The 72,089-nt window shown below is 45.4% G+C and overlaps 2 protein-coding genes across 2 annotated transcripts; both read left to right on the forward strand.

The window, feature by feature from the left end:
* Positions 1–7,270: 7,270 nt before the first annotated feature.
* Positions 7,271–16,885, forward strand: asphd2 (aspartate beta-hydroxylase domain containing 2). The gene is made up of 6 exons (XM_060931073.1): positions 7,271–7,471; positions 7,734–7,802; positions 10,303–10,863; positions 11,222–11,683; positions 12,532–12,645; positions 13,416–16,885. Exons 3-6 carry the CDS (start codon positions 10,515–10,517, stop codon positions 13,523–13,525), a joined length of 1,035 nt encoding a protein of 344 aa, XP_060787056.1. The 5' UTR covers positions 7,271–7,471; positions 7,734–7,802; positions 10,303–10,514; the 3' UTR covers positions 13,526–16,885.
* Positions 16,886–17,639: 754 nt separating this feature from the next.
* On the forward strand, positions 17,640–59,978 carry cabp1a (calcium binding protein 1a). Its single transcript, XM_060930641.1, has 8 exons — positions 17,640–17,876; positions 33,239–33,913; positions 49,652–49,682; positions 52,386–52,529; positions 52,712–52,821; positions 52,945–53,019; positions 53,369–53,441; positions 57,389–59,978. The coding sequence occupies exons 2-8, from the start codon at positions 33,248–33,250 to the stop codon at positions 57,412–57,414; spliced, it is 1,125 nt and encodes a 374-aa protein (XP_060786624.1). The 5' UTR covers positions 17,640–17,876; positions 33,239–33,247; the 3' UTR covers positions 57,415–59,978.
* Positions 59,979–72,089: the final 12,111 nt, after the last annotated feature.

A 72,089-nucleotide genomic window follows, 5' to 3' on the forward strand; every position in this document is an offset into this window, starting at 1 on the left:
TCTAAATTGACCGTAGGTGTGAATGTGAGTGTGAATGGTTGTCTGTGTCTATGTGTCAGCCCTGTGATGACCTGGCGACTTGTCCAGGGTGTACCCCGCCTTTCGCCCGTAGTCAGCTGGGATAGGATCCAGCTTGCCTGCGATCCTGTAGAAGGATAAAGCGGCTAGAGATAATGAGATGAGATGAGATATATATATATATAAAGTATGCATAAAAATAGTTTAGGGCCTATATTAATTGCACATAATAATTGCATCGATGAAAGATGGCAGAGGTAGTAGTGGTGAAGTAGTGCAAATATAACGACAAACAGGTTATTGGTGTTACGTTACAAGCTGTGGGTGTTATACAAGTTATACTTGTTTGTTGTGCAAACAAGTCCAAACTCAGGATTAGGTGTTTCCTGGTCGAGGGCACAAATAGCCTGCAGGAAGAAGCTCTTCCTCATTCTCTCTATGTTGGCCTTCATGGAGCAGAAGTGCTTTCCTGACCGCAACAGACAGAAGAGTCTGTTGTTCGGATGGCTGAGGTCCTTCACATCTTGGTGGCCTCGGTCCAGCACCACTTGCTGTAGGTAGACTGCAGGTCAGGGAGCTCAGTGAGGAGGGTGGACTCAGCTGATCACACCACCCTCTGGAGATCTGTCTATCCTGTTCCCAAACCAGGCTGTGATTTAAAAAAAAAAATTTAATTAAATGTTTTAATCAGGTTTACTAGAAGGCAGCCTCCTTTTAGTTTATTTACTGTATGTCTGTAGTTTCAGTGAAGGGAGTGGGTTCAGGTGTGCGTGTGTATATATATATATATATATATATATATATATATATATATATATATATATATATATATATATATATATATATATCTGCTTCCTAAAAGCAGAGCTCCCAATGAATGTAAAACATGTGAGCAAATAATCCCAACGTACGGTCAGGATCCCTGTGGTGGTACACATACGTCATTCATACAGTCACAAAAGCCATAAAAAATCAGGTCAATGAATTACCGTATTCTCTTCAGTATGGACCTTCGCTCCAGTATTACCACAATGATGTCATATATTTGTTATCAATAATTTTCCCTGCAAGGTTAGCATGCTTGCTTAAATAGCATTAAAAATTCTCGACTTGAAATCATTGAAACGATGACATGTTTAACAATGACTATAGGTTAGCATTTCAAATGTACATAATCATGTTTATTTATAAATTCTGGTATTTTTAATGAGGTTAAATATTTCAAAGTAATTCTGAAGCTTCTTGAGCATTTTAAATACTTGGTAGAATTACAGCTTCACTTTGAACATACGGGGTTTTTTTGGATACAACTATAATTGTTAAATAATGTTACACCTATAACGAGCCCCCAGCGCACTCTTTACCTGCGTCTTAAGTGATGTACTTTCTTTACTTTCAGTGCAGTGTGTTCACATCGCTAAATAGATACACTCTCAATACCTGGACAGTGTACTTAAACTAATGAGAAATGATACACGGATAACAGAAACTCCCTGGTCGTGCTCAGTAGACCACAAACCTGGAGTGGGAATAAAACCGTTAGGGCGGCTATTTTGGATTGCATGCTTCTGAATACTTAATGCAGAGGCTCCAACTCTCCCGCCGTGGGTGGGAGATCTCCTGCTTTAGGGAACATTTAGAAAATCCTCCCGACCTCCCATTGACAACATAAAAATCTCCTGCCCGCCCTTACTACACATGATTAGTTAAAAAAAATGCATAACTTGATACATTTATGTTGACGAAAATTAATAGTTGACTTTCTGCTTTTCGTGTGTCTGACGCTGTATGGGTGGACTTGAGTGTGTACCCCACGGTATATGCCGATTCCCCGGTCGGTACACCGATCGGCGTAACGGGGGGATTGGAGTGAATGCCGGAGGCATGCACGCGCAAATCAAGCGTGCATATGAATCGAGCGGAATTTGGTATGCTGCGGGGTACACACCTGAGCCCACCCAATGTCTTAGCAGTTACCGATAAAGCATACAGATGGCGCTATTAATGATACGCGTGAGAGAACTAGAAAACCCTCGACACTCAACCATTTTGTTTGTTTTTTTGCGTCTGCATTTCGTCTGCATTTATCGCCTGCTCGTCTTTAACTTTATGTTCTCTTGAATGTGATAATGAAACGAAGTTCCGTTGGTGGGAATGGCGAAACCCAAACTACGAAGGAGAAATATCAGAAAATCATCAAGATAAAGTTCGGATCCCCCGTCGCGATGGTTGCCAGGGACGAATGGCGGACTATTTTGGATGGCAGCAAGACGACCCTATACCTGACAAGGTTAGATCACCAGGCCAGACATTAGATTCTAATGAACTTGTCTGACTTTTTTTGTCTGACTTTTACTAACTTAGAAATAGAATATTATGAGAAGAACATTATCATCAGAGGGTCTACCATTGGCAATTTATAATAGTCATTATTGGCATTAACATTGACTTTAGGCATATTGAAGTTTGGTCTATAGTCACTGGATTTATCTAGATCTATCACTATTAATAAGATTTAATTGACATGAAATGTGGTGAATCATTCATTCTCTCATATATATATATATATATATATATATATATATATATATATATATATATACAGTGGGGCAAAAAAGTATTTAGTCAGTCACCAATTGTGCAAGTTCTCCCACTTAAAAAGATGAGAGAGGCCTGTAATTTTCATCATAGGTATACCTCAACTATGAGAGACAAAATGAGAAAAAAAAAATCCAGAAAATCACATTGTCTGATTTTTAAAGAATTTATTTGAAAATTATGGTGGAAAATAAGTATTTGGTCAATAACAAAAGTTCATCTCAATACTTTGTTATATATCCTTTGTTGGCAATGACAAAGGTCAAACGTTTTCTGTAAGTCTTCACAAGGTTTTCACACACTGTTGCTGGTATTTTGGCCCATTCCTCCATGCAGATCTCCTCTAGAGCAGTGATGTTTTGGGGCTGTCGCTGGGCAACACGGACTTTCAACTCCCTCCAAAGATTTTCTATGGGGTTGAGATCTGGAGACTGGCTAGGCCACTCCAGGACCTTGAAATGCTTCTTATGAAGCCACTCCTTCGTTCCCCGGGCGGTGTGTTTGGGATCATTGTCATGCTGAAAGACCCAGCCACGTTTCATCTTCAATGCCCTTGCTGATGGAAGGAGGTTTTCACTCAAAATCTCACGATACATGGCCCCATTCATTCTTTCCTTTACACGGATCAGTCGTCCTGGTCCCTTTGCAGAAAAACAGCCCCAAAGCATGAAGTTTCCACCCCCATGCTTCACAGTAGGTATGGTGTCCTTTGGATGCAACTCAGCATTCTTTCTCCTCCAAACACGACAAGTTGAGTTTTTACCAAAAAGTTCTATTTTGGTTTCATCTGACCATATGACATTCTCCCAATCCTCTTCTGGATCATCCAAATGCTCTCTAGCAAACTTCAGACGGGCCTGGACATGTACTGGCTTAAGCAGGGGGACACGTCTGGCACTGCAGGATTTGAGTCCCTGGCGGCGTAGTGTGTTACTGATGGTAGCCTTTGTTACTTTGGTCCCAGCTCTCTGCAGGTCATTCACTAGGTCCCCCCCGTGTGGTTCTGGGATTTTTGCTCACCGTTCTTGTGATCATTTTGACCCCACGGGGTGAGATCTTGTGTGGAGCCCCAGATCGAGGGAGGTTATCAGTGGCCTTGTATGTCTTCCAAATTGCTCCCACAGTTGATTTCTTCACACCAAGTTGCTTACCTATTGCAGATTCAGTCTTCCCAGCCTGGTGCAGGTCTACAATTTTGTTTCTGGTGTCCTTTGACAGCTCTTTGGTCTTGGCCATAGTGGAGTTTGGAGTGTGACTGTTTGAGGTTGTGGATAGGTGTCTTTTACACTGATAATGAGTTCAAACAGGTGCCATTAATACAGGTAACGAGTGAAGGACAGAGGAGCCTCTTAAAGAAGAAGTTACAGGTCTGTGAGAGCCAGAAATCTTGCTTGTTTGTAGGTGACCAAATACTTATTTTGCCGAGGAATTTGCCAATTAATTCATTAAAAATCCTACAACGTGATTTCCTGGATTCTTTCCCCCCATTCTGTCTCTCATAGTTGAAGTATACCTATAATGAAAATTACAGGCTTCTCTCATCTTTTTAAGTGGGAGAACTTGCACAATTGGTGGCTGACTAAATACTTTTTTGCCCCACTGTATATATATATATATGGCGGGCGGCACGGTGGTGTAGTGGTTAGCGCTGTCGCCTCACAGCAAGAAGGTCCTGGGTTCGAGCCCCGGGGCCGGCGAGGGCCTTTCTGTGCGGAGTTTGCATGTTCTCCCCATGTCCGCGTGGGTTTCCTCCGGGTGCTCCGGTTTCCCCCACAGTCCAAAGACATGCAGGTTAGGTTAACTGGTGACTCTAAATTGAGCGTAGGTGTGAATGTGAGTGTGAATGGTTGTCTGTGTCTATGTGTCAGCCCTGTGATGACCTGGCGACTTGTCCAGGGTGTACCCCGCCTTTCGCCCGTAGTCAGCTGGGATAGGATCCAGCTTGCCTGCGACCCTGTAGAACAGGATAAAGCGGCTACGGATAATGAGATTAGATGAGGTCATTATATATACACACACACACATATATATATATATATAAAACTCGCCTTTGTGCCTATGGCGCTCAAACTTGTCTCCCTCCAAGCTACTCGCAGAGAGGGAGAATCTCCCTCTTTGCAATTTCCCAAGTTGGAGCCTCTGTTAATGGCGTGAAGTAACTGTGCAGCGCTATCATTTTCCTTTAGTGCAAAATCAGTAAACACGTGGGTAAATAGTGCTATCATTATCTTTTATCGCAAAATATTAGTGTTTGATTTGAGGCGTTACTGAACCACACACACATCCCGGTACTTTAGTGTCGAGTGGAACAGTGCAGTGTGTGGTTGAGGCAGAGTCCTCAGTGTGTGGTTGAGGCAGAGGGTTGAGGCAGAGTCCTCAGTGTGTGGTTGAGGCAGAGTCCTCAGTGTGTGGTTGAGGCAGAGGATTGAGGCAGAGTCCTCAGTGTGTGGTTGAGGCAGAGGATTGAGGCAGAGTCCTCAGTGTGTGGTTGAGGCAGAGGGTTGAGGCAGAGTCCTCAGTGTGTGGTTGAGGCAGAGTCCTCAGTGTGTGGTTGAGGCAGAGGATTGAGGCAGAGTCCTCAGTGTGTGGTTGAGGCAGAGTCCTCAGTGTGTGGTTGAGGCAGAGTCCTCAGTGTGTGGTTGAGGCAGAGGATTGAGGCAGAGTCCTCAGTGTGTGGTTGAGGCAGAGGATTGAGGCAGAGTCCTCAGTGTGTGGTTGAGGCAGAGGATTGAGGCAGAGTCCTCAGTGTGTGGTTGAGGCAGAGTCCTCAGTGTGTGGTTGAGGCAGAGGATTGAGGCAGAGTCCTCAGTGTGTGGTTGAGGCAGAGGATTGAGGCAGAGTCCTCAGTGTGTGGTTGAGGCAGAGGGTTGAGGCAGAGTCCTCAGTGTGTGGTTGAGGCAGAGGGTTGAGGCAGAGTCCTCAGTGTGTGGTTGAGGCAGAGTCCTCAGTGTGTGGTTGAGGCAGAGAATTGAGGCAGAGTCCTCAGTGTGTGGTTGAGGCAGAGGGTTGAGGCAGAGTCCTCAGTGTGTGGTTGAGGCAGAGTCCTCAGTGTGTGGTTGAGGCAGAGGATTGAGGCAGAGTCCTCAGTGTGTGGTTGAGGCAGAGGATTGAGGCAGAGTCCTCAGTGTGTGGTTGAGGCAGAGGATTGAGGCAGAGTCCTCAGTGTGTGGTTGAGGCAGAGGATTGAGGCAGAGTCCTCAGTGTGTGGTTGAGGCAGAGGGTTGAGGCAGAGTCCTCAGTGTGTGGTTGAGGCAGAGGGTTGAGGCAGAGTCCTCAGTGTGTGGTTGAGGCAGAGTCCTCAGTGTGTGGTTGAGGCAGAGTCCTCAGTGTGTGGTTGAGGCAGAGGATTGAGGCAGAGTCCTCAGTGTGTGGTTGAGGCAGAGGATTGAGGCAGAGTCCTCAGTGTGTGGTTGAGGCAGAGGATTGAGGCAGAGTCCTCAGTGTGTGGTTGAGGCAGAGGATTGAGGCAGAGTCCTCAGTGTGTGGTTGAGGCAGAGGGTTGAGGCAGAGTCCTCAGTGTGTGGTTGAGGCAGAGGGTTGAGGCAGAGTCCTCAGTGTGTGGTTGAGGCAGAGTCCTCAGTGTGTGGTTGAGGCAGAGGATTGAGGCAGAGTCCTCAGTGTGTGGTTGAGGCAGAGGATTGAGGCAGAGTCCTCAGTGTGTGGTTGAGGCAGAGGATTGAGGCAGAGTCCTCAGTGTGTGGTTGAGGCAGAGGATTGAGGCAGAGTCCTCAGTGTGTGGTTGAGGCAGAGGGTTGAGGCAGAGTCCTCAGTGTGTGGTTGAGGCAGAGGGTTGAGGCAGAGTCCTCAGTGTGTGGTTGAGGCAGAGGATTGAGGCAGAGTCCTCAGTGTGTGGTTGAGGCAGAGGATTGAGGCAGAGTCCTCAGTGTGTGGTTGAGGCAGAGGGTTGAGGCAGAGTCCTCAGTGTGTGGTTGAGGCAGAGGGTTGAGGCAGAGTCCTCAGTGTGTGGTTGAGGCAGAGGGTTGAGGCAGAGTCCTCAGTGTGTGGTTGAGGCAGAGGGTTGAGGCAGAGTCCTCAGTATGTGGTTGAGGCAGAGGGTTGAGGCAGAGTCCTCAGTATGTGGTTGAGGCAGAGGGTTGAGGCAGAGTCCTCAGCGCGTGGAGAAAACCCGCAGGGAAACTTTTGGCCGTTAGTGACGTGTTGTGAGACGCGAGCGTCCTGGGCTGTGACGTGGTCACGTGCTCAAAACCCGGAACTAGGTCCCTGTAGTAAATGATAAACTAACAAACCATTAATTAACTTTTACCATCAACAACTGTTGAATCGTAGAAAAATATAATGTCACTTCGTTCCCAACAGTTTTTACGCACAGCTTTGTAGTTCAGCCCGTAAACACTAACCCCAGTGTGAATAAACAGGGCTGTGTTTTATTTACGCTGTAAAAACTACAGCCGCCATTTTGCTGCCGTTGTTTCCAGCGCGCGCCGAAGCGTAAACACATGTTTTTAATGTCAGTGTGTGGAATAATTCCATAATTCTGCCGCAGTTTTACACATTTATAAAACTAACGTGCTGATAAAACGCCAGAAAGAAATGACAAAATCAGTCGTTTTGTTTCTGTTGTATGTTTTAATTGAAATGTCTCTCGGTGGGGAAGTCTCCTGTGCGCGCAGTGCATCATGGGATTTGTGGTTCTCGGTCAGGGAGGCGCTCGGTTTCTGTCTCCCCGCAAACGGCTGCGTGTTTCTGCTGCGGCTCCTTCATCACGCAGCTGCAGGACCAGAAACACCCGGATTATTAGTGAAAACGCCGCGGAGGGTCAGAGACGCGCGGTTAGTGGTGAATAGTCGCGGTTTGGTGTGGCACTGCGGGGTTTATTATCCGTGCAGCAGGACAGGTGGGGACACACACACTGTTTATACTTTATTACACTTCAGGAATGTGTTATTAATGCAGGAATACACTCTCAGACGCGTGCTTTGGATTATTATTATTATTGATTCATTGGTAGTAGTAGTATTGATCATTGGTGATGATTATATATGTGTGTGTGTGTGTGTGTGTGTGTATCACACACAGACTGCAGAGAATCTGAATATACTCTCTCTCTCTCTCTCTCTCTCTCTCTCTCTCTCTCTCTGTCTGTCTCTGTCCATCAGCTGCCCTGTTAATGGAGGACGAACGACAGCGCTCTGTCCATACGGCAATGAAGAGAGAGACTGACCCCGGTAATGATGGCGGGAGAAAAAGTGGGAAAGGGAGGAGGATGGAGAGAAAGAGAAAGATGGTTGGAGTGGTAGAGGGAGGAAGGGATAGTGGTGATGATGAAGGAGGGAGAAAACATGGGGAAAGGAAAGTGGAGGAAAACAAGGTTGGGAGGAGAGAATAATGGAGGGAGAGAGAATAAGGAACAGAAACAGAAGTAGAAAATGAAAAGTAGGGAAAGATTGAGACAGAGAAGGAGGGGGAAAGAAGGGCAGAAAGGATGGAGACAATTCAGGATAAAGGTTAAAGTGTGAGAACAAGAGAGGGGAGAGGAAGAGAAGGAGGGAAGAATAGAGAGAATTTGGGATAAAAAGAAAGAGATGGAGAAAGAAGGAGAGTGGTGGAGAGAGGGATGGGAGAAGGAGAGAGAGGAAGAGGAGAGAAGACATGAGAAAAGATGAGAAGCATTTGGAAAATTTGGGCTTGAGGGAGAGAAAGGATGGCGAGAGAGAGAGAGAGAGAGAGAGAGAGCGCGTTTAAACATGACTCATGGTTTTACACAGTTCATTGCAGAGGTGTGCACAACAATGGAATTTCAAATGCTTCTCTGCAGCTGTGTGTGTGAGAGAGAGAGAGAGCAAGAGCAAAAAAAATCAAGTGCTCCATATTAAAGGAGAAGTTTAGCCAAAAATGAAGCGTCCCCGTTGCCCCTCCCACTTTACCAACATGTTTGGCGTCTTGTGTTTGTTTGATACTGAAGCTACAATGCTAATGTTGCTAACATCTCACTGCAAACCTTTAGTGTAAATCTGTCTCTCAAACCGTGTCCAGTGCTCAGTGTCTTCTCTCCCTGTCTCACACACTGACATGGTGACGTTTCTTGACTTTTGGAGGCGATGAGCACAACCTTCTTCAGATCTTCGAGTCTTTACTTCGAAAACCTCGAGCCGAGTCCCCGAGTGCGTTCACACCTGTTACTCTGTGAGTCAAATCTGAATCAGTATGAAATTGATTCTTTTGATTTGTTTGCTATTTGAACCAAAAAGCAGAAGAAATGTTGTGCGGGGCTTGTGTCGGTCTGAAAACGTCCTTTTCAAACATTTATTGCACATCGAAGTCACACAACTCACCTGAGCAGAAATAACGAGTTTAAACAGTTTGTGTATCACATCCAGTATTTTTTTTTCTTTTTTTGTACTTGTCTGTCTGAAGCTCCAGAATTCATGGCATTTCTGCAGAGCTACAGCTCTGTGCTTTGGTTCAGTTTAGCAGCTCACTTCCACTACGTTCACACTGCAGGCTGAAGTGACTCAAATCCGATCTTTTCACCCATATGTGACCTGTATCCGATCTTTTATTGACAATATGAACGACACAGATCCGATTTTTTCAAATCCGACCCAGGCCGTTTGGATATGTGGTCCTAATTCCGATTCCTATCGGATCTTTTCATATGCGACTTCAGTCTGAACCGCCAGGTCGCATTCATCCGACTTACACGTCATCAACAAGCCACAAATGTCACTATTCTGCGCTGAAGTAGGCGGCGGGTCTCTCAAAAAAAGTTACAACAACATGGAGCATGACATCAATGTGACTCCGCACCCACACGTTCCTTTGAACGGAGGTTGCAGTCACTACCCCGCAGAACGCCCGAGCCAAACCCCTTGCCCTCTTCCTTCTCAACCTCCTCCTTAACATCAGGCTATTGTGCATGTTCTGGCTCCATCGCAACAACAACTGCATCATCGCCAGGTACTCCATGCTGGCTACTGTCATACACAGGAAACCTTAGGTTACTTCCGTAAACACTGGCCATGCTCACTGCGTGTGACGTCGTCGTATCCTGCAATGCGCGTGCGGAACACTTTTAGGTCGCTTTTCGTTCATACTGAGGATCACATACAAGTCGCATATATTTGTTAATGTGAACGACCTCACAAAAAAATCGGATTTCACAAAAAAATCAGAATTGAGCATTAAGCCTTGCAGTGTGAATGTAGTGAAAAACTCTTAAAGGAAACGCAGCAGCTCCAAGTGTTCCGTTCAAATAGACAAAACACTGTTTCCTTTGGTTGCCACGGTTTTGCCGATAGTCTCTGGTTCCAGTGCATGAAAACGAACCCTTGCGAGAACATTAGGACCTGCACACCTCTGAAGAAATTTGACCTGGCCACTGGGGGGTGCTGTTTACAGAGGGTGCTTGGACCCCACAGATCTGCTATAGGGGGCGAAGGATGAAGGGGGTTGGATCAAGGAGTTTTTGGGAGGTGTGTGTACAGAACAGAAGATTTCAGGTGACTTGTTAGCGACATTAGCATCGTAGCTCGAGTACTAAAGAAAATTAAAGAAGTGAATTTCAAACACCGTCTCAGCTCGTTGATGACATCTGGGGGTTTTATTTTTATCCAGCTTGGTCCTTCAACAGCAGTGTGTGTGGGTGGTGTAGGAACAGTACTGAGCTGTCAGAGGGAGACAGGTGTGTGTGTTCTGTCACTCTAAAATGTATCTTATCCCCTCCAGGTGCGTTGTGGTGAAATCCTGAAACATCTGGACGCATACACACACACACACACACACACACACTTACTTCTTCTGCTCCAGCATGAACACACTGTTAAGGAAACCAGACAGAAGATTGGAGGCTCCTGGTGTGTGTGATTGACAGATCCCACATCGAGAAGATCAGAGCGTGTGTGTGAGTGAGTGAGAGAGAGAACGAGAGAGAGAGAGAAATGGATTGGATGCGGGACTGGGTGCAGGCCGTGCGGGAGTGCGAGGGCGGGGCTTTGGGCACAGTGCTCTGTTTAGCTGTGCTGTTTATATGGTACTGTTACCGTGTGGGCTGTGAACATGCCTCCTACACACCTGAGTCTCGCTCCAGCCCTCCTGAACTCTCATCAGCAAAACTCCGCCCTACACTGGGTGGAGTCAGAACAGGGGGTGGGGCCAGTGAGGAGGAGCTGAACGGATTTGCGTACTGTCAATCACCCGAGTGTTTCCGGTGCTCACGGCCCGGCGATGGATTTAATCAACGACTTTATCACAATCTACAGGACTACGCTAAACGCTACACATGGGCAGGTCTGTGTGTGTTACGTTGTATTATATTTACAGCAAATATCTTGCAATTACAAAACATTAAGTATTTTAAACTATTTTTACTTCTATATCTGTGTAATGTGTGTGTATATATATAATTTATATATATTATATACTGTTTTATTTATTGCTTATAATTTAATGTTTAGTAAACAGGTTAAATACTCGCTTTTTATTTGAGCTTTTTATATATAACTGTTTTTTGTATTTAATTTATATTTGTGACATTACTCTCTGAACATTTTTCAAATGTGTTTATTGATTTATTTTGCCGTTGTTTTATTTTGGAAGTATAAACTGATTATTATTATTGTCGTTGTTGTTGTTTATGAATCTACAGGTATGGGGCGTGTGTATAAAGGTGTGCGTGAACAGGACCGGTATCGTCTGTGTAATCGTCCATCCATCCAGAAGGCGGAGGTGTTTTTCCTGCCCGATCTTCCGTCGGCTCCGTTTTTCTCTCGTGAAGCTCAGAAGCATGATGTGGAGCTGCTGGAGAGAAGTTTCCCTGCACTGCTGGCTGAGTTTGAGAGCGTGTACCGCACGCCCCCGCCCCTCGCGCCCGGCTGGAAGGCTAACAGCACGCCACGGGGACACTGGTGGACCTTCTACCTGGTGAACCAGGGCACGACGCTGGCGCTGAACGCTCGCCGCTGCCCGCGTACGTGGAGGGTCCTGGGACAACTGCGCACCTTCATCACCAACAACGTGTTCGGAAACGCCTGCTTCTCCGTCATCAGCCCCGGAGCCACCATCACTGAGCACTACGGACCCACCAACGTCCGCCTGCGCTGCCACCTGGGTGAGACTCGCACCGCACGTGTGTGTGTGTGTGTGTGTGTGTGTGTGTGTGTGTGTGTGTGTGTGTGTGAGAAAGAGAGGGCAGAGAAAGGGTGTTAGTAGATCAGCTGTAGTTTGGATTCTCATTTTTTTAATGTGCTCGTGTGTGTGTGTGTGTGTGTGTGTGTGTAAGAGAGAGAGAGAGAGAGAGAGAGACACACACACACACAACGGTGAAAGTGTGTTACTGGTTCACTTGCACAGCCTGGTTTTGGGTAGATGATTTATTATATACACACACTGAGTTACCATTTCAACACACACGTTCTTGTACTTCTATCTTTGTGGGGACTCAATGACAAAATACATTCCTGAGCCCTTTACCATCACAACTAAATGCTTAACTCCACCCCTTACCCTAACCCACCCCTTATCCTAACTCCTTACCCCCACCCCTTACTCCCACCCCTTACCCTAACCCCACCCCTTACCCTAACCCCACCCCTTACCCTAACCTCACCTCTTAACCCCACCCCTTAGGCTGACCTCAACCTCATTCAAACCTGATCCCTAAAACTGAGTCTTAACTATCAAACAGCCCTGTGAAGAACTGAGGACCGGACAAAATGTCCTCACGTCCCACAAATGTCCTCACTCTGGTGGTACAAAACATATTCCAGTCCTCAATATGTAGCAAGTACACACACACACACACACACACACACACACACACACACACACACAGAGCAGGTCAGTAATTGTTACTGATAATGCTTGTGTGTAATTTTGTCAGGAGAAAGGTGTGGGAGTTGATGTGCAGATCTGTATGTAAGGTGTGTGCATGTGTGTATAATGTGTGTGTGTGTTTAGGGCTGAAGGTGCCTCCTCACTGTGAATTGGTGGTAGGCGGGGAGCCGCAGTGTTGGTCTGAGGGAAACTGTCTGCTGTTTGACGACTCGTTCCTCCACACAGCCTTCCATGATGGTGAGGCACGCACACACACACACAATCACTGTAGACCTCAGTAGCACAGGTTATGGCCTTTATATGCCTGATATAACAGGAAATTGTGATGTCAAAAATGAATGTGTGCGATCTCCACACACTGAGTGTACACACTGGGTCCGACCTGCCCCGTGTCCAAGATCGCTCACTCGTTCACTCCTCCCTACTCCGTATATAGGGGATTACTCTATAGAGGACTATACAGTGAGCTCATTGGTAAAATGTAAAAACGCTTTTGGACACTAGTCCGTCGTGCTGGTATTTACGTCATTACTGTCGCACAATTAAAACGTGCCGGATCAGTCGGCTGGTGGGTTTCAAAATAATAAATACGTGCGTGTGTTTTTGTGATAAATCCATATTATACTGAGCGCATTTCACACATTAATCAATACAAAGTCCCTGCAGCTTTCAGTTCTTTTAAATCAAGGCTGAATCCTTTCTGCTTCGCCGCTGCCTTTTATTAAATCACATTTAACACGAGAGACACGAGAGAGTGAGAAGTCAGTGCTGTTGTTGGCGTTGAAAAGAAATTAATATTCGTGTGTTTGTCACAGAAATCTACTTCAGGCCTTTAAGTGTCGAGATCACAGTCTTTAAAACAAAACCGTTCAGTCGTGTCGTGTAAATGTTTTAGTATCAATGTAGTCACTGTCCTGGTTCTGGTTCCTGTACCTTCATCTGTGTGTGTGTGTGTGTGTGTGTGTGTGTGTGTGTGTGTGTGTGTGTGTGTGTGTGTGTGAGATCAGGTGCTCCAGAAGACGGACCCCGTGTCGTGTTCATGGTGGATTTGTGGCATCCAAACGTAGCAGCAGCTGAGAGACAGGCACTCGACTACATCTTCACCCCGGGACGCTGAGATGGAGCGAGAGATGGAGAGAGCGAAAGCGATGGATGGAGAGAGAGAGAGAGAGAAGAGGGGTGGAATGAGGGATAGATAAAGATAAATGAGTAATAACAGTGAAGTGAAGCTGATAACTTTCACATTTTACTGTACATAGGTGTTTCCTTATGAAGCGTCACAGTTCAGTCTCTCCTGAAATGAGAGAGAGAAAGACAGAGAGAGAGAGAGAGAGAGAGATGGACAGATTCAGCGATAAACAGAAAGACAGAGAGAGAGAAATGAGTAACAGAACAGTGAGACAGAAGTGAAGTGGAAAAAACCCAAATTACACTTTTTATGTAAATAGATTTTCACAAATCAGTCTCTCTGTGGTAGAAAAGTAGAAAGATGGATGGATTGAAGGATGGATAGATTGAAGAGTGAACAACTTAATGCACATTTTTCTGCACATGCAGATTTCCTGATGAAGCGTCACAGAGAGAGAAACGCCAGCAGAGGGACGAGTAACAGAGCAGTGAGGAGGACAAACCGCTCATATTTATACAGATTTATGCAAGTCACTCTCTCATCAGAGAGAGAGAGAGAGAGAGAGAGTAAATGATGATGGAGAGAGAGATGAGAAAGAGAACTGAGGGAAATCGTTACATGTGCACCTTTTTCTGTACATAAGTGTTTTCTAGTTTTTCAGTATTTGGTCAAAGAAAACAAAATGAAAGGAAGGAAGGAAGAAAAAGAGAAGAGGCGCTGTAGTGTTAGTGAAAGCACAGTTTTTGTACACGAGTGTTTCCTGATGCCTCGTGGTCCAGTCTGTTCAAAAATGATGGGAAAGAGAGAAGGATAAAGTAGAGGAGTGCATCAGGACACGAATTAGCCATTGATCACACACTCATTTACTTTATTTATTTCATCTTCACGAATTGTTTTATCCTCATCAGCGTCGCTTATATCCATATACACACATTTTTAAAACTTATTTTATAAAAAAAAAGATTTCTCATCCGAAAATCTCTCCATCCACACGAACACACAAACCGTTTGGAAGCGTTCACATGATCACATCAAAACCTCAAGAACAGCATCAGGGAAGGAGAAATGCAGAAAAAAATCAACCTGAACACATTTTTAAATGCAATGGCAAACGCGAAGATTGATACGAGTGACACTGGCAGTGAGGTGGAACTAAAGGTTCCTCTCGAATACAGCGGCTTCTCCAGGATCTTATCCTAAATCTGCGTGGATTCACTCCAGTCTGACTCGGTCTCCTCCACACGACGTGGAAATAAACTGCAAAGACGATAGCAAATACATTTCAGAGCACAAAGAGACATCCTGATCACGAGTCATGACACGTGCAACCAACACAAGATGTAAAAACACTGAGAATGTACAGATTTCTCCAGCTTTTCAAAACACAGAATGAAAAAACTACATTTTCTAAAATATCTGTTCCGTGTGAACAGGGCGTAAAAATGTCAGAGAAGGTGATTATAAAAAAATAATAATAATAACCATGTGACAGCAATTAAAAAACCACCCCCACGACACGCACAGCAGTTAAACTTTTATACACATGCATGCTGATGAAGCCTCATGGTCTGGTGTCCTGATAAAGAAGAAAGGAAGATGTAGAAGAGTGAGGAAAAAGAGAGAAATAGATTGAGATGCACTGCATGTGAAGAGAGAGAGAGATGAATAACAGGCAGTAAAACAGCTAAAGTAAACAATCAGACTGACATTGGGATATTTTCTGTATATAAGCAGTGAAGACATGAGCACACGACTGCATCATTACTGCTGAAAGACAGAGAGAGAGAGAGTGAGAGTGACGGGTCTGAGGTGAACAATATTTCTTGCACATTTTCTGTACATAAATGTTTACAGATCGGATCCAGTCTAAGTGTTTATTAAATGTCCAGGCCAGGGTGTACAAACTTATGAAAGTATGAATGTATAGCACTTTTCAGGTCAAAAGCGTTCACGGTGCATTTTTTTAACATTCTGGCATGGATGGAAAATGTACATATCTAAAAATATAAATATATTCTGTATTTTCTCTCCATGTCAGAAGGACAGTAAACAACGTCGCACTGACGCTAACGACATCTTTACGACCTGTTTATGTAGTGTTTATACACACGCTGGTGTGACGTAAAGACTGTGCTATAATGCTGTTTAACACACTCACTCCTCGTCCACTTCCCTTTGGCTCCATCCCAAATTGTGCACTTTATCCTTATACACTTGATTATTTACCTGAACAGAACTAAGAATTGTTCATAATTAGCACACAAGCTAGTCAGTATGCTAGTTGTTTAGCTAGCCACTCAATAAACCAATGTAACTATGTATAAATATCACACAAATATCCTTGGTCACTTTAAAACGTTTCTAATTAAGGTTGTACAATTTAGCAAACTGTAGTTAGTTGCCATGCTAGCAACTTAGCGAGGTTTTTCTGAGGAAATCAATTCAGCTACATTTCCTGGCATGTAATAAACTTGTATGTCTTTGGGTTTTTAAGTCAGTAGGGCAAGTGGACAAACAGTATTGAAACACAGGAGCAGATAGCGTAAAAATAAATCAGTTGGATGAGGTAAAGCACTAGCAGCAGCACCAAAGCCTGCTAACTTTCTCTTTAATATTCCGATCAATTTTTGCGCCACTTTGAAGCGCTTTGTATTTCTAGTTGTGTTCAAGGCGAACTCGTGAACCGGTGTTTTCAGTGGGATGATGCTTAAAAGAAACAGTATGTTACAGACACAGTGTATGAGCTAGCTAATGGCTAAGGCTAGTGATTTAGCTAGCTAAAAAGTACACAGTGACAGTTGGAACATCAACGTTTACCTCAGATGTGTGGGTAAATTGTTGAAAAAACACTCCAGATGGCTAAAATCACTCTGTAGTTACACTGAGCATCAGCCGCCAAGAGGAATAATGTGATCTGGCTTATTTAAAGAAAAACGAATGCAACCAACAGCTGCTTGCTCTGAACTTTTGTGTCCTACACCATGAGAACCTTCTCGTGAACACAATGACACACGACTGTGTTTGAACGCAGTGTCTTGTACAGAAGCACACTTTGAAGTTTACAGTATCGATATAAACAAACGCAGCACTTTCAGCTCATTCAGACGCTTCAGTGGTCGACCGCTTCGTTCGTTCTGTGCTACTCGTACATTCCTTTTGTAAGGACCCGAACTGATCGGGACACGCCGTATCGTAATCGGTGGCTTTTTTTCTAGCGTCGTGTGACTTTTGCAGCCGAGCGTGTGACGGGTTTTATGCTGAAGTTCTGACTTTCTGTGTTTCCTAGATGTGATTTTTGCTACAGCTGAGAGATGATGATGTGTGTTTAATAAAGAGCTGATTGTACAACCTTGTGTGTGTGTGTGTGTGTGCGTGCACACGTGCAAGCTCTCTGTTTTTATTTGATAAACCAGTGACTGTACTTGAGTGTGTAAATTTAAGCTAAAATGTCTCTCATGCACAGCACAGTGGTGTAGTGGTTAGCGCTGTCGCCTCACAGCAAGAAGGTCCTGGGTTCGAGCCCCGTGGCCGGCGAGGGCCTTTCTGTGCGGAGTTTGCATGTTCTCCCCGTGTCCGCGTGGGTTTCCTCCGGGTGCTCCGGTTTCCCCCACAGTCCAAAGACATGCAGGTTAGGTTAACTGGTGACTCTAAATTGAGCGTAGGTGTGAATGTGAGTGTGAATGGTTGTCTGTGTCTATGTGTCGCCCTGTGATGATCTGGCGACTTAGCCAGCTGTGAATCCTGCCTCTCACCCATAGTCAGCTGGGATAGGTTCCAACCCGCCCGCAACCCTGTGGAACAGGATAAGCGGCTACAGATAATGGGTGGATGGATGGCTGTCTCTGATGCCCTCTAGTGGCGAACAGCAGTAAAAAAAAATTTTTATTTATTTATTTAACTCCCAACCACATTCCACTATTCTTTTATTTCCCTTTTCTTTTGTTAACCTCTAAAGTGTTCAGGGTTAATACATATAGATAAAACAGCTTGTTATAAATCAACAAGGTTTTTGAAAAAACTGTGAAATTGATCTTTCAAATTTCTCATAAATATAGGCTCTGAGGGACCTGGCAACTTGTCCAGGGTGTACCCCGCCTTTCGCCCGTAGTCAGTTGGGATAGGCTCCAGCTTGCCTGCGACCCTGTAGAACAGGATAAAGCGGCTAGAGATAATGAGATGAGATGAGATGAGATGAGATGAGATGAGATGAGATAGGCTCTGAGGACAAAACACTGCAATATGTGGCTCCATTTTACACATTAATGCCTCCTCCACCTCCTGCACTCTGAGAGCAGCTCAATCTCGCAGATAGAAAGAAATTCATTGGTTCAAACAGCGGGTGAGTGGAGCTTGTTTTTTTTTAAACGTTGTTCCTCCCTGAGCTAGTTACTGTCGCTGGAATGCACTTTGCGTGAAGCTAACTTCATACTCTCATGTTGGTGCATTTTCTAGCTTCAGCTACATAAGGCATATAAACTCTAAACTCTTTTGACTATTAGTGTTAACTTATTATCAAGACAGGTAAATAACTGGCTACTAGGTGTTGGTGAGAAACTTGATATTAGCATGTTGGTTCATTTTCTAATAGTGATGTTAAACTAGAAAGCTGCTCAGAAAGCTAGCTAAAGCTTAGGTTACTGTCTATGCATGCTCTCATTGTGTCCATGTGAGGTTCTTCTGGGTTCTCCAGTTTCCTCCTACCTCCAAAACATGCTGTTAGTGGGATCAGTGAGTTTATATTCACATGAAGGTGTGTGTATGTCTGTGAGAGAGAGAGAGAGGAGGGAGGCCATGTTGTGTGCTGACCTGCTGTTATAAACCATTTGAGATTTCTGCGAGTTTTTAATGAGGTTTAATGTGTTTCTGATGATCTGTGATGGTAGTTTAATGTAATGTGTGGTTCCTAATGATGCCTGATGGCTTTTCTAATTTTATTCTGATGGTCATCAGGTCCCCGTGAAAGACACAGTTTCCAAATGTTCATTTGTTTTGAGGTGAATAAAGCACTGACAGTGTTTTCTCCTCAGTCACACTGCATTTACATTACAGTTCATGGCACCAGGTGCCATCAGGGTTCTTAACACGTCACAGTTCAGCATTTCTGGTACTGACTATGATAAAATGGAGGATGATCACTGGTGCAGGAGTGTGTGTGTGTGTGTGTGTGTGTGTGTGTGTGTGTGTGTGTGTGTGTGTGAAATCACCCTATACTGAAACACACACTGCAGTAAACTAGAACCTGACTGAGATGTACAGCTGTTATGTAAATGAGGTTCCTGGGAACATTATCAGCATCTGTTTTTGTAAGATAGCGTCGCATACTGAACCCTGACTGCGATGTGGACATGGACACAGCTTCTTCTCTTCCTCTACCTGCTGACTGGGATTTGAGAGTTGAAATCACCAGCAGCAGAATTTGTACTGGCTGCAAAATCGGTTGCTAAAATAAAACTTATTGCATAACACACACACACACACACACACACACACACACACACATACTTTGCATAAGCTACAGTCTTACACAATAATATGAACGACTCAAACTGCAGATAGTGAACAACAGGGAAACATCACCTGAAGCATTGACCCTGTGTGCACTCACCTGTCCCATCATGCACCACTGAAAGTGGGCGGGGCTTGTACAAGATACAACTGATGCAAAATGACTCCATCACTACAGATGATTAAGATACATTGAAGCGAAAATCATAATCACACAACCCCGGAGATAATGAGTGCAGATCACAAATAAATATATAAAATATAAATTTGGGAAAAAAAAGAAACATATGATTAAACAATTGTAACTATACACATGACAATAGTATAAACGTATTGTAAATACTTCAGTATAAATATATGAAAATAATGTCCATTAAATCATTTCACCATCTATGAAAATGTATAATATCACTTTGTTGTACATTTACAGTGAAGAAGAATGAACGATAAAAATATACTATACAGTATATAAACACATTGATCAGGCATAACATCAAAACCGCTGACAGGTGACGTGTAAAACTCATGTGATTATGTCGTTACAATGGCACCTGTAAAAGGGGTGTGGTATATTATGTAGTGAGGGAACAGTCAATTCTTGAAGTTCATGTGTTGGAAGCAGGAAAAATGGGCGAGTGTAAGAATCTGAGTGACTCTGACAAGGGCCACATTGTGATGGCGAGATGACTGGGTCTGAACATCTCCAAAATGGCCCATCCTGTGGGGGTGTTCCCAGTGTGCAGTGGTTAGTACTGAACAAAAGTGGTCCAAGGAAGGAGAACCGGTGAACGGGCGATAGGGTCATGGGCATCCAAGGCTCACTGAAGTGCTCCTGTAGCACAAACTGCTGGAAAAGTGAATGCTGGCTCTGACAGAAAGGAGTCAGAACACACAGTGTCTCACAGCTTGCTGTGTCTGGAGCTGTGTAGTTGCAGATCAGTCAGAGTGACCATGCTGACCCCCTGTACACCACCGAAAGACCTACAATGGGCACGTGAGCATCAAAACTGGACCATGGAGCAATGGAAGAAGGTGGTCTAGTCTGATGGATCACGTTTCCTTTTACATCATGTGGATGGCTGGGTGCGTGTGTGTCACTCACCTGGTGAAGAGATGGCACTGGGATACACTATGAGAAGAAGGGAAGCTGGTGGAGGCATGTGATGCTCTGGGTGATGTTCTGCTGGGAAACCTTGGGTCCTGATGTTCATGTGGATGTTATTTTAACACATACCTCCTACCTGAACATTGCTGTTGACCGAGTACATATATATTCATTCATGCAGTATAGAAATGAAATGAACTATATTATAGAATGATACATTATATTGTAAATTATATTAAACATTAATTTAAAATAATATACCATTATAATTGATGCACTAAAAACATTTTAACTATTAAACCAAGAATATTTTGGGAATAATGTTTTTAGAAAATTAACATACTCAAATATTATAATTAGAGATATTAAAGGGGAACTGAAGTCATTTTTAAACTTGCTTTATTTCTTAATTAATGTTTTATTCAATTAAATTTTTGGTTTTATTAACCTTATATCGTGACTCATATTGGCATATTATATTACACTTGTCAGCCTTTTTGGTTTTTAGTCATGTTGAATGTAGTTCGTTTGGTCCACGGTAGGCGTCGCTTATCTGCACGATCTTCGCGAGACTTGTGCAAAATTTAAAACGTGAAGTGTCAGCACTGCCATTTTGAAAACTGTTTACGCAGCGGCCAGATCGCCATATCATTCGAATTTAGATTAATTTCAAAATTTGCCAGCTTCATCAGTGATGGAGTGTCAGTCCTGCGCGCTGTGGCGTGTGCACCTGAAGGCGCGCCGAGTGGACTCCAGCACGCGCGCCATGAACAAGGCGCACCTGAGCTCAATTAAGGAACTATGTGTTTGCCTATTTAAGGACTGTGCTGATGCATTTGCACTGCAAAGTATTACAATACGCATGTATGCATTACTGAGCCTTTCTAATAGTTGTCTTGATTTCCTGTTTCACGATCCTTGTGCCTGTTTCTCGTTCTTGTCCTCGCTTAGCCTTTGATGTCCTGTTTGAGCCTCGACTGACCCTTTTGCCTGTATTCTCGTTTGTGATCTCGCCTGCCGTTTTGGATTGTTTGCCTGTGTATATATTGTCTCACTATATATATATATATATATATATATATATATATATATATATATATATATATATATATATATATACAGTGGTGCTTGAAAGTTTGTGAACCCTTTAGAATTTTCTATATTTCTGCATAAATATGACCTCAAACATCATCAGATTTTCACACAAGTCCTAAAAGTAGATAAAGAGAACCCAGTTAAACAAATGAGACAAAAATATTATACTTGGTCATTTATTTATTGAGGAAAATGATCCAATATTACATATCTGTGAGTGGCAAAAGTATGTGATCCCCTAGGATTAGCAGTTAATTTGAAGGTGAAATTAGAGTCAGGTGTTTTCAATCAATGGGATGACAATCAGGTGTGAGTGGGCGCCCTGTTTTATTTAAAGAACAGGGATCTATCAAAGTCTGATCTTCACAACACATGTTTGTGGAAGTGCATCATGCCATGAACAAAGGAGATTTCTGAGGACCTCAGAAAAAGCGTTGTTGATGCTCATCAGGCTGGAAAAGGTTACAAAACCATCTCTAAAGAGTTTGGACTCCACCAATCCACAGTCAGACAGATTGTGTACAAATGGAGGAAATTCAAGACCATTGTTACCCTCCCCAGGAGTGGTCGACCAACAAAGATCACTCCAAGAGCAAGGCGTGTAATAGTTGGCAAGGTCACAAAGGACCCCAGGGTAACTTCTAAGCAACTGAAGGCCTCTCTCACATTGGCTAATGTTAATGTTCATGAGTCCACCATCAGGAGAACACTGAACAACAATGGTGTGCATGGCAGGGTTGCAAAGAGAAAGCCACTGCTCTCCAAAAAGAATATGGCTGCTCATCTGCAGTTTGCTAAAGATCACGTGGACAAGCCAGAAGGCTATTGCAAAATGTTTTGTGGACAGATGAGACCAAAATAGAACTTTTTGGTTTAAATGAGAAGCGTTATGTTTGGAGAAAGGAAAACACTGCATTCCAGCATAAGAACCTTATCCCATCTGTGAAACATGGTGGTGGTAGTATCATGGTTTGGGCCTGTTTTGCTGCATCTGGGCCAGGACGGCTTGCCATCATTGATGGAACAATGAATTCTGAATTATACCAGCGAATTATAAAGGAAAATGTCAGGACATCTGTCCATGAACTGAATCTCAAGAGAAGGTGGGTCATGCAGCAAGACAACGACCCTAAGCACGCAAGTCGTTCTACCAAAGAATGGTTAAAGAAGAATAAAGTGAATGTTTTGGAATGACCAAGTCAAAGTCCTGACCTTAATCCAATGGAAATGTTGTGGAAGGACCTGAAGCGAGCAGTTCATGTGAGGAAACCCACCAACATCCCAGAGTTGAAGCTGTTCTGTATGGAGGAACGGGCTAAAATTCCTCCAAGCCGGTGTGCAGGACTGATCAACAGTTACCGCAAACGTTTAGTTGCAGTTATTGCTGCACAAGGGGGTCACACCAGATACTGAAAGCAAAGGGTCACATACTTTTGCCACTCACAGATATGTAATATTGGATCATTTTTCTCAATAAATAAATGACCAAGTATAATATTTTTGTCTCATTTGTTTAACTGGGTTCTCTTTATCTACTTTTAGGACTTGTGTGAAAATCTGATGATGTTTTAGGTCATATTTATGCAGAAATATAGAAAATTCTAAAGGGTTCACAAACTTTCAAGCACCACTGTATATATTCTGCACTTTATTAAACTGTATACTTCTGCACATACATCCACCTCCCTCACATACGTGACATGGAAATTATTCCATACGACTTCAAACCAACATGGAGTAGAGAAGAGTTGGAAAGATGACAGAATAAGGACGAGTCCGTTGCGCTGGTATTTACGTCATTACTGTCGCACAATTAAAACGTGCCAGATCAGGCGGCTGGTGGGTTTTCAAAATAATAAATACATGCGTGTATTTTTGTGATAAATCCATATTATACTGAGTGCATTTCCCACATAATCCTCACAAAGGTTTTGGACAGCACTACAAAATGGCGTCCCCACTACATAGTGCCCTATATAGCGAGTAGGGAGCGATTTCGGACACAGGGAAAACTTCCGGCTTGATTAAGTCAGCATTCAAAAGAGAACGCACGCGTCTTTTGACAATGTTGGCAGATGTTGGTGACTTTGATTTCCGCTGTACGTTTTACTTCCGTCCTACGATGTCTCGCACAGGTCTCAACGAATCTTGCTTACGGCCGTTGCTTTGACATATAGACTGATATATTACAGAGCATACGGTATTTCAAACACTCAGAACTTGCTACAGCAGCGACAAAATAGCGATCAAAAATGCATTCCTATATTTAATAAAATGAGATAAATAGAATTTTGATCATAAAAAATTTGCCTTCAGTTCCCCTTTAAAGGGACAGTTTATATATATATATTTTAAAAATTAAACTTCTGCTTTGTTATTTTATGATATGACAGTGATGTTGGTACATGTGTGTTCAAAACAGTAACATGCTCTTTTACATAAAGAGTTAATCAGAGGTGCTTTGGACAGTTAAAGGTTTTTTTTTTTTTTTTGCTTTGTAAAGGGGTTCTACTTGAAAACACCTTTAAAAAAGTGAACCGTTCTGTTCCAGGGTTCTGTGTAAAATCTTCAGTAACACAAGAGGGAGCTAAAGAGTTATGGATTTATTGATAATCAACAGAAACAGAAAACTATAATGTGAAAAATGGGATGTAACTTTAACTCACAGGCTCGTTCTTTATCTCACACACTCATACACACACTTGCCCACTCATACACACCATCACACACACTCATACACACCATCACACACCCTCATACACACACTCGCACACTCATACACACCCTCACACACTCATACACACCATCACACACCCTCACACACACTTGCACACTCATACACACCCTCACACACTCATACACACACTTGCACACTCATACACACCCTCACACACTCATACACACCCTCACACACTCATACACACACTTGCACACTCATACACACCCTCACACACTCATACACACCATCACACACCCTCACACACACTCGCACACTCATACACACCATCACACACTCATACACACCATCACACACCCTCACACACACTCGCACACTCATACACACCATCACACACCCTCACACACACTCGCACACTCATACACACCCTCACACACTCATACACACCATCACACACCCTCACACACACTCGCACACTCATACACACCATCACACACTCATACACACCATCACACACCCTCACACACACTCGCACACTCATACACACCCTCACACACTCATACACACCATCACACACCCTCACACACACTCGCACACTCATACACACCATCACACACTCATACACACCATCACACACCCTCACACACACTCGCACACTCATACACACCATCACACACCCTCACACACACTCGCACACTCATACACACCCTCACACACTCATACACACCATCACACACCCTCACACACACTCGCACACTCATACACACCATCACACACTCATACACACCATCACACACCCTCACACACACTCGCACACTCATACACACCATCACACACTCATACACACCATCACACACCCTCACACACACTCGCACACTCATACACACCATCACACACTCATACACACCATCACACACCCTCACACACACTTGCACACTCATACACACCCTCACACACTCATACACACACTTGCACACTCATACACACCCTCACACACACACACACACACACACACACACACACACACACACACACACACACACACACACACTTGCACACTCATACACACCCTCACACACACACACTCATACACACACTTGCACACTCATACACACCCTTGCACACTCATACACACCCTTGCACACTCATACACACCCTCACACACTCATACACACCATCACACACACTCGCACACTCATACACGCCATCACACACCCTCATGCACACACATACACGCCCTCACACACTCATACACACACATACACACCCTTACACACCTTCACACACTCATACACACACTCACACACTCATACACACACTTGCACACTCATACACGCCCTCACACACTCATACACACACATACACACCCTTACACACCTTCACACACTCATACACACACTCACACACTCATACACACCCTCACACACACTCACACACCCTCACATACTCATACACACACTTGCACACTCATACACACCCTCACACACCCTCACATACTCATACACACCCTTGCACACTCATACACACCCACACACACCCTCATACACACACTCGAACACTCATACACACCCTCACACTCTCATACACACACAAACACACCTTTACACACCTGCACACACTCATACACACCCTCACACACTCATACACACTCATACACAGCCTCACATGCTCATACACACCCTTACACACCTTCACACACTCAGACACACCCTCATACACACCTTCACAGTCTCATACACACACTCTTACACTCAAACATACCCTCACACACTTGTACACAACCTCAAACACTCATAAATACTTTCACACACTCGTATACACCTTCACACACTCATACACAACCTCAAACACTCATACACACCCTCACACGCTCATACACACCCTCACACACTCATACACACCCTCACACACTCATACACACCCTCACACGCTCATACACACCCTCACACACTCATACACACCCTCACACGCTCATACACACCCTCACACGCTCATACACACCTTCACACACTCATATAAACACTCGCACACTCATACACACCATCACACACCCTCACACACACTCGCACACTCATACACACCCTCACACACTCATACACACCATCACACACCCTCACACACACTCGCACACTCATACACACCATCACACACTCATACACACCATCACACACCCTCACACACACTCGCACACTCATACACACCATCACACACTCATACACACCATCACACACCCTCACACACACTCGCACACTCATACACACCATCACACACTCATACACACCATCACACACCCTCACACACACTTGCACACTCATACACACCCTCACACACTCATACACACACTTGCACACTCATACACACCCTCACACACACACACACACACACACACACACACACACACACACACACACACACTCGCACACTCATACACACCCTCACACACACACACACACACACACACACACACACACACACACACACACACACTTGCACACTCATACACACCCTCACACACACACACTCATACACACACTTGCACACTCATACACACCCTTGCACACTCATACACACCCTTGCACACTCATACACACCCTCACACACTCATACACACCATCACACACACTCGCACACTCATACACGCCATCACACACCCTCATGCACACACATACACGCCCTCACACACTCATACACACACATACACACCCTTACACACCTTCACACACTCATACACACACTCACACACTCATACACACACTTGCACACTCATACACGCCCTCACACACTCATACACACCATCACACACCCTCACACACACTCGCACACTCATACACACCATCACACACTCATACACACCATCACACACCCTCACACACACTCGCACACTCATACACACCATCACACACCCTCACACACACTCGCACACTCATACACACCCTCACACACTCATACACACCATCACACACCCTCACACACACTCGCACACTCATACACACCATCACACACTCATACACACCATCACACACCCTCACACACACTCGCACACTCATACACACCATCACACACTCATACACACCATCACACACCCTCACACACACTCGCACACTCATACACACCATCACACACTCATACACACCATCACACACCCTCACACACACTTGCACACTCATACACACCCTCACACACTCATACACACACTTGCACACTCATACACACCCTCACACACACACACACACACACACACACACACACACACACACACACACACACACTTGCACACTCATACACACCCTCACACACACACACTCATACACACACTTGCACACTCATACACACCCTTGCACACTCATACACACCCTTGCACACTCATACACACCCTCACACACTCATACACACCATCACACACACTCGCACACTCATACACGCCATCACACACCCTCATGCACACACATACACGCCCTCACACACTCATACACACACATACACACCCTTACACACCTTCACACACTCATACACACACTCACACACTCATACACACACTTGCACACTCATACACGCCCTCACACACTCATACACACACATACACACCCTTACACACCTTCACACACTCATACACACACTCACACACTCATACACACCCTCACACACACTCACACACCCTCACATACTCATACACACACTTGCACACTCATACACACCCTCACACACCCTCACATACTCATACACACCCTTGCACACTCATACACACCCACACACACCCTCATACACACACTCGAACACTCATACACACCCTCACACTCTCATACACACACAAACACACCTTTACACACCTGCACACACTCATACACACCCTCACACACTCATACACACTCATACACAGCCTCACATGCTCATACACACCCTTACACACCTTCACACACTCAGACACACCCTCATACACACCTTCACAGTCTCATACACACACTCTTACACTCAAACATACCCTCACACACTTGTACACAACCTCAAACACTCATAAATACTTTCACACACTCGTATACACCTTCACACACTCATACACAACCTCAAACACTCATACACACCCTCACACACTCATACACACCCTCACACGCTCATACACACCCTCACACACTCATACACACCCTCACACGCTCATACACACCCTCACACACTCATACACACCCTCACACGCTCATACACACCCTCACACACTCATACACACCCTCACACGCTCATACACACCCTCACACACTCATACACACCCTCACACGCTCATACACACCTTCACACACTCATATAAACACTCACACACTCATACACACCATCACACACTCTCAAACACTCATACACAATCTCACACACTCACATGCTCATACACACCCTCAAAGACTTGTACACACCCTCATACACTCGTACACACATTTATGTACACAACCATCGATGATTCTACATAAACTCATACACTTGTATATTATCACACACACTCGTACACAACCTCACGCACTTCTATATTATCTCACAGACTCATCCAAAACCTCCTACACTCATACTCAACCTCACACACTCACTTACACATAAGCTCACACTCTTACATAACCTCGCACACTTCTACACAACCTTAAATACTCATACACAAACCATGTAAAGAAATCTAAAAAGATAAGTGGTCTCAATGAATTATGCAGATGATCAGATAACAGAGGTGTATCATGCAGGTTATTCTGAATATGGGCCTGTACTGGGACGTGGTGTTTAGTCAGGTGGAAGTGCGTAGGCGAGAGTGAGAGCGTGATGCATCCTGAAAGTTCACTGCTGTCTGGGAGTAAGGGGACATGGTCAAGATGGCAGAAAAAAAGAGCAGAAAGAAGAAACAAGGAGGCGTTGATGCTAATCATGGTGACGTGTGTGTGTGTGTGTGTGTGTGTGTGTGTGTGTGTGTGTGTGTGTGTGTGTGTGTGTGTGTGTGTGAATGAGGTGATCCACCTACATACCAGAACTGAGTGCTTGAGAGACACATGGTGCCTTATGAAACTGTGATAATAATAATAATAATAATAATAATAATAATAATAATAATAATAATGAACTATTACTACTTCACATTATCATTCACTACCTCACACTTTCATACATTATGTCACATCCTCAAACACAACTTCAAACCATCATACGCTCTCACACATTCATAAGCAAACTCACATCCTCATACACTATCTCACACAATCATACACAAATTCACATCAACATATACTACCTCAGGCGGCACGGTGGTGTAGTGGTTAGTGCTGTCGCCTCACAGCAAGAAGGTCCGGGTTCGAGCCCCGTGGCCGGCGAGGGCCTTTCTGTGCGGAGTTTGCATGTTCTCCCCGTGTCCGCGTGGGTTTCCTCCGGGTGCTCCGGTTTCCCCCACAGTCCAAAGACATGCAGGTTAGGTTAACTGGTGACTCTAAATTGAGCGTAGGTGTGAATGTGAGTGTGAATGGTTGTCTGTGTCTATGTGTCAGCCCTGTGATGACCTGGCGACTTGTCCAGGGTGAACCCCGCCTTTCGCCCGTAGTCAGCTGGGATAGGCTCCAGCTCGCCTGCGACCCTGTAGAAGGATAAAGCGGCTACAGATAATGAGATGAGATATACTACCTCACATACCAGAGGTGTACGTGTGTGAGGTAGTGCATGAGAATCTGAGGTTGTGTATGAGCGTGTGAGGTAGTGCATGAGGATCTGAGGTTGTGTAAGTGTGTGAGGTAGTGCATGAGGATGTGAAGTTGTGTATGAGCATGGGAGGTAGTGCATGAGGAACAGAGGTTGTATATGAGCATGTGATGTAGTGCATAAGGATCTGAGGTTGTGTATGAGTGTGTGATGTAGTGCATAAAGATGTGATGTACATGAGTGTGTGAGGTAGTGCATGAGGATGTGAGGTTGTGTATAAGTGTGTGAGGTAGTGCGTGAGGATGTCTAGAAGTGTGTGAGGTAGTGCATGAGGATGTAAGGCTGTGTATAAGTGTGTGAGGTAGTGCATGAGGATCTGGGGTTGTGTATAAGTGAGAGGTAGTGCATGAGGATGTGAGGCTGTGTATAAGTGTGAGAGGTAGTGCATGAGGATCTGGGGTTGTGTATAAGTGTGAGAGGTAGTGCATGAGGATGTGAGGTTGTGTATAAGTGTGTGAGGTAGTGCGTGAGGATGTGTATAAGTGTGTGAGGTAGTGCATGAGGATGTAAGGCTGTGTATAAGTGTGTGAGGTAGTGCATGAGGATCTGGGGTTGTGTATAAGTGAGAGGTAGTGCATGAGGATGTGAGGCTGTGTATAAGTGTGAGAGGTAGTGCATGAGGATGTGAGGCTGTGTATAAGTGTGAGAGGTAGTGCATGAGGATGTGAGGCTGTGTATAAGTGTGAGAGGTAGTGCATGAGGATGTGAGGCTGTGTATAAGTGTGAGAGGTAGTGCATGAGGATGTAAGGCTGTGTATAAGTGTGTGAGGTAGTGCATGAGGATGTGAGGCTGTGTATAAGTGTGAGAGGTAGTACATGAGGATGTGAGGCTGTGTATAAGTGTGAGAGGTAGTGCATGAGGATGTAAGGCTGTGTATAAGTGTGTGAGGTAATGGATGAGGATGTGAGGCTGAGTATAAGTGTGAGAGGTAGTGCATGAGGATCTGGGGTTGTGTATAAGTGTGAGAGGTAGTGCATGAGGATGTGAGGCTATGTATAAGTGTGAGAGGTAGTGCATGAGGATCTGAGGTTGTGTGTAAGTGTGAGAGATAGTGTATGATAATGTGTGGTTATGTATAAGTGTGTGAGGTAGTGTGTGAGGATGTGTATAAGTGTGTGAGGTAGTGCATGAGGATGTAAGGCTGTGTATAAGTGTGTGAGGTAGTGCATGAGGATCTGGGGTTGTGTATAAGTGTGAGAGGTAGTGCATGAGGATGTGAGGCTGTGTATAAGTGTGAGAGGTAGTGCATGAGGATGTGAGGCTGTGTATAAGTGTGAGAGGTAGTGCGTGAGGATGTGTATAAGTGTGTGAGGTAGTGCATGAGGATGTAAGGCTGTGTATAAGTGTGTGAGGTAGTGCATGAGGATCTGGGGTTGTGTATAAGTGAGAGGTAGTGCATGAGGATGTGAGGCTGTGTATAAGTGTGAGAGGTAGTGCATGAGGATGTGAGGCTGTGTATAAGTGTGAGAGGTAGTGCATGAGGATGTGAGGCTGTGTATAAGTGTGAGAGGTAGTGCATGAGGATGTGAGGCTGTGTATAAGTGTGAGAGGTAGTGCATGAGGATGTAAGGCTGTGTATAAGTGTGTGAGGTAGTGCATGAGGATGTGAGGCTGTGTATAAGTGTGAGAGGTAGTACATGAGGATGTGAGGCTGTGTATAAGTGTGAGAGGTAGTGCATGAGGATGTAAGGCTGTGTATAAGTGTGTGAGGTAATGGATGAGGATGTGAGGCTGAGTATAAGTGTGTGAGGTAATGCATGAGGATGTGAGGCTGAGTATAAGTGTGAGAGGTAGTGCATGAGGATCTGGGGTTGTGTATAAGTGTGAGAGGTAGTGCATGAGGATGTGAGGCTATGTATAAGTGTGAGAGGTAGTGCATGAGGATCTGAGGTTGTGTGTAAGTGTGAGAGATAGTGTATGATAATGTGTGGTTATGTATGAGTGTGTGAGGTAGTGCATGAAGATGTGAGATTGTGTATACGTGTGAGAGGTGGTGCATGAGGATCTGAGGTTGTGTAAGATAGTGTGAGGTAGTGTATGAGGATGTGGGGTTGTGTATACGTGTGAGAGGTGGTGCATGAGGATCTGAGGTTGTGTAAGATAGTGTGAGGTAGTGTATGAGGATGTGGGGTTGTGTGTAAGTGTGAGAGGTAGTGTATGATAATGTCACATCATACACTTATACATAATCCCACATCCTCATGCACTACCTCTCACACTTATACACAGACTCATGTCATCATACACTACCACACACACACTCATATGGTATCTCACATCCTCATACTGTACATAACCTCACATCCTCATATGTGACCTTACGTCCTTGTACACTACCTCACACTGCCCTCCAGTGTTGTGAAAGTTCACACTTAACAAGAGTTAACTCAAAGTTCAATTCACACTCCAAAAAAATAAACTCGTCTTGTTCACTTTCATTTCTTCCTCATTTTTTTAATAAGCTGCTGAATCCAAAGTGAAAATTTTGATCGTCAATTTAAAAAACAAATTTCACCTACCATTAGAAAACTCTTGCAGTCTACACAAATCAGTTGTGTCACGACCAGCTCATTGGAGCACATCACTGTAAGACAAGACTGGTCAAGACAAGGAACCTGCTAGAACATTGGGATGGTCACGTAATACTTTTTCAAGGTGTGATCATGAAACACCGTTACACATCGTATTTCATATCTCAACATGAAAGTTTTGCCTGTGATCGCTACTTCTGCTCTGTGAGCATCGTTCACTCTCACCAGTGTGAGCTACACTCACGTTCCCATTGATTAGTTACAAACTGATTCTTTCAGTTCACCAAAAATATGAACACATTCAGTGAACATCACTGGTGTCCTCCATGCTGTAGATATGAATATAACAGCGATAACAACAGCTTATAGAGCAGCACTACACACCACCATGTGTCCATCCATCCATTATCTGTAGCCGCTTTATCCTGTTCTACAGGGTCGCAGGCGAGCTGGATCCTATCCCAGCTGACTACGGGTGAAAGGCGGGGTTCACCCTGGACAAGTCGCCAGGTCATCACAGGGCTGACACATAGACACAGACAACCATTCACACTCACATTCACACCTACGCTCAATTTAGAGTCACCAGTTAACCTAACCTGCATGTCTTTGGACTGTGGGGGAAACCGGAGCACCCGGAGGAAACCCACGCGGACACGGGGAGAACATGCAAACTCCGCACAGAAGGGCCCTCGCCGGCCACGGGGCTCGAACCCAGGACCTTCTTGCTGTGAGGCGACAGCGCTAACCACTACACCACTGTGCCACCTCCACCATGTGTCCGATTTTAATATTTAACGTTACCATAAAATATTTTTAAATGACGTGTTAAAGTTTTATATTTATTTTTTGTGAAGCTCTTTCTTTATTAAAGGGTCCCTTCCTTTCTCCCAACCTGGAATTCAGCCACTGATGTGTTGTGCGCCCTGAATACCGCGGTATATTGTATAACCGAATACCACCACGTGCATATCCACCAAACACACACACACACACGCACACCAGCATGATGTTATTGGCTCACCTTGAATTCCCCTCTCTCTCTCCTCTCCCTCCCTTTCTCCTTCCCTCTCTTTAGGATGAACAGATGAAGCCTATCATGAGTCTCTCGCTCCCTAAAAGCGACTCGACCGCTTCTCTCATCAGATCTTCCGCGGCGGACCGGAGATCGCGAGCCCCGGACGAGCCGCTCTGGAGCCCCGAGAGCGACGCGAGCTCGCGCCGGCCGCTCTGCCACCCGGCGCTGCTGCTGCCGTCGCCACCGGACCGGAAGCGCGCGGCGGGGAAGAGCCAGCCCAAACTGCGTGACGATGCACCGGAGCAGCCGGGCGCGAGCAGCGGCGGTGACGGTGGTGGGAAAGAACGCAAGACCTCCAGACACGCGCACCGACACCATCACCATCACCATCACCATAACAATCACCACCACCATCATCACCATCATCACCATCACCGGTCCGCGCGGGACGACCTGCCGCACGAGCCGCGCACCAGACATGCTCACGGTGCTCGCGTGCCCAACCGGACTCGGTCTTTCTCCGAGGGCTCGGAAGAGACGGCCTCCACTTCTTCTTCCACCTCGCTCCTGTTCTTCCAGTCCCCCCGGACACACCAGCGGACATCCGGCACCGGGGGACAAGCGCGCGACCCCGACCCGGGCTCGTGCTCACCGGCACCCGCAGCCTCCGCGAGCGCAGCATCTTCCGACTCGGACGTGAAACTGCGGCCTATTCTCAACTCCGTGTTCGGACAGGTGAGGAGCAGAGACCGTGCCGAGACACTACAGGGCTTCATTAACACCTGGACTAGCTTATTCACATCTGGACTGTTTAAATAACACCGACAGTGCAGAATGAACATCTGCAGAGTTTAAGTAACACCTGGATTTGGTCATTAACACCTGGACACATACAGTGCAGCTAGATTAAAACACAGAGATGATTAACACCGGCACTATCTAAACAATATCTCAAAACAGTATGTAATGAACATGTGCAGAGTTTAATCCACACCTGTGACACAGAATTCACGCCTACGGTACAAGATTGAATTAAAATCTAAAATAAAGGTTTCACTCCTCCAGCAGCTGCACTGTCTAAATAACACCTACAGTATTTTTTTAATGTACTGATTTAACACCAACAGCACCACATGAACACCTACAGAGTTTTACATGATTAAACAAACACTGAGAGTTGAATTAAAACCTAAAATATTGAATTAGCGCCTGCATTGGGCTGTTAAACACTGCACTCTTTAAAGACCATGCTGTGAATTAACACCATGGGGCAAGAATCATGGTTAGAGAAGCAGCTTTGGGACCAAAAGGTCGCTGGTTTGATTCCCAGGACAAGCAGGAATGACTGAAGTGCCCTTGAGCAAGGCATCGAACCCCCGGCTGCTCCCCAGGCTGCCCTGGGTGTGTTGTACACCGCTCTGGATAAGAGCGTCTGCTAAACGCCTGTAATGTGATTATACAGAGTGTGTGTGTGTAATTACAGTATGATTATATTGAGTGTATTTAATCAATTCAGTTTTATTTATTTTAACAATGCACATGTCACAAAGCAGCTTTACACTAATCTGGATAAAAATTTAAAGAAATGTGTTGATTAATTATTTCACCAGCTCATGTAAAGTGTTAAATAACGCTTCAGATAAAGATCGTGTTCCTCTCAGCGTAACTGCTAGTTTAGTTCGTGTTGCTGTTTACTGTGTAATTAAAACTAGCATTCTGTGTTAATCATTACACAGACCCATTTTTCAATACATCTTTGAACGTTTAATCAATTCTAGCTTCAGTTTAAGTTTTACTCTTCTGGAAGTTTCTTTGAGAACTCATCACGTTCTGAAGTCTGAAAATTAGCACATGCAAAATACACCCCCCCGAAGTATTGCTTACACACAACATCATTTAATGAATCAGACTGTACACAGACAACTTAGCTTCGTAATTTGTGACGTTAGTTGTAATAAATCAGAACCTGAATCAAACAGACACGTGTGTGATGTGACACGCACTAAAGCGGAGATTATAGGCGTTCATTATGTATTAGCTGCATTAGCATTGTAGCTCCAGTGCTAACATCAGGAATGTCACACACACAACTTTTTTTTTTTGGCTGATGAACTGCATTTTTTAAACACTGTATGCATTTTATTATGCCCAAACTATTTTTTATTAACTGTGTGTGTGTTTTGTGTGTGTGATGTAATGTTGGGTTAGCGAATGAGAACGCACACATAATTTAATGGGAAAAACATTCTGTTTGGCCGTGTGTTGTTTTGCCTGTCACTCTAATTCACACCATGAATCAGTGGCTCAGACTCTGTGTGTGTGTGTGTGTGTGTGTGTGTGTGTGTGTGAGAGAGAGAGAGAGAGAGAGAGAGAGAGAGAGAGAGAGACATTCTCAGCTTGCGTTGTGAACAGATGCTTCTGCAGTTTGTCTTCACAAGAACGAGGGAAATGTCCTCATGTGAAAATGCCATTTGCGCTTTTTTTACAGCTGTTTCCATATTTATCCTTTTTTATCTCTCATTCTTCTCCGTATTCCCGTTAGTGCTCTGTTCTCTCATGTCTTTCCCAGATCAATCTTTGCTTTCATCAAAAATACACTGCCACCATCATAACTCATTTCCCAGAAGACCAGAACAAGGTCAGAGAGATCTCAAAAAAATCAGTGTGTGTCTGAGAGAGAGAGAGAGAGAGAGAGATCACATAAAAATGTTCTTGCTAACATCAGGTTCAGTTCTGAGGATGAGAATATTTCTGTCGAGAGATGGATGTACATTTAATCACAGTTTATGGTGTTGTTCAAAAACGATTACTTTAGAACAGAGGGCAGGGTTAAGGTGGGGGGTCTGTGGGGGGGGGGGGATGGCTCCGCTTAACCACCTCACGACTGATAGATTATTGAAATGTGGTGTAAAATTTATGAAACAGATCCTCTTTGGTCATGAAGGTTAATTTTTCACTGAAACAGTGATGGAGCTGAGGGGACTGTGAAATGATGAATCCCTGTGAAAAAGAATCTGATCTAATTTATTCCATATTTAAGTGTTACACGTTACAGTGCCACGGACATGTCAGGATTTCTTCATGTCAGACTGATTAAGACCGGTACAAAACGGTCCTGATTTAATCTAAACTTAGTCTAATCAAACTCTATTCCAATTTTAGTCCATTTCAGCCTGTTAATCAGATAAATCAGATCAGAACCAAAGCAGGCTTAATCCACCCCGATCTAATTAAACTGGGATCATTTTTCCAAAACAGAATCTGAACTAAATGTGGTGTAATCTAAACCTGATCTAATTTTAATCGTGTAATCTAGAAACTAACGGCGAGTGCGGAAGAGAAGTGAAGAAGAGAGTGTGAGCAGGTTGGAATGGATGGAGGAGAGGAGCAGGTCAGGAGCAATCTGTGACAGAAGGTTGCCAGCAAGAGTGAAAGGGAAAGTGTAGAAGACGGCAGTAAGAGCAGCGATGTTGTACGGTTTGGAGACAAAAAGACAGGAGGCTGAACTGGAGGGAGCAGAGCTGAAGATGCTGAGATTCTCACTGGGAGAAACAAAGTTGGAAAGGATTAGAAATGAGAATATTAGAGGGACAGGATATGTAGGACGGCTTGGAGACAAAGTGAGAGAGTTGAGATTGAGATAGTTTGGACACGTACAGAGGAGAGATCCAGGGTTTACTGGGAGAAGAACACTGGAGATGGAGTTGCAGGTAGAAAGGAAAGAGGAAGAGCAAAGATGCGATTTATGGATGTGGTGAAGGAGGACATGAGGATGGTTGGTGGGACAGAAGAAGATACGGACAACAGGAGGGACATTATCCACTGTGGAGACCCCGAACAGAAAGAGGAAGAATCTAGAATGTGATCTAACTGAAATCTGGTCTAATCCAGACCTGGGTTTGAATTGCTGTGGAACTGAAAAGAAGTGACTCAGTGTGTGACAGCACAAAGAGAAAGTTTCCCCGAGTGTGAATCTACACTCATCCTGTTTGTCCCATGAGAACATACGACTGCAGAAACCCTTGTTAACAAACCCAGCTGTGTGTGTGTGTGTGTGTGTGTGTGTGTGTGTGTGTGTGTGTGTGTGTGTGTGTGTGTGTGTGTGTGTGTGTGTTTATTTGTAGAATCTCCTATTAATGAATGTTTGGATTAGCAGCTTGGCTTCCTGCTGTGAGAACGCTAATATGGATGTCTGAATGAGAGGCACACTCCTCCTCCTACTGTCCCACACACACACACACACACACACACACACACACACACACACACACACACACAGAAAAACTGACCCAAGTGGATAAAGCTTAATGGTGAAAAAACAGTTTTATTTAAGATGTAAAATGAACAGGTGTTAATGTGTGATGCAGTGTTTTTTGTTCAGTGGAAGCACTGAAGAATTTGTGTGTGTGTGTGTGTGTGTGTGTGTGTGTGTGTGTGTGTGTGTGTGTGTGTGTGTGGTAAACTGCTCCCTGTGGATTATGGTGAGAAATCAGGAATCACTGCATGCATAAACATGTACACAATAACAACACAGTAAATTCCCCATGCTACCACTCTCAGCCAATCAGAACACACCGTACTGCTCTCAGCCAATCAGATCACAATGTGCTGCTCTCAGCCAATCAGAACACACCGTACTGCTCTCAGCCCATCAGAACACACCGTACTGCTCTCAGCCCATCAGATCACACCGCGCTGCTCTCAGCCCATCAGATCACACCGTACTGCTCTCAGCCCATCAGAACACACCGTACTGCTCTCAGCCCATCAGAACACACCGTACTGCTCTCAGCCAATCAGATCACACCATACTGCTCTCAGCCCATCAGATCACACCGTACTGCTCTCAGCCCATCAGAACACACCGTACTGCTCTCAGCCCATCAGAACACACCGTACTGCTCTCAGCCCATCAGATCACACCGCGCTGCTCTCAGCCCATCAGAACACACCGTACTGCTCTCAGCCCATCAGAACACACCGCGCTGCTCTCAGCCCATCAGATCACACCGCGCTGCTCTCAGCCCATCAGAACACACCGTACTGCTCTCAGCCCATCAGAACACACCGTACTGCTCTCAGCCCATCAGATCACACCGCGCTGCTCTCAGCCCATCAGAACACACCGTACTGCTCTCAGCCCATCAGAACACACCGTACTGCTCTCAGCCCATCAGATCACACCGCGCTGCTCTCAGCCCATCAGAACACACCGTACTGCTCTCAGCCCATCAGATCACACCGTACTGCTCTCAGCCCATCAGAACACACCGTACTGCTCTCAGCCCATCAGAACACACCGTACTGCTCTCAGCCAATCAGATCACACCATACTGCTCTCAGCCCATCAGATCACACCGTACTGCTCTCAGCCCATCAGAACACACCGTACTGCTCTCAGCCCATCAGAACACACCGTACTGCTCTCAGCCCATCAGATCACACCGCGCTGCTCTCAGCCCATCAGAACACACCGTACTGCTCTCAGCCCATCAGAACACACCGCGCTGCTCTCAGCCCATCAGAACACACCGTACTGCTCTCAGCCCATCAGATCACACCGCGCTGCTCTCAGCCCATCAGATCACACCGTACTGCTCTCAGCCCATCAGAACACACCGCACTGCTCTCAGCCCATCAGAACACACCGCGCTGCTCTCAGCCCATCAGAACACACCGTACTGCTCTCAGCCCATCAGATCACACCGTACTGCTCTCAGCCCATCAGATCACACCGCGCTGCTCTCAGCCCGTCAGACCACACCATACTGCTCTCAGCCCGTCAGACCACACCATACTGCTCTCAGCCAATCAGATCACACCGCGCTGCTCTCAGCCCATCAGAACACACCGCACTGCTCTCAGCCCATCAGAACACACCGCGCTGCTCTCAGCCCATCAGAACACACCGTACTGCTCTCAGCCCATCAGATCACACCGTACTGCTCTCAGCCCATCAGATCACACCGCGCTGCTCTCAGCCCGTCAGACCACACCATACTGCTCTCAGCCCGTCAGACCACACCATACTGCTCTCAGCCCATCAGAACACACCGCGCTGCTCTCAGCCCATCAGAACACACCGCACTGCTCTCAGCCCATCAGAACACACCGCGCTGCTCTCAGCCCATCAGAACACACCGTACTGCTCTCAGCCCATCAGATCACACCGTACTGCTCTCAGCCCATCAGATCACACCGCGCTGCTCTCAGCCCGTCAGATCACACCGTACTGCTCTCAGCCCATCAGAACACACCGTACTGCTCTCAGCCCATCAGAACACACCATACTGCTCTCAGCCCGTCAGATCACACCATACTGCTCTCAGCCCATCAGATCACACCGTGCTGCTCTCAGCCAATCAGAACACACCGTACTGCTCTCAGCCCATCAGATCACACCGTGCTGCTCTCAGCCAATCAGATCACACCGTGCTGCTCTCAGCCCATCAGAACACACCGTACTGCTCTCAGCCCATCAGATCACACCGTACTGCTCTCAGCCCATCAGAACACACCGTACTGCTCTCAGCCCGTCAGATCACACCATACTGCTCTCAGCCCATCAGATCACACCGTGCTGCTCTCAGCCAATCAGAACACACCGTACTGCTCTCAGCCCATCAGAACACACCGTACTGCTCTCAGCCCGTCAGATCACACCATACTGCTCTCAGCCCATCAGAACACACCGTACTGCTCTCAGCCCATCAGATCACACCGTACTGCTCTCAGCCCATCAGATCACACCGTACTGCTCTCAGCCCATCAGATCACACCGTACTGCTCTCAGCCCATCAGATCACACCGTACTGCTCTCAGCCCATCAGATCACACCGCGCTGCTCTCAGCCCATCAGATCACACCGTACTGCTCTCAGCCCATCAGAACACACCGCACTGCTCTCAGCCCATCAGAACACACCGTACTGCTCTCAGCCCATCAGAACACACCGTACTGCTCTCAGCCCATCAGAACACACCGCACTGCTCTCAGCCCATCAGAACACACCGTACTGCTCTCAGCCCATCAGAACACACCGCACTGCTCTCAGCCCATCAGAACACACCGCACTGCTCTCAGCCCATCAGATCACACCGTACTGCTCTCAGCCCATCAGAACACACCGCACTGCTCTCAGCCCATCAGATCACACCGTACTGCTCTCAGCCCATCAGAACACACCGTACTGCTCTCAGCCCATCAGATCACACCGTACTGCTCTCAGCCCATCAGAACACACCGTACTGCTCTCAGCCCATCAGAACACACCGTACTGCTCTCAGCCCATCAGATCACACCGTACTGCTCTCAGCCCATCAGAACACACCGTACTGCTCTCAGCCCATCAGAACACACCGTACTGCTCTCAGCCCATCAGAACACACCGTACTGCTCTCAGCCCGTCAGAACACACCGTACTGCTCTCAGCCCATCAGACCACACCGCGCTGCTCTCAGCCCATCAGATCACACCGCGCTGCTCTCAGCCCATCAGAACACACCGTACTGCTCTCAGCCCATCAGAACACACCGTACTGCTCTCAGCCCATCAGACCACACCGCGCTGCTCTCAGCCCATCAGATCACACCGTACTGCTCTCAGCCCATCAGAACACACCGTACTGCTCTCAGCCCATCAGAACACACCGTACTGCTCTCAGCCCATCAGAACACACCGTACTGCTCTCAGCCCATCAGAACACACCGCACTGCTCTCAGCCCATCAGAACACACCGTACTGCTCTCAGCCCATCAGATCACACCGTACTGCTCTCAGCCCATCAGAACACACCGTACTGCTCTCAGCCCATCAGAACACACCGCGCTGCTCTCAGCCCATCAGAACACACCGTACTGCTCTCAGCCCATCAGATCACACCGCGCTGCTCTCAGCCCATCAGATCACACCGTACTGCTCTCAGCCCATCAGAACACACCGCACTGCTCTCAGCCCATCAGAACACACCGCGCTGCTCTCAGCCCATCAGAACACACCGTACTGCTCTCAGCCCATCAGATCACACCGTGCTGCTCTCAGCCCATCAGATCACACCGTACTGCTCTCAGCCAATCAGATCACACCGCGCTGCTCTCAGCCCGTCAGACCACACCATACTGCTCTCAGCCCGTCAGACCACACCATACTGCTCTCAGCCAATCAGAACACACCGTACTGCTCTCAGCCAATCAGAACACACCGTACTGCTCTCAGCCCATCAGAACACACCGCACTGCTCTCAGCCCATCAGATCACACCGTACTGCTCTCAGCCCATCAGACCACACCGCGCTGCTCTCAGCCCATCAGATCACACCGTGCTGCTCTCAGCCCATCAGAACACACCGCACTGCTCTCAGCCCATCAGAACACACCGCACTGCTCTCAGCCCATCAGACCACACCGCGCTGCTCTCAGCCCATCAGATCACACCGCGCTGCTCTCAGCCCATCAGAACACACCGTACTGCTCTCAGCCCATCAGATCACACCGCACTGCTCTCAGCCCATCAGACCACACCGCGCTGCTCTCAGCCCATCAGATCACACCGTGCTGCTCTCAGCCCATCAGAACACACCGCACTGCTCTCAGCCCATCAGAACACACCGTACTGCTCTCAGCCCATCAGACCACACCGCGCTGCTCTCAGCCCATCAGACCACACCGCGCTGCTCTCAGCCCATCAGATCACACCGCGCTGCTCTCAGCCCATCAGAACACACCGTACTGCTCTCAGCCCATCAGATCACACCGTACTGCTCTCAGCCCATCAGAACACACCGCACTGCTCTCAGCCCATCAGAACACACCGTACTGCTCTCAGCCCATCAGATCACACCGCACTGCTCTCAGCCCATCAGATCACACCGTACTGCTCTCAGCCCATCAGATCACACCGTACTGCTCTCAGCCCATCAGATCACACCGTACTGCTCTCAGCCCATCAGAACACACCGTACTGCTCTCAGCCCATCAGATCACACCGTACTGCTCTCAGCCCATCAGATCACACCGTACTGCTCTCAGCCCATCAGATCACACCGTACTGCTCTCAGCCCATCAGATCACACCGTACTGCTCTCAGCCCATCAGATCACACCGTACTGCTCTCAGCCCATCAGAACACACCGCACTGCTCTCAGCCCATCAGAACACACCGTACTGCTCTCAGCCCATCAGATCACACCGCACTGCTCTCAGCCCATCAGATCACACCGTACTGCTCTCAGCCAATCAGATCACACCGTACTGCTCTCAGCCCATCAGATCACACCGTACTGCTCTCAGCCCATCAGAACACACCGTACTGCTCTCAGCCCATCAGATCACACCGTACTGCTCTCAGCCCATCAGATCACACCGTACTGCTCTCAGCCCATCAGATCACACCGTACTGCTCTCAGCCCATCAGATCACACCGTACTGCTCTCAGCCCATCAGATCACACCGTACTGCTCTCAGCCCATCAGATCACACCGTACTGCTCTCAGCCCATCAGATCACACCGTACTGCTCTCAGCCCATCAGAACACACCGTACTGCTCTCAGCCCATCAGATCACACCGCACTGCTCTCAGCCCATCAGATCACACCGTACTGCTCTCAGCCAATCAGATCACACCGTACTGCTCTCAGCCCATCAGATCACACCGTACTGCTCTCAGCCCATCAGATCACACCGTACTGCTCTCAGCCCATCAGATCACACCGTACTGCTCTCAGCCCATCAGATCACACCGTACTGCTCTCAGCCCATCAGATCACACCGTACTGCTCTCAGCCCATCAGATCACACCGTACTGCTCTCAGCCCATCAGATCACACCGTACTGCTCTCAGCCCATCAGATCACACCGTACTGCTCTCAGCCCATCAGAACACACCGTACTGCTCTCAGCCCATCAGATCACACCGTACTGCTCTCAGCCCATCAGATCACACCGTACTGCTCTCAGCCCATCAGAACACACTGCACTGCTCTCAGCCCATCAGATCACACCGTACTGCTCTCAGCCCATCAGATCACACCGTACTGCTCTCAGCCCATCAGATCACACCGTACTGCTCTCAGCCCATCAGATCACATCGTACTGCTCTCAGCTCATCAGAACACACTGCACTGCTCTCAGCCCATCAGATCACACCGTACTGCTCTCAGCCCATCAGAACACACCGTACTGCTCTCAGCCAATCAGAACACACCGTACTGCTCTCAGCCCATCAGATCACACCGTACTGCTCTCAGCCAATCAGAACACACCGTACTGCTCTCAGCCCATCAGATCACACCGCACTGCTCTCAGCCCATCATATCACACCGTACTGCTCTCAGCCCATCAGAACACACCGCGCTGCTCTCAGCCCATCAGAACACACCGTACTGCTCTCAGCCCATCAGATCACACCGTGCTGCTCTCAGCCCATCAGATCACACCGTACTGCTCTCAGCCAATCAGATCACACCGCGCTGCTCTCAGCCCGTCAGACCACACCATACTGCTCTCAGCCCGTCAGACCACACCATACTGCTCTCAGCCAATCAGAACACACCGTACTGCTCTCAGCCAATCAGAACACACCGTACTGCTCTCAGCCCATCAGAACACACCGCACTGCTCTCAGCCCATCAGATCACACCGTACTGCTCTCAGCCCATCAGACCACACCGCGCTGCTCTCAGCCCATCAGATCACACCGTGCTGCTCTCAGCCCATCAGAACACACCGCACTGCTCTCAGCCCATCAGAACACACCGCACTGCTCTCAGCCCATCAGACCACACCGCGCTGCTCTCAGCCCATCAGATCACACCGCGCTGCTCTCAGCCCATCAGAACACACCGTACTGCTCTCAGCCCATCAGATCACACCGTACTGCTCTCAGCCCATCAGACCACACCGCGCTGCTCTCAGCCCATCAGACCACACCGCGCTGCTCTCAGCCCATCAGATCACACCGCGCTGCTCTCAGCCCATCAGAACACACCGTACTGCTCTCAGCCCATCAGATCACACCGTACTGCTCTCAGCCCATCAGAACACACCGCACTGCTCTCAGCCCATCAGAACACACCGTACTGCTCTCAGCCCATCAGATCACACCGCACTGCTCTCAGCCCATCAGATCACACCGTACTGCTCTCAGCCCATCAGATCACACCGTACTGCTCTCAGCCCATCAGATCACACCGTACTGCTCTCAGCCCATCAGAACACACCGTACTGCTCTCAGCCCATCAGATCACACCGTACTGCTCTCAGCCCATCAGATCACACCGTACTGCTCTCAGCCCATCAGATCACACCGTACTGCTCTCAGCCCATCAGATCACACCGTACTGCTCTCAGCCCATCAGATCACACCGTACTGCTCTCAGCCCATCAGAACACACCGCACTGCTCTCAGCCCATCAGAACACACCGTACTGCTCTCAGCCCATCAGATCACACCGCACTGCTCTCAGCCCATCAGATCACACCGTACTGCTCTCAGCCAATCAGATCACACCGTACTGCTCTCAGCCCATCAGATCACACCGTACTGCTCTCAGCCCATCAGAACACACCGTACTGCTCTCAGCCCATCAGATCACACCGTACTGCTCTCAGCCCATCAGATCACACCGTACTGCTCTCAGCCCATCAGATCACACCGTACTGCTCTCAGCCCATCAGATCACACCGTACTGCTCTCAGCCCATCAGATCACACCGTACTGCTCTCAGCCCATCAGATCACACCGTACTGCTCTCAGCCCATCAGATCACACCGTACTGCTCTCAGCCCATCAGATCACACCGTACTGCTCTCAGCCCATCAGATCACACCGTACTGCTCTCAGCCCATCAGATCACACCGTACTGCTCTCAGCCCATCAGATCACACCGTACTGCTCTCAGCCCATCAGATCACACCGTACTGCTCTCAGCCCATCAGATCACACCGTACTGCTCTCAGCCCATCAGAACACACCGTACTGCTCTCAGCCCATCAGATCACACCGTACTGCTCTCAGCCCATCAGATCACACCGTACTGCTCTCAGCCCATCAGAACACACTGCACTGCTCTCAGCCCATCAGATCACACCGTACTGCTCTCAGCCCATCAGATCACACCGTACTGCTCTCAGCCCATCAGATCACACCGTACTGCTCTCAGCCCATCAGATCACATCGTACTGCTCTCAGCTCATCAGAACACACTGCACTGCTCTCAGCCCATCAGATCACACCGTACTGCTCTCAGCCCATCAGAACACACCGTACTGCTCTCAGCCAATCAGAACACACCGTACTGCTCTCAGCCCATCAGATCACACCGTACTGCTCTCAGCCAATCAGAACACACCGTACTGCTCTCAGCCCATCAGATCACACCGCACTGCTCTCAGCCCATCATATCACACCGTACTGCTCTCAGCCCATCAGATCACACCGTACTGCTCTCAGCCCATCAGAACACACCGTACTGCTCTCAGCCCATCATATCACACCGTACTGCTCTCAGCCCATCAGATCACACCGTACTGCTCTCAGCCCATCAGATCACACCGTACTGCTCTCAGCCCATCAGAACACACCGTACTGCTCTCAGCCCATCAGAACACACCGCGCTGCTCTCAGCCCATCAGATCACACCGTACTGCTCTCAGCCCATCAGAACACACCGTACTGCTCTCAGCCCATCAGATCACACCGCACTGCTCTCAGCCCATCAGATCACACCGTACTGCTCTCAGCCCATCAGATCACACCGTACTGCTCTCAGCCCATCAGATCACACCGTACTGCTCTCAGCCCATCAGATCACACCGTACTGCTCTCAGCCCATCAGATCACACCGTACTGCTCTCAGCCCATCAGATCACACCGTACTGCTCTCAGCCCATCAGATCACACCGTACTGCTCTCAGCCCATCAGATCACACCGTACTGCTCTCAGCCCATCAGATCACACCGTACTGCTCTCAGCCCATCAGAACACACTGCACTGCTCTCAGCCCATCAGAACACACCGTACTGCTCTCAGCCAATCAGAACACACCGTACTGCTCTCAGCCCATCAGATCACACCGCACTGCTCTCAGCCCATCAGATCACACCGTACTGCTCTCAGCCCATCAGATCACACCGTACTGCTCTCAGCCCATCAGAACACACCGTACTGCTCTCAGCCAATCAGAACACACCGTACTGCTCTCAGCCCATCAGATCACACCGCACTGCTCTCAGCCCATCAGATCACACCGTACTGCTCTCAGCCCGTCAGATCACACCGTACTGCTCTCAGCCCATCAGATCACACCGTACTGCTCTCAGCCCATCAGATCACACCGTACTGCTCTCAGCCCATCAGAACACACCGTACTGCTCTCAGCCCATCAGAACACACCGTACTGCTCTCAGCCCATCAGAGCACACCGTACTGCTCTCAGCCCATCAGAACACACCGTACTGCTCTCAGCCAATCAGAACACACCGTACTGCTCTCAGCCCATCAGATCACACCGCACTGCTCTCAGCCCATCAGATCACACCGTACTGCTCTCAGCCCGTCAGATCACACCGTACTGCTCTCAGCCCATCAGATCACACCGTACTGCTCTCAGCCCATCAGATCACACCGTACTGCTCTCAGCCCATCAGAACACACCGTACTGCTCTCAGCCCATCAGAACACACCGTACTGCTCTCAGCCCATCAGAACACACCGTACTGCTCTCAGCCCATCAGAACACACCGTACTGCTCTCAGCCCATCAGAGCACACCGTACTGCTCTCAGCCCATCAGAACACACCGCACTGCTCTCAGCCCATCAGAACACACCGCGCTGCTCTCAGCCCATCAGATCACACCGTACTGCTCTCAGCCAATCAGATCACACCGTGCTGCTCTCAGCCAATCAGATCACACCGTACTGCTCTCAGCCCATCAGACCACACCGCACTGCTCTCAGCCAATCAGAACACACCGTACTGCTCTCAGCCAATCAGAACACACCGTACTGCTCTCAGCCCATCAGATCACACCGCACTGCTCTCAGCCCATCAGATCACACCGTACTGCTCTCAGCCCGTCAGATCACACCGTACTGCTCTCAGCCCATCAGAACACACCGCACTGCTCTCAGCCCATCAGAACACACCGCGCTGCTCTCAGCCCATCAGATCACACCGTACTGCTCTCAGCCCATCAGAACACACCGCGCTGCTCTCAGCCCATCAGATCACACCGTACTGCTCTCAGCCCATCAGATCACACCGTACTGCTCTCAGCCAATCAGATCACACCGTACTGCTCTCAGCCCATCAGAACACACCGCACTGCTCTCAGCCCATCAGAACACACCGCGCTGCTCTCAGCCCATCAGATCACACCGTACTGCTCTCAGCCAATCAGATCACACCGTACTGCTCTCAGCCCATCAGATCACACCGTACTGCTCTCAGCCCATCAGATCACACCGTACTGCTCTCAGCCCATCAGAGCACACCGTACTGCTCTCAGCCCATCAGAACACACCGCACTGCTCTCAGCCCATCAGAACACACCGCACTGCTCTCAGCCCATCAGAACACACCGCACTGCTCTCAGCCCATCAGAACACACCGCGCTGCTCTCAGCCCATCAGATCACACCGTACTGCTCTCAGCCAATCAGATCACACCGTGCTGCTCTCAGCCAATCAGATCACACCGTACTGCTCTCAGCCCATCAGACCACACCGCACTGCTCTCAGCCAATCAGATCACACCGTGCTGCTCTCAGCCAATCAGATCACACCGTACTGCTCTCAGCCCATCAGACCACACCGCACTGCTCTCAGCCCATCAGACCACACCGCACTGCTCTCAGCCAATCAGAACACACCGCACTGCTCTCAGCCCATCAGAACACACCGCACTGCTCTCAGCCCATCAGAACACACCGTACTGCTCTCAGCCAATCAGAACACACCGTACTGAGTTACATTAGTAATTATATTGAGAAGAAGAAGCCTTTTTTTTACCACATGTACACTCAAGCACAGTGAAATTCTTCGTCTGCATTTAACCCATCTGAAGCAGTGAACACACACACACACACACACACACACACACGCAAGTGAGCAATGAGCGCACACACACACACATACCCAGAGCAGTGGGCAGCTATACTACAGTACAGCGCCCGTGGAGCAGTTGGGGGTTCGGTGCCTTGCTCAAGGGCACTTCAGCCCTGATACAGAGGGAGGAGAAGGTGCTGTTCATTTACTAATCTCCCCCAACATTTTTACTGTTGATCCTGGGAATCGACCCAGTGACCCTTTGGGCCCAAGGCTGCTTGTCTAACCTTCAGGCCATTGTAAAGATTGCTGATAAATGATGAAAGGAAACAGTTCTTGGTACTCAGATGATTGAGTTCCAAAGTTTTCCAACAATTTGTGAGAACTGAATAACTTTAGACTTCCCGTGTCACTTCCTGTGTGAGATCAGTGAATGGATGGGATTTAAAAATGTCCGCTCTCAAAATATCAGTGGAACAATTACAGCATTCAGCACTGTGACGTTTCTGCTAATAATGAGTTATTCTCTCTCTCTCTCTCTCTCTCTCTGTGTGTGTGTGTGTGTGTGTGTGTGTGTGTGTGTGTGTGTGTTGTATTGGTGTAAAGCCTCACTGCTCAGGAAACAGTTATGGATGAATGGAAAACTTGCTTAAAATTATTTTTATTAATGGAAATATTTTTCTCTGCACTGTGGCACTGTGATACTCATTACATGTGTGAGTGTCTGTGTGTGTGTGTGTGTGTGTGTGTGTGTGTGTGTGTGTGTGTGTGTGTGTGGCTGAGCAGATGGTACTGAACTTATAAATATATTAATAATATAAACAGGACTATAAAGTCAGTGTTTAACACCATCTTCTGGTTTAATCACTACAGAATTCAAACACACACACACACACACACACACACACACACACACACACACCTGATTCTAGAAAACAGCCTGTGTGTGTGTGTGTGTGTGTGTGTGTGTGTGTGTGTGTGTGTGTGTTCAATTCAATACTCTGATTGGTCACTTTAGCAGGTCTTTGTAGGAGTACGGTTGCTGACTGTCCATCTGTCTGTCTGTGTGTATAGAGTAATGTTTCCATTGAACTCTTTCGTCACATCTCTGTTCTCTGTGGGTCTCTTTCATGGCCTTTAAAGGCTTTGCACGCATCAGTATTTGTGCGCGCGCACACACACACACACACACACACACACACACACACACACACACACACACACAGGCTGTTTTATAGAGGCAGGTGTGTGTGTGTTTACTTCAGCTACCACATGCTGCTAACCAGGAGATTCTGGTACACTGTCTGATCACATGGTGTGTGTGTGTGTGTGTGTGTGTGTGTGTGTGTGTGTGTGTGTGTGTAATTCTACTCCATTTTGAATACACATATGTTTAAATACAAACTGTCTGTGTGTCGGTTTGTCCAGGACCGAGAGCTGAGACCTGAAGAGATTGAGGGTGAGTACAGATATTATACGCAGTGTGTGATTATAGTGTGTGTGTGATTTTAGCGAGTGGGAAGCCATGACCTAAAAGTTAGAAAAGCAGCTTTGGGACCAAAAAATTTGCTGGTTTGATTCCCTGGACCGGCAGGAATGGCTGAAGTCCCCTTTAGTGAAGCGCTTAACCCTTAACTCCTCCCCAGACTGTTCTGGGTGTGTTGTACATTGCTCTGGATAAGAGCGTCTGCTCAATGCCTGTAAAGCCTCGGTCATAACCGGCCGTACATGCTCCTACAGCTGGTCTACGTGCAAAAAACGCAAGAAACGCACGGAGGGCGCGCGTGTGACGTGCTGATTTTCGAGCCGTAGACCGGCCGCAGAGGTTCTTTGTCATGTCAAACAAACTCTACGGGCGCTTACGTTTTTTTCAGGTTGCAAGACAAACTTACGGCCAACGTGTGTCTTCCTCCACGAACAAAAAAACGCAGCGATTTGGGAAACGCCAAAAATCGCACGGCCAAAAAATCGTGCGTCCGGTTGTGACCTAGGCTTAATGTGATTATATAACAGTGTTCTCCCCAGACCGCTTTTGTGTGTCAGGGCCGACACGCCTAATTTCATGCTGGCATGCTTTAAATTTGCTGACATGCTATTTTTTTGCAGACACACTATTTTTTTTTTGCTCCGACACTCACTGAAAAATCATGTCAGATTTCTACCTTGCGATGTTTGGGGCATATTTTAAAGAAAAATCAGTGTTTTGGGCCAGTTTGCTGCCATGATGCACTCAGGCAGACCGGAAATCCCCCTGGGAAATCCCCAGTCACAACAAACGCCCTCAATCACTTTGCTGCTGCACTGGTACCACGACGCTTCAGTGCGCCAGTGAGCACCCTTGCACTGATATCACATTTACATTAGCTACCATCGCTACCCTATACCAGGAGGACAAGCAAACTTTGTTTACATACTGTTCACATACTGAAGCCAAGCAAAGATGTCCGGCGTCTGTTGCCTGAAGAAAACTACAGCTAAAAATGTTCTACTACCAGATTACTTGGATAATCTTAGTCAGAAAGAAGCGAAGGATAGATATACATGGAAATTAGAGTTTATTAGTGGTTGTGATCCGTACAAAATTCCTCGAAATGACTGGAGTGACGGTGCAGATTTGTGGCCTAGCGTTAGCTACATGTTGGAATATACATTCTTTTTCCCAAAGAGTCCCAACACAGAAGAACAGTTAAAAAACTATAAAAGCAAGAAAGCCTTCTTTGTGTAAAGTCTTTTTCCCGACATCAGCTTTTGGGAACAGAATGTTGCGAAAGCCAAATCATTTACTCTCAAAGGACTTCAACCTGAACTGTGGGCTGGATCTTATTCCCACCCCTCCATGTCTCAGCAACCCCATAGACACCTAGTTACACAGCTATCAGCACTTGATCACTTATACAGTGATGCTTATTATTGTTAAAACAATATCTGAAGTGTTATTTTTTTGTTAAGTAACAAAATATCTTGCTCTAGACTTTCAAACAATGTTGTAAGATTTTATTTTCATTTTATCTAATAGTGGCTGGTACAGTAATTACATTATTAATTAATACAGTAATTGCATGTACTAATAACAGTATTATTGCTCAAACATGCTGTTTATTCTTTTTTTTATTCATCTCATCTCATCTCATTATCTGTAGCCGCTTTATCCTTCTACAGGGTCGCAGGCAAGCTGGAGCCTATCCCAGCTGACTACGGGTGAAAGGCGGGGTTCACCCTGGACAAGTCGCCAGGTCATCACAGGGCTGACACATAGACACAGACAACCATTCACACTCACATTCACACCTACGCTCAATTTAGAGTCACCAGTTAACCTAACCTGCATGTCTTTGGACTGTGGGGGAAACCGGAGCACCCGGAGGAAACCCACGCGGACACGGGGAGAACATGCAAACTCCACACAGAAAGGCCCTCGCCGGCCACGGGGCTCGAACCCGGACCTTCTTGCTGTGAGGCGACAGCGCTAACCACTACACCACCGTGCCGATTATTATTATTATTAGTTTCTAACTGCAACAGAACTCATTTAAATGTTTGGTTAGTGGTGTTCTGGCAGTGGTTCAGGGAATAAAACAGCATTATTATATACGACATTGTTGTCAGATGATGACTTTATTCATCGCTCATGTGAACCCCATGCTGCAAACCACAGCGTCACAGACCTCACCTTGTTGTAGCAATCTTTTCAACCATGTTAACAGTAAAAAGTGACAGTGTCAATACCACCATAAAATGCTCCTAAAAGTCACCAGATGCCATCAAATGGGCTCCCTTTTTTCAGACCTCCTCTCCTACTCTCCCCCCGCACATCTACATATTCTCCATCCTACAGGCCACACACCCAAAAGTTAGGGCTTTATTTTAATCCTGGGGAGAACACTGGTATAGTGTGTGATTATAGAGACAGAGACTGTGTATGTAATTATAATATGATTATACTGAGTGTGTGTTTTCAGAGATTGTGTGATCATAGCGAGTGTGTGAATCTCGGGAGTGTGTTTGAAATTATATTATTGTAGTATGATTATATTGAGTGTGTGATACTTGCAAGTGTGTGATTTCAGGGATTGTGTTATTATGGCAAGTGAGTGATTATAATGTGTGTGTGTGTGTGTGTGTGTGTGTGTGTGTGTGTGTGTGTGTGTGTGTGTGTGTGTAGAACTCCGTGAAGCATTTAAAGAGTTTGATAAAGACAAGGATGGCTTTATCAGCTGTAAAGACCTGGGGAACTGTATGAGGACGATGGGCTACATGCCCACTGAAATGGAGCTGATCGAACTGAGCCAACAGATCAACATGAACCGTGAGTGTGTGTGTGTGTGTGTGTGTGTGAGAGTGTGTGTGTGTACAGTATAATAATAGTATATATGTGTTAGTGGGAGGTCATCCAGATATTGATGAGGTTGTGGGGTTCATCTGTGTGTGTGTGTGTGTGTGTGTGTGTGTGTGTGTGTGTGTGTGTGTGTGTGTGTGTGTGTGTGTTAGTGGGAGGTCATGTGGACTTCGATGACTTTGTGGGACTGATGGGACCGAAGCTTTTGGCAGAAACAGCCGATATGATCGGAGTGAAGGAGCTCAGAAACGCTTTCAGGGAGGTGAGAAAAACAACAACACACTTTTATTGTGATATAAACCATATTTTTCATAACTCATATTTATAAAAATAGTCTTCATAACTCATATTTATAAAAATATTTATTTTTTACTCACTGTGTCAGTTTGACACTAATGGTGATGGAGAGATCAGTACAAGTGAGCTGAGGGAAGCCATGAGGAAACTGTTAGGCCACCAGGTGAGTGTGTGCATTTACTGTAATATGAGGCTAACACTAGCGCTAACACCACATAGCTGTTCAGTCATTTTATAATATGAACAATGTAAAGACATGGCGACTGTGGTAATGACACAGGATTATCCGAAACATCAACATTTACCTCAGATATCTTGATAAACTACTTAGAAAAAGACTCTAAATGATTTAAATTCATTATAATTCCAGTTAGCATTGACCGCTAACCAAACTTCCATTGGAGCCGCCATTTTGAAACTTCTAAAGTGATGAATAGTGTAAGAGTTGGCCATTATTTGTTGATTTTTTTCAGGGTATTCACTATATTTTTATGGTTTATGATGTATTTCAGGTGGGCCATCGAGACCTGGAGGACATTCTGAAAGATATCGATCTGAACGGTGATGGACGTGTCGACTTTGAGGGTAAGAACTCTGATTTTTATAAAATATTTACCTCAGACTTTCAGTTTTGATCAGGATACAGATGAGTTAATGCTGTCTACTTCATATATCAGCAGTTTTCATTTTTATTTCATAATAATCTTTTTATTGCTGTTTACTATATTATCATCTGTTTTACTGCAAGAATAAAATCATTTTTGAATACAATAAAATCAGTGGCGGCTGGTAGTCTTTCAAACAGGGGAGGCTGGTCGGTTACGATATTTCCAGATTTTAAAAGAAAAAAGAAAAAACATCAATTTTGCCCATACTCTTGCCTCTGATCTGGCTGATTGTTGGCAGGGTCACAAACTGTGAAATAACAGGTTCTTTTGGCCCATTAGCCTACTGTCCAATATACATGATGGTGGTGTTGGGGGGGGTATATTTTAACATTTTATATTTTAAAATTGTGGCATGTTGTTTAAAAATTGATCATTATTGAAAGCAGCTCTTTGTCAGGAACCTCAGCAGTAACAGCAGAGTGTTCTGGAATAGGCACAAGCACTGACCTTGGGGAGCCAAACATAGAGCTGGGGGCCACACATTTCATTCAATGACACTTTCCCTATATTTTACTTATTTTGACTGAGAAATGTTTTATTGACAATTTTGATAACCCTTCACTTTTAATCCAGGTCTGTAGTGTGAAATGTTCTCGGCTGTGTTTTTGTTTAAAAATGTTTTCCAAATTGTAGCTGTGTTTAATTCATATCCAGAAAAATATATATTCCAATATAATATACTCAGCATAAACATTTTAAATAGATTCTATATTTTTGGTCCATCCATGATATATTACTAAAGTAGCCTATTTACTGTTGTTGATGTGGGTCACTTGCTGTTAGCCAATTCACTTTCTCGTACCAGGAGAGCTGAAAGGAACGAGTATTATTCCCTACCTTTTTCACCAAGTCAGTTTGAGGCGTTGGTCTACCCTGCTCTTTAATTTTAATTTTTTCCTCGAAAGGAAGACTGGCAAATGGCTTCACCAAAATTAAATCAGCAATGCTTGGCCTCCGTGCGCAGCTTTCTTGCTAGCTGACTAGCCCCCTCAAGTTCAAGTTCAGTCACTCAAATAAACGAAATTTCTGGAACTAAGATAGCAAACTTGACAACACTACACTTTATTTACAGTGAAAATATATACAAACTAAAAAAGCTGGTAGAAACCGTATGTAATGAATGAAATCGAAATGTAAGCTGATCTCTTACAATACACCACAGCACTTGCGAATCCGCATGGGACTGAACTGAAATTCACCGCTGCCTGTCTATATTTGAAACGAGCTGTCAATCAAAGAAAATATCCGGCCGCTTTCACCAATCACCAGTCTCCTCGCGGAAAGCTTTGCCATGTCCCTCCCACTGTGAGGCTGGGAGTCCGGTGGGCGGGCATTTTCGCAGTATTTGTCCAATAACCGTTTTGCATTTTGAGATTGAAAAGCGCAGAGCTCCCAAATGCCATTGAAGTGCACTGAGGCTGGGCTGCATCGCGCTGTCACAAGGGGGAAAAACTCACGCACACATTAGGCGAACTGGGGAAAGTTATAACGGAATGATTTCGCACTGTAGTGGGTTGAACGCATATATTTCTATGATTCTGGATCTGAAATAGCAATGTTATAAGGTCGGCTATAACATAAGCCTAGCGCAATTCATCCTACACGATGTTTGTCATTTTTAGAGGAGGCTGAGCCTCCCTCGCTGTCTTAGAGCAATCGCCCGTGAATAAAATGTTTTGTCATCCAAGAGAAATTTCCATAATGACATTAGATTATATTTTATTTCTTGATTTGAACTGGATATTTAATATTTTATTGGTAAAAATAAGCAACTGATTGAAATATTACAGCAAAAGTGACTCACTCTTGTTTATTTCAGCTAATTCATTATAATTTTATGAATACTTTTATTATTTTTAATTAAATCTGTTTCATTTTATTCTATATTTGTGTGGGGGGGGTTTACATATTTTATCTTCTTATGTTCATGTTCATTTTATATATTTATATGTTTATTATGCGTTTTAATATATTTGCTTAATGCTTTTGTAATTTATTTTTTATTACTTGATTATTCAGTAATTCTGAGCTACTGTGTGTATGAACAAAGCTGTATAAATATTTATATTAATATCCACAAACATATGTAGAATTTTCAACAGAAATTCATGAATATAAAGAGAAATAAACTGAAATTTACTGTATGTATTAATTAGTATTTTTCAGTAGCATTATATTATAATATTTGGCTGTACGCTCTCGGCCCAGTTGCTCTCAATCAGGGCCCCATTTAACTGTCAAAACAAACCCTTCCTCAGTGCAAATTTATTCCACAAACAAACTATTAAAAAATTAGGCACATTAGTTAAATTGGTACAATAATATTCTGGGCAATTTATTTTTGAACTTTCTGTCTATTTTTAACTAAAATTGTCATAAGAAACTTACAGAATCCTGGAAGGGACATGGAGGGGAAAAGATCAACTTTTGCAAGATCTTGCAAAACTTTGCAAAACCGCTCTCTCTCTCTCTCTCTCTCTCTCTCTCTCTCTCTCTCAAAAAACAAACAAAAAATAAAAACTTTTTCATTGAGATGAATGTATTTCCTGATCAGTTCGGTACAGTTGTGATGACTGTGTCTCCTGTGCTGAGTATCCTTCATATTTCTCACATTTATGTGAAAACTGTGCCATTGCCAAGCACTGAATTCATGTATTTATATTTGAAGCCAATCTCAAAATAAAATTCTTTAAAAGTTATGTGATATTTCATCCATTTTTTTTTTTAATTTAGGTCAGTGTACTACTTCTTTGTCATTTTGGCAACATGAAACAGGGCTGTAGTGGAGGCTAAAAGCACCTAAACTGCGCTTACGTACCTCTTACATTTCTGAAATGGTGTGTGTACACCTTGAAATAACGTTTATGCAACGGTAAAATTTGCTAGCGTTAGTTTCCTACAGATTTACCAGCACAAGTTGTAGTACACGCTCAGAAAATAAAGTACATTTTTGCACCTTAGGAGTACAATCACTTGTCACTGGGGCAGTACCCACTAAGGTACTTTACTTGTCCTGTTTATATACTGCTAGGGACCATATATGTACCATTTTGGCCCTACAAAAGTACACATAGTTCCTTTCAGGTCCAATAATGAGCCCTAGGGGGTACATTAGTGTAGAGTGTATTTTGAGGAACAGAAATGGACTCCTACTGTACCCCTATTTCTGACAGTGTATATTCAAAATTACACTGCATTATCAACATTTACAGTATTTAGACTGTGTGACCAATCACATCATCTCTCGTTAGAGGATCTGCACTGATGTCACTGTATGCGCATGTCACTGTGGTTACACCCACTGAGGGAAAGTCTTCCGTTCTGAGTGGCGGTGTTACCATTCAGCTCAAACGCCGTGAAAACACACAAAAAACAAATTTACAAAATGGATTTGATGTCTTAATATTTGAGGCCAATCTCAAAATTGTATGAACCTTTCCCTCTGGGGTGTGTGTGTGTGTGTGTGTGTGTGTGTGTGTGTGTGTGTGTGTGTGTGTGTGTGTGTGTGCTCCACTGCTGTTGTGTCCATGTTGCCGAACTGACACGGATGTACATTGACCTAAATGAAAAACTTTGCGAGATTTCAAAAAGGACCGTCATTTTTCCTCCATGTCCCTTCTGGGCCTCCATAGATTCCAGGTGATGTTATTTACAGGTGTAATAACTTTGATAATGCTGCTAACTTGTGTTTTTCACCACTAACAAAATGAGAAAAGTCTGGATCCCTTTGCTTCATGGACCTTATGTTAAAATAAATCATATTTCTATCACACAGGTGATGCTCAGATTAGTTAGAGCTGAGTGTTAGATTGGTAGCTATCCATGAATAAGCTCTCATCCATGTTTCTTTGTCCTTCTGTGTAGAGTTTGTGCGCATGATGTCCCGATGAAGGAGCCAAAACTTTTGCACATTGCACACTAAACCCTGACCCCTTACTTCCTGCTGGCTGGAGGAGACGAGACGAGATGAGATGAGGATCGTTAAAACGTTTATCACGTGTGCAACTGATTGATATGCATTTGTTCTGATCATCCAATCAGCGATCGTCTGACAGGAAAGTACACGTGAAAACATTTTAGCGCAGATCTGAGAATAACAACACTGTTGTAAAGAGAAGCTTTAATGAGCCTGAATTTTAAAAAAATGAAAAACTGGAAGAAGAAAGCGCACACACACACACACACACACACACACACACACACACACACTGTAGCTGAGTGTTTCTGCACTTTTAAACCTGGTCTCATGTCCATCTATGTCGTAGAGAACCAAAGCTCTCTCATTAATCACGGCAATATTGTGTCTGTCTTAATTTGTCTTGTTTGTATATCAGTGTGAGTCTGAGTCGCTGAGGCCATGTCCCAAACGCTAATCGAAGTGCACTAGCGTTAGTTTAAAGTCGTACTCTGTGATAGTTTAATTTCACTCATTACATCTCCAGGAGGATTAAAGTGTTTACACGCAATATTAAAGCTTGTTCAGAAGGAAACTTCTGCATCACTGCCACTTTATTCTTCAGAAATCACAGAGTGTGCCTTTAAAGTCAGAGCTGTCCTGATGTGTGACGTCACACCGCACTCCCCCTCCCCCCGCACACACTTCCTCCAGACTCTTAAAGGGACAGTGCAGACAAAAATAAAATGTCCACAAAGTTTCCCTTTAATCCACGTGCACTCGATCTTCTCCGAAGTTTGCATCTTTATCACGTCATGTGTCTCGATAGCACAACTTGTACATAAACAATCTCAGTAAATAATATATAAGAAATATACATAAAAAAGTAACAAAAAGACAACCAGTTTACTACAATTTAACATTTTTACAGTAATAAAGCGCCCCCTGGTGGTGGTGATGAAGCGTATACTGCAATATGTTTGTCTCTTTGCATTTCTTGGTTTATAGCTGCTATAAGGATTAGCAAAATGTTCTGTTTTAAAGTTAAAGTTTTGTTTTTATCAATATTGTTTTTTAATGCTAGCGGGATATGAGCTATGCTAAGTGCATGTGCTTTAAACTTGTGTTAATTATTTGATGTTTTTTTCTCATATAGCATGATGTTTAAAAAAATGTAAACTTATTACCACACCACTTTCTGAGGAAGGAAGTGATTTTGAAGATTTTTAGCTCCAACTGTAGATTTACATGTGCAGATGTAATGCACTATTGTTACACTGCTGGCGATGTGCTTCTGTTGCGTATTAGCTACAGGAGCCTATTAGCTCCAGTAAAAGATGAAAGAAGCAAACAGCAAAAACCTACAACTTACAAAAATATATACTGTAAATCTTGAGATAAAACTGTGGACGTTGAATTTTTGGACAGACTGTTTCTTTATTTCATTCTTGCTGCTCCTGAGCAAAATCATTTGCGTCATTTGGATCAGACTTGACGTCAATCTCTACTTTTATTTCTTTACTATCACCTAATAGATGTGGCAGTGCAGTTTTAATCTGCATTTCAAGCCGCTTTTAGTGCACACTTGTTAACTTCCCTGAACAACCCACCAGGAAGTGTGTCACCTATGATATACGGATTAGCATAAAACCTTTGGTTGAATTATACAGTTGCACAAAAGTTTAGCAGTATTAGCTAATAAAGCCAATTACCTAAACACAGTAAACACAGCAATGCACTAATGTTAGCCAGCTAGCTTGTCTCCAGCAGTAGCTATCTCATGTTACACAGCTAGCCACGTTCATAAGCAAGCAGGCTAACATTAGCTAAACTACAACATTGTGCAGCTAAACCAGTCATTTAAACCTGTGCTAAGCAGGACGTTCAGTGATACATGTGGAAAAAAGGCCGATTGTGATGTCATATGATCAAGTTTGTGATTGGCCAAGTAAGTTTAACTGAAGCTCCGCCCTTACTGATAAATGGAATTGTGTCATTCAGGAAAATCCAAATACGAGTGTGTGGCTTGAGAACAATGTAGCCAAAGCCATGTTCATGTCATCAAATGTTTTGAACATGCGCCATTTTGAAAGGGAAACTGTCAGAAATTGCAGTAAAGACTTCTGGGTACATTGTTCTCCTAAAGCCTAGAGACTTGACCCTTCACACACACTTCAGTTGAGGTAATAAAGCTGGAGGACAAATGAATTTAACCGAGGGGAAGTGAACAAGGGAAGCAGTATTGGAATACAGCCTTTATTCTCCAGTGAACGCATCACTGAGACATTTCCTGCATAAAATAAAATGATAAAACAACTCTGAACCTTGAACACAGTGTGTGTGTGTGTGTGTGTGTGTGTGTGTGTGTGTGTCTGGTGAGATGTCATTATGTTGTTTTGTCTTTATCGTCATTTGAACGTTGATGTTTTGTCATTTTGATGTGATGACGTTTTGTTGTTATCTCGTCACGTGTTTGTCGTAGAAGTGCAATCTGTTTAATTTCCCGCATGCCAAAAAAACACCTCTGCACTCATGATGTAACATCGTGATTTTAATAAATTATAGCAAATAAAGTACATTTATAATTCATGATTCTGCCTCATCACCTCTTTACTGATTTGACTGTGGTGTTAGAGAGAGAGAGAGAGAGAGAGAGGAAAAAGACAAGAAAAGGAAGAGGAAACACATGAAGCAGAGAAAGGAGAAGAGGATAAGGAGGAAGAAGAGGACAGGGACTCTCCCAGTGATGGAGTAGGATGCTGGAGTTGTCATGGCAACGAGCATCTACGTACATGGGACCAAAGGGGTTTTAAAGCTTTCACTGGGCATTGCTGCCCCCTGCTGGTCTCATGACACTCCTCACCTTATTTCACTTTGAGTTTATTGTTTCCAAACCTGGGAGTGTCAGTCACGGTAAAGGAGGCGTGGCCTATGTGTATATCAGTCTCGTCCAAGGAGGCGTAGCATCTGTGTCTGTCAGTCTTAGTGAAGGAGGCGTGGCCTATGTGTTCATCAGCTGGAGTGATTGGTAGTAACAGAGACAGAGTCGGCGTCTGTGTAAAAGGGACAGACGGCACGGTGGGACAGGGGTGTGACGCTTTAACACTGACATTCTTCTTTCCGAGAGCAGCACGAACTCAAGCGTCTCCGTCTACGGCTTCTAAGATCCGCGAGTCTTTCTGTCTCACATCACTTCCTGTTTCTCTTCACTTTCTCCTTCAACGTGTTTCTGATCCACAAACACAATGCTCAGCAACTGTTTACGTTTGAAGACTGGTATAAATGAGCACGGTCAGGAAAAGCACCTCAACACTCAGTTCTCAACACTCAGTGTGCTCGGAGTCTTCGTATTTCCAATGTCACACACATCACATTATCTCTAGCCGCTTTATCCTTCTACAGGGTCGCAGGCAAGCTGGAGCCTATCCCAGCTGACTACGGGCGAAAGGCGGGGTACACCCTGGACAAGTCGCCAGGTCATCACAGGGCTGACACATAGACACAGACAACCATTCACACTCACATTCACACCTACGGTCAATTTAGAGTCACCAGTTAACCTAACCTGCATGTCTTTGGACTGTGGGGGAAACCGGAGCACCCGGAGGAAACCCACGCGGACACGGGGAGAACATGCAAACTCCGCACAGAAAGGCCCTCGCCGGCCCCGGGGCTCGAACCCAGGACCTTCTTGCTGTGAGGCGACAGCGCTAACCACTACACCACCGTGCCGCCCGTATTTCCAATGTGTAGTATGTTATACATCACCGCAGACCACGATGCTGCATTGTGTTACGCGTCACGCCTCTGGTTGTGGAACAATGACACTGTAAAAACACACACTGGTGTGGCTTCATGCTGACTTTATTTGGTTCAGTGAAAATCACTAAAGCTGGAATATTGAGGGTCCCTGTGTAAAAGGGGCAGGTCTCAAAGAACAAGGTGTGGCCTGTGTGTCTGTCAGTCATTCGTCACATGCACACTTCAAGCACAGTGAGATTCATCCTCTGCATTTAACCCATCTGAAGCAGTGAACACACACACACACCCACACACACTCAGAGCAGTGGGCAGCCACACCAGAGCGCCCGGGGAGCAGTCAGGGGTTCGGTACCTCGCTCAAGGGCACCTCAGCCCAAGGCCGCCCCACGTCAACCTAACTGCATGTCTTTGGACTGTGGGGGAAACCGGAGCACCTGGAGGAAACCCACGCGGACATGGGGAGAACATGCAAACTCCACACAGAAAGGCCCTCGCCGGCCCCGGGGCTCGAACCCAGGACCTTCTGGCTGTGAGGCGACCATGCTAACCACTACACCACCGTGCTGCCCACGGTGGTGCAGTCATGCGGAAGGAGGTGTGGCCTGTGTGTCTGTCAGTCATGGTGAAGTGGGCGTGTTCTTAAATAGTTGTAAACACATCGAGAACCAATCATAGGTCACCCTCTTTACCTGTGAAATCTGTAATGAATCCATCAGTATTTATTTATTTCTGGAGATGTTGTGTACAAGTGTTTTAAATGTGATACTGGTTTTTTTAGTAAACTCAAAAAATTGTCTCGTGAAAATTCTGCAATATTTTTTGTCATATCGACGTCTAAACCAGAAGTGTCTTTAAATTAATAGAATCGTTCATTCAGACCATGGTCCCTACACCCTATGTAGTGCACTAGAGCTCATGGTCCCTACACCCGATGTAATGCACTAGAGACCATGGTCCCTATGACCTATGTAGTGCACTAGAGACCACGGTCCCTATGCCCTATGTAGTGCACTAGAGATCATGGTCCCTACACCCTATGTAGTGCACTAGAGATCATGGTCCCTACACCCTATGTAGTGCACTAGAGATCACAGTCCCTACACCCTATGTAGTGCACTAGAGACCATGGTCCCTACACCCTATGTAGTGCACTAGAGACCACAGTCCCTACGCCCTATGTAGTGCACTAGAGACCATGGTCCCTACACCCTATGTAGTGCACTAGAGATCATGGTCCCTATACCCTATGTAGTGCACTAGAGACCACGGTCCCTACGCCCTATGTAGTGCACTAGAGACCATGGTCCCTACACCCTATGTACTGCACTAGAGATCATGGTCCCTATACCCTATGTAGTGCACTAGAGACCACGGTCCCTACGCCCTATGTAGTGCACTAGAGACCACGGTCCCTACACCCTATGTAGTGCACTAGAGACCACAGTCCCTACACCCTATGTAGTGCACTAGAGATCACGGTCCCTACACCCAATGTAGTGTATTTTTTTTTTCTCTTTTTCTTTTTCTCCTTTTTCTTTTTGGCATTTTAATATTTTATTTCTACTATTGTTTAATTCTTATTATTTTCTTTTAATTCTTTTAATTAATTATTTTAGAATAAAGATAAAATTATTTTATGTAATTTTATTTCTCTATTGTTTACTGTTTTTGTTTTTACTTCTGTAAAGCACATTGAACTGCCATTGTGTATGAAATGTGCTATATAAATAAACTTGCCTTGCCTTGCCTTGCCTAGAGATCACGGTCCCTACACCCTATGTAGTGCACTAGAGATCATGGTCCCTATACCCTATGTAGTGCACTAGAGACCATGGTCCCCATGCCCTATGTAGTACACTAGAGACCACGGTCCCTACGCCCTATGTAGTGCAATAGAGATCATGGTCCCTACACCCTATGTAGTGCACTAGAGATCACGGTCCCTACACCCTATGTAGTGCACTAGAGATCACGGTCCCTACACCCTATGTAGTGCACTAGAGATCATGGTCCCTACACCCTATGTAGTGGACTAGAGATCATGGTCCCTACACCCTATGTAGTGCACTAGAGACCATGGCCCCTACACCCTATGTAGTGCACTAGAGATCATGGTCCCTATACCCTATGTAGTGCACTAGAGATCATGGTCCCCATGCCCTATGTAGTACACTAGAGACCACAGTCCCTACGCCCTATGTAGTGCACTAGAGATCACGGTCCCTACACCCTATGTAGTGCACTAGAGATCATGGTCCCTACACCCTATGTAGTGCACTAGAGATCACGGTCCCTACACCCTATGTAGTGCACTAGAGATCATGGTCCCCATGCCCTATGTAGTACACTAGAGACCACGGTCCCTACACCCTATGTAGTGCACTAGAGATCACGGTCCCTACACCCTATGTAGTGCACTAGAGATCATGGTCCCTACACCCTATGTAGTGCACTAGAGATCACGGTCCCTACACCCTATGTAGTGCACTAGAGATCACGGTCCCTACACCCTATGTAGTGCACTAGAGATCACGGTCCCTACACTCCATGTAGTACACTAGAGATCATGGTCCCTACACCCTATGCAGTGCACTAGGGATCATGGTCCCTACACCCTATGTAGTGCACTAGAGACCATGGTCCCTACACCCTATGTAGTGCACTAGAGATCATGGTCCCTACACCCGATGTAGTGGACTAGAGATCATGGTCCCTACACCCTATGTAGTGCACTAGAGACCATGGCCCCTACACCCTATGTAGTGCACTAGAGATCATGGTCCCTATACCATATGTAGTGCACTAGAGACCATGGTCCCTATGCCCTATGTAGTACACTAGAGACCACGGTCCCTATGCCCAGGGGTGCACATAACTTTTTTAGTGAGTTACTCATATGAGTACCAGCAGACAGTGTTTGGTACTCACCTCATACGCGATAAGTCTTAAAAGTCCTCCTCACTGTCCTCCGCAGTGTCTCCTCCGTTGTCCTCCTCAGTGTCACCCCCACTGTCCTCTGCCTCAACTTCCTGTGTGGCAGATGCTGCTGCTGCAGACGCACCCCCTTGTCCTTGGTTGAGCCTCCGATTAGCTGTCTCCATCCACAGGCCAACAGCTGGCTTTGGGTCAAATGTCTCTGTGGTCTGCTTTGACAGGTGAATGTGCATCAGGGCTGAGAGACGAGCATGTGACAGACGGGATCTGTACTTGGTTTTTATTATGTTTAGATGTGAAAAACCTCTCTCACAAGCTGCACTGCTCAAAGGCAGTGTAAGAGACAGCTTAACCAGCTTATTGATGTTGGAGTAAGCATCCAGGTTACTTGGATTATTTACTATTTGGACTAAGTCATACACAGAAGATGCTCCCAGGCGTTTTGCTGCCTGCTTTAAGCGCATCCATTCTGTCAGAGTGATGTCTTTGTCAAGCTGCAGGGTGGCCTCATATTTTTGGAGAATGCTGCGAACTGCTGTGTTTCCAAAACTGTGGAGGTCTTGAATTTCCTGAGGCCATGTTGAAGGATCAAATATTAAGAAATTATCACATGACTTAAGGGAGTCATATCTGGTTTCAAACTCTTCAATTAACCCCCTGAGTAAGTCTGTCTTGTCTCTGTCAGCATCAGCATTAGAAACAGTCTGTGCACTGTGGCCTTCGGCATCAAGCAGAAGTCTGAATTGCCCAATGGCCACCATGAGCTCGTCCTTACATTCTCCAATGGTCAGCTTTTCCTTCTGAAATCTGATTGATGTGGTCTTCAAAATGTTGCCAATGTCAAGCATGTGTGATAGAAAGCACTGAAAACGCTCTGTGCAGATATGCTGCAAGTCAGTGTTATGACTTGTAGCCAATTGCATTTTAATGGCTGGCAATAGTCTTGATATTTTTAACAGTACTTCATGACGCCATGCAGACCACCTGATATTATGAAACTTTCCCAATTTCACAAAGGAGACCCCATTTTCTTTGCATAGCTTCTGCAATACAGCTGTTTTTTTCGCACCACCTTTCTGTAAATAAAACTGCAGCAGCCTGACCATAGACTGATTAAACGTCTTGCAGTATGGGACTTTGCGGTCAGCTGATTTTGCGCAATTCTCCAACGTGTGTGCAGTGCACAGAATGTGCACAAGAGAGTCTCCAATCGAAACTAGTCCTTTTAGTTTTGGCACAACACCGTTGTACACCCCGACGTTAACAGCTGCTCCGTCTGTGCACACAGCGACCAACTTTGTTGTCCAGTCATCCAAGCCTGCGTCATGGAAAAGTTTCACAAGCCCATCTGTAATTGCCTGCGCGGTTCGGTCGGCACCCAATTCAATCAATCCGAGAAAGTCTGATGAAAACTCTCCATTGCTGGATACAGACACAGTGTAGACGATTTCCTGCTCAGTTTTTGTGATGTCCTCAGATCCGTCAAAAAGCAGTCCCCAAAATTCAGCAGCCTGCAAATTTGCTCTTAGCTCCCCACTGATGGTGTGAGCGATGCTCTGCATAATCCTTGTCCCCCCTTCACGGGAATGATAAGCAGCCCCGACATTTACTCCTAGCCGCTTCAGTAACGGAATATCCTCCGAAAATGACGACATAGGGCGTGCGTGTTTAGCTTTATGGAAAGCAAGGAGAAAAACATTAAAAAGGGCTTGCCTTTGTTCCTCAGTCAGCTTGTCTCTCCATCTGCTAAGTGGACGACTAGCTATTTCTTCTCGGCTAGCTTGTTTATTAGCAATGGCTTGCGCCACGTTAATGTGCTCCTTGCTCTTTTCGTGTTTGCTAAATAACGGATGGTTGAAATTCTTCGAGCCTTTATAAAACGCACCTGTTTTGTCTGCTAGCTGTGGATGTGCACAGCAAATCTTGCACCACATTTCAGTCCGCTCATCATTAGCCTCAAGCCACGGTACTTCTTGAAGCCACTTTTCGGGAAAAAGTATTTTTTTCGTCTCTGGCTCCAGTTGCCGTTTCTTTGTTGGTGGCGAAACTCCAAAGAAACTGCTTACTGTTGTCTGTTTCTTTTTGGACATATTTGACTAGTTACCAACATTCAACATACACCAGCAACTTGAACAGTAGTGGGTTTTTTTCAGGAGGGATAGTCAGTACGCAAGAGCGCGGTAGTAATCCAAGTGGCATTACGCATTGCTTATTTCTGTCACGCATGCGTACCTGCGTACCAGTTATGTGCACCCCTGCCTATGCCCTATGTAGTACACTAGAGACCACGGTCCCTACACACTAGAGACCATGGTCCCTACACACTAGAGACCATGGTCCCTACACCCTATGTAGTGCACTAGAGATCATGGTCCCTACACCCTATGTAGTGCACTAGAGATCATGGTCCCTACACCCTATGTAGTGCACTAGAGATCATGGTCCCTACACCCTATGTAGTGCACTAGAGATCATGGTCCCTACGCCCTATGTAGTGCACTAGATTCCTGTCAGTCCCTTCCTTCACACTCACTCTGCTGTGTTGGACTGATCTGATTGGACGCTTTGACATGTTCACTGTATTATCGGACATTTTTTATTTTATTTTTTATTTCTTTGCTTATAGTGAACATGCAAAAGTTTTCAGAATTTATTCAATAAAAATGCGCTTTAAAATCTTACAAAAGTGAATAATTCTTGGCGATATTTTCATTTTCCTCTGGAACAAACCATTTTAACTTTTAGGGGGAGCTGAATTTCTGACTTCACCTCCCGAGCCGTAAAGTTCATACTAAATAAAATGAAAAATAAAAAAAAACACAGTGGTCACTTAACCGAATCCAAATCTACACTGGGCCACGCTGATGCAGATATGATACGAATGAAAGGCTAACACGCTTTGTTTTATTTCCCCCGGAATCAGAAAGGGTGAACGTCTTCCGCCTTTTTGCCAACGCCAGCAGCGCGCACGTCCAACAAACTTGCTAGCAGCGTGTGTCGATTGTTAGTGTGAGCGCCCCCTGGTGGCCAAGCCCAGGTAACGCGACTTCAGGGACCCAGCCATGTTGTGAGTGTGATGTCTGAGCTGAGGCTGGTCTGGGATTCAGGATTCTGAATGAGGAAATAAATTATTCAAGCTGTTTGGTGGAAACAAATATTAAGCAGAGATCATTATCATCTTTATGGATAGAAAACAAGCTAGCTATTTTCACAAAATCTAGATTTTGTTCAATGTTTGAGGGATTTTCTAAATGCAATATCTAAAAAGGTTTTAACAATAATTGTCTTTTTAATCACTATTTAGAATTATTACTATAATAAATGGTGAATGTGAACAAGCGTGCAGATTTTTAACCCACTGTGAGGTCTAAATGTTCCCATGATGATAGGAATACATGATTTTTGTGTATATTTGTTGGTCCTCATTTAAAAAACAACAACAAACAAAAAACCCTTTTTACCATATATACGCACAACACAATCAGTGGTAAGTGAATAAAATACTTCACAAAGTAAGTGTGTGTGTGTGTGTGTGTGTGTGTGTGTGTGTGTGCATGCACCTGCATGAGCCTGTGTACAGCTTGTGGGCGAGTGAAACCACATTCCCTGACATACTGAGTAATCACATTCATGCCAAACCTGTTTCAATACAGAGACACGCTATAATATACAAATTTAACCTTTTACTTTTTTAGGGTAAGTGGAGGCACCAGAGGACCAGAAAATACTATCAGAAATTTAACACTAAATAAGGCATTATTAGCATGTCCAAGCTGCATTCATTCATTCATTCATTCATTCATTCAGTTTCTATAGCACTTGTCCGTCAGGGTCATGGAGGAAGCTGGAGCCAATTTCAGGTGTGTTCAGGTGAAAAGTGCACCTTGGGCAGGTCGTGAATCTATCACAGGGCTACACAGAGACGAACAACCATCACACTCACATTCACACCTCTGGGGGATTTAGAGTAACCAGTTGACCGAATGGACTGTGGGAGGAAACCAGAGAACCCGGAGGAAACCCACACAGACACAAAGAGAGAACATGCCAACTCCACACAGAAACACCCCAGTCGAGTGGCAGGTTCGAACCCAGAACCTTCTTGCTGTGAGGTGACAGTAATAACCGCTGCACCACTGTGAGACCCAAATCTCTCTGAATATTTCATTATGACTTTGTGAAAGTTGAAACTTCACTTGTTATAACATACCTGATTTATTTAACAAGACCCTACTTACCTGCCCCCATGTGCTAAAGCCAGGCATGTTACAAAAAGGATGTTATCTGGCCACTGGACTGGATTTTCAAGAAAAGATTTTGAAACAAACTGGACAAGCTGAAGACAAACTGCAGTCGAGGAGCCACATGATGGAAAGGAGGTGAAGGTCATTTCCTAGAGGGACAGAAATCCAGTGAAAAGCTCAGTGATTCAGAGGAGACTAGAAACATCAAGTACAGGAAGAAGAAGCCTTAATGAAGATGATTTTTATATAATTATATACGGTATAATAATATTAGATATAAAAAGTTATACATTACCGTTCAAAAGTTTGGGGTCACTTTGAAATGTCCTTATTTTTGAAAGAAAAGCACTGTTCTTTTCAATGAAGATCACTTTAAACTAATCAGAAATCCACTCTATACATTGCTAATGTGGTAAATGACTATTCTAGCTGCAAATGTGTGGTTTTTGGTGCAATATCTCCATAGGTGTATAGAGGCCCATTTCCAGCAACTCTCACTCCAGTGTTCTAATGGTACAATGTGTTTGCTCATTGCCTCAGAAGGCTAATGGATGATTAGAAAACCCTTGTACAATCATGTTAGCACAGCTGAAAACAGTTGAGCTCTTTAGAGAAGCTATAAAACTGACCTTCCTTTGAGCAGATTGAGTTTCTGGAGCATCACATTTGTGGGGTCGATTAAATGCTCAAAATGGCCAGAAAAATGTCTTGACTATATTTGCTATTCATTTTACAACTTATGGTGGGAAATAAAAGTGTGACTTTTCATGGAAAACACTAAATTGTCTGGGTGACCCCAAACTTTTGAACGGTAGTGTATAATAGTAATAAAAAACAATTTCTTATGCTGTTGGGAAAATGACTGGTAAAAACTTTTTTAAGGACAATAAAGACATTAGGTCAGTTCTGCATTCTAAGGCCACACCACTACCTTATTATCAGGTTTTATATATAAACAGATACACACAAATCTATTCTCTAAAATGTATGTTCTCTACAACTGTATTTAATTTTCATAATATTTTTGTATTTTATTGCTCAGTAAACACCAACATACCAAAGATGGCCATTACTTGTTCAACCTAAGTTGAATTTTGTGTATCACTATATTTTTTTGGGGGAAAAAGTGTATAAAAAATGTAGTCAAAATGTAGACATCTAATTAAAGTCTCACAAAGACCATTTAAGCATCTTTGTGGTAATTTGTGTAATTTACCTATTTTTTTTGCCAATGTGTGTTTGTGTTTATACAGTAAATTAACTTCAGCCTCAACATAAACAACTTCACACTTGCAGAACATGTATAATAACTCATGTTTTACTTTTTCTCCCCCATGCATTGTATATGATACACTATATTTGCCAAAACTATGTGTCCTGACCATCACACCCATATGTTCTTGCTGAACATCTCATTCCAGATTGAGCCCCCTTCACTGTTATAATGAGCTCCACTCTCCTGCAGGCTCTCCACTAGATTTTGGGGCGTGGGGATTTGTGTTCATTAGTGAGATCAGACCCTGATGTTGGGATGATGAGGCTCCAGATCCAGTTCATCCCAAAGGTGTTCAGTGGGGTTGAGTTCAGTCAGGGCTTTGTGCAGGACACTCGAGTTCTTCACTCCAACCTTCACACACCACGTCTTCATGGAGCTCGCTGTGTGTACAGGAGCATCGTCATTCATGCTGGAACAGGTTTGGACTCTTAGTTCCAGTGAAGGGAAACTGTAATGTTATAGCAAACAGAGACATTCTACACATTCTATCCCCTTTCACATATCCCACAATTAGGGCTGCCAACCGTCCCATATTGGGCAGGACATCCCGTTTTTTGGGTAATTTTAATTTGTCCCGTCAGGGACAGATCCTGCCCCTCACTCCAATGCTGTGGTGTAAATCGCGTTATCTGCGATTTAAAGTCATTCACTGTCAAAGGCTGCCATATCCTGAATTTTTAAGCTATACTGACAAAATAGGCATCAAATTAAACTAGAGCAGATGGTGCAGCCAGTGGATACAGCCGAACTGTTCGATAAGGATAGCAGATAGCTTAAAAAAACCTTCCGAAACAGGATAGACCTCAGCCTATAGAAGGGGAGCTTTTCTGCCTCACTCCTGCCTTTGTGATGTCTTTCTCTCTTCTTCTTCTGCTATGAAGCATTGCAGAAGGTTCTTAGGGTTTTCAAATGGACAATTAAGCAAATATCAGGGTTTTACAGCTACAGCAAATACTTTTTCAGGTTATGACATTGCCTTCATAAATATGGCCTGATGAATTATTTGGCCAAAGTTTAAAAGAGAAAAATGAGACAATAATATTAGAATTGTTTGTTATTTTGCATTAAGTTACTTAAAAATATCCATTAATTGGTCTATTAATTTTTAAAAGCTCTATTTTAGAAATTAATTTGTAGTGGCCTACATTTGAAACCCTCAGGCAATTCGGTAACTATTTTGGGGCGCTGGGGTGCGTGTACAGGGCCTGTACCGGTACTTGTCCGCACCCGGAACAAAGTGTCCCTCATTTGGATATGAGAAAGTTGGCAACCCTACCCACAATCCACTGCGCAGTTGGGAACTTCCGGTGGCCTGGGCCAGGCTGCTGATAACGGTACAAAAACCAATACTGGGCTACATAATCAGTTTTGATGTTCAAATATTGTATGCAAGCTGAAATGTGATGTTGTTAGACTGCTTTTATATGTCTAGTTAGTGGTTCCATGGTATTTTTTGTCAGCACAGAAGCCTTTAATTGGTCATCCTTATATGATCACCCTTACAGCGTTTTCACTTTCACTCTCTGCATTGTTTACATGAAATATCTGTTCCAGCTCCTCAGCACTATAACTCTGGCCGACAGCATTAACGGTGTACATTTACATTGACGACAGATTGTAAATGTGCAATTATTTTGAGCAGTATTAATCTTGAAAAAGTCTGTGAGACCATGTAAACCTGTAATAATATTTGAACATCGAAAGTGATTATGCAGCCCAATATTGTTTTTTGTAGTGTTATCAGCAGCCTGGGCGTGGCCACCGGAAGCTCCAGTCGCGCAGTGGATTGTGGGATATATGTGGTAAAGTGGCGAATAAAACTCATCTCATCTCATCTCATTATCTCTAGCCGCTTTATCCTTCTACAGGGTCGCAGGCAAGCTGGAGCCTATCCCAGCTGACTACGGGCAAAAGGCGGGGTACACCCTGGACAAGTCGCCAGGTCGTCACAGGGCTGACACATAGACACAGACAACCATTCACATTCACACCTACGCTCAATTTAGAGTCACCAGTTAACCTAACCTGCATGTCTTTGGACTGTGGGGGAAACCGGAGCACCCGGAGGAAACCCACGCGGACACGGGGAGAACATGCAAACTCCGCACAGAAAGGCCCTTGCCGGCCACGGGGCTCGAACCCGGACCTTCTTGCTGTGAGGCGACAGCGCTAACCACTACACCACCGTGCCGCCCCGCGAATAAAACTGTGTGGTTTAAACTTTGTGGAAACATTTTGGAGAAGAAACACATATGAGCATGATGGGGGGGGGGGGGGGGGGGGGGGGGGAATACTTTTGGCTGTATAATGTATTTTTATACTTGTATATGAATTCAGTTTATATTAATATATCATATTTAAATGCTGTAAAGTTGCTAATGTTATTAGTATTGCAACTTGCTGTCCAATTAAAGTCTTGTAGATGATCTCATGATATTTTGTTGTTTTCTAAAT

Source organism: Neoarius graeffei, chromosome 10 (assembly GCF_027579695.1).
Source record: "Neoarius graeffei isolate fNeoGra1 chromosome 10, fNeoGra1.pri, whole genome shotgun sequence".
NCBI classification, from domain to species: domain Eukaryota; kingdom Metazoa; phylum Chordata; class Actinopteri; order Siluriformes; family Ariidae; genus Neoarius; species Neoarius graeffei.

Excerpts from the sequence above, each read along its gene's own strand:
- cabp1a (XM_060930641.1), top strand. The coding sequence starts at position 33,248 with ATGAAGCCTATCATGAGTCTCTCGCTCCCTAAAAGCGACTCGACCGCT. Across the intron at positions 49,683-52,385 it reads GAGACCTGAAGAGATTGAGG|AACTCCGTGAAGCATTTAAA; the intron begins GTGAGTACAGAT and ends GTGTGTGTGTAG. Across the intron at positions 52,530-52,711 it reads CCAACAGATCAACATGAACC|TGGGAGGTCATGTGGACTTC; the intron begins GTGAGTGTGTGT and ends TGTGTGTGTTAG.
- asphd2 (XM_060931073.1), top strand. The coding sequence starts at position 10,515 with ATGGATTGGATGCGGGACTGGGTGCAGGCCGTGCGGGAGTGCGAGGGC. Across the intron at positions 10,864-11,221 it reads TAAACGCTACACATGGGCAG|GTATGGGGCGTGTGTATAAA; the intron begins GTCTGTGTGTGT and ends ATGAATCTACAG. Across the intron at positions 12,646-13,415 it reads CCACACAGCCTTCCATGATG|GTGCTCCAGAAGACGGACCC; the intron begins GTGAGGCACGCA and ends GTGTGAGATCAG.